At 38.7% G+C, this 72,089-nt stretch overlaps 1 protein-coding gene across 4 annotated transcripts; it reads right to left on the reverse strand.

Annotated features, from left to right (window-relative positions):
* Nucleotides 1-23,946: 23,946 nt before the first annotated feature.
* On the reverse strand, nt 23,947-54,033 carry FAM204A (family with sequence similarity 204 member A). 4 transcript variants are annotated; one of them, XM_036898785.2, is made up of 9 exons: nt 53,898-54,006; nt 50,267-50,448; nt 48,605-48,846; nt 47,683-47,770; nt 47,512-47,542; nt 47,229-47,328; nt 38,055-38,144; nt 24,889-24,995; nt 23,947-24,588 (listed from the first exon to the last, which is right to left on the reverse strand). In XM_036898785.2, exons 3-9 carry the CDS (start codon nt 48,836-48,838, stop codon nt 24,537-24,539), a joined length of 702 nt encoding a protein of 233 aa, XP_036754680.2. In that variant the 5' UTR covers nt 48,839-48,846; nt 50,267-50,448; nt 53,898-54,006; the 3' UTR covers nt 23,947-24,536. The 4 variants fall into 4 exon arrangements, with proteins under 4 accessions (XP_036754680.2, XP_036754681.2, XP_036754683.2 ...); XM_036898786.2 differs by lacking the exon at nt 53,898-54,006 and adding an exon at nt 53,389-53,870; XM_036898788.2 differs by lacking the exon at nt 50,267-50,448 and having other exon boundaries at nt 53,898-54,033.
* Between the last annotated feature and the right edge of the window lie 18,056 nt (nt 54,034-72,089).

Genomic DNA, 72,089 nt, shown 5'->3' on the forward strand with positions numbered 1-72,089 from the left:
GGTCTCACCAAGGCTGGTAGTCAGTCTCATGACCCAGAAAACGGCAGCTGTCCCTCCACTGCCTGTCTACCCCATCTCCCTGCCCAGTCCACCAGTGTCCAGGAGGTTCATCCCAGAGCTTCACGATTGGGGGACAGAGCCATTCTATGTGACCCACATACGAGATAGCAGAGCCAGATCTGAGTAAGTTCTAGAAGCCCTTCAATCCTGAGATACTTCTATTGTTCCTCGACTTGAAACAGCATGTGAAGAGCTTTTGTCTTGGGGGGAACGGGGACCAAAAAGGTACAGAGGGTTCTGAACCATCCCTGACATGCAGAGATTGGAGTATTAGCCTCCAACAGCTGCTGTACAGGAAGCAGGATGACCATATCCACATGGAAACAATCACAGGCTGGTGGTTATTTCTTTCCTCAGGGTTGAATCCAGCTTTGAGAGACAGAGAACTGAAATGAGGGCAGATGAGAAAAACTGGCCTGGCATGAAAGGGAGAGGAAATGCTTTCTTTGCTGGACCATTTCTAGAAAACATGCAGGAAATCTAATATATATATATATATATTTATATATTTATCTAATAAATATATATTTAAAATATCAGTCTATATATAACTATTATATATAGTTATGAGTAACATAAGGGAGTAACTAGGCACAGCCTAGAGGAGAAAGGAAATAAAAGCACAGAAGTACAGCTGTATGGGGTTATTTAGTAAAGGGGTGGAACTCTACAGATAACTGCCCCATGGACATCCCTGTATACAATACAAATCCATAAATGATGATTACAGCAATTATCCAGACCCACTACAATGTCTCACTTATGTTCAGTTCAATCTGGTTAAGAAGGCAGAGGCATTTGTAACTCATTTTAGAAATATTTCCATAAAATGTTTTAGTATTTTCAATGCTAACTACCCTTAAGTGACCTGGTAACTCACATGTTTTGTTTCACTTCCCAATGATGCAAGATAAACCACATTCTGCTGAAGACATCCCACACGGTTATAAATGCACTCACTTGTTTACACAACAGATAGGATGCCACTTCTGTGCAAAGAATCCCAGGTCCATGAGAAGTACAAAAGGGTGATGGAGAATTAAAGGAGACGTAGACAGCTCACTTAACCTCCAGTAATGGCTGCGGAGCATCTGATGTCAAGCACTGAGAGAGGCCCCACAGAAGAATGGGGAGAATGTCCAGGGCCCAGGAATGTGGAGGGTACCTCCACAGGAGAGTGGGGTTTGGTGTAGCCAGAAGAAAGATGTTAAGGGGTAGATTAGGAGTGATGAGGGAAGATGTGTGGATGTTCTCAGCAATAAAGATTTTTGACTTTCATTTATAGACTGTGAGACATCACTGAAAGTGTGATATGGTCAGACCTGTGCCTTTGAAAGAATGTGCCTTTGAAGATGCAATATGTAGGCTGTACTGGCAGAGAGATACTGGAGAGAGCAAGACACAGTAAGAGACTACTGAAATGGTTTGATTAAAAACTAATGAAAGGGTTTGTGCAGAGACTTGTGCATGAATTTTCACAGCAGCTTTAGTCACAAAAGCCCCAAATGAGAAGCAACCAAATGTCCTTCAGACGGGGAAGACAAATGGTGGCAGAGCCACACAATGGAATACTATGTAGCAATGTAAAGACATGAACTACTGGTAAGTGCAACAACACACATGAACCTCAAAATGATTATGCTGAGCAAAAGCAGCCAGACACAAAGAGTACATACTGTCTGGTTCCATTTATGTAAGATTATAGAAAATGCGAACTAATCTACAGTGCTAAAAAGCAAATTAGTGGCTGTCTGGGACACTGGGGGGAGGTTTGGGCTGCAAATGGGCCAAAAGGAATATTTTGGGGGTGATGGAAATGTTTTGTATCTTAATTGTGGCATAGGCTTTATAGGTATATATGTGTGTTAAAACTAATGAAATGCAAATTTCAAATGGAAGCAATTTATTGTACATACATCACACCACAGTAAAGCTGATTTTAGAAACTAAGAGGGACTTCTGGACAAAGATGCTAGATGAAACTTACCTACTTTCATCCCTTCCACTAAATAGTAGTACAATCTTCTTAAAGGTATGTATCTACAAGGATAGTACAATGAAAAAGGGACCATTAGCAACAAAATTAACTGAGACTGGAAAGGATGGAGTAAATGAAGTGACTGAATCCTAAGGGGCCACTGATCAGCTCAACTGCACAAAGGGTGAAAAATTGTAAGGGCCCCGGTTACCTCTGGATGTGAAGGTGAAGGCAAGCTGGCTAAGTAAGGAGGACTGACGGAAGATCTGTTTATAAGCATTCATCTTTTAAACTGATACCCTTCTCCACCCACTCCTGGAGAGATAAGTGAAGTGCCTTTGGACTGAGAGATCCTAGGCATGATTCAGGGAGAGGGAAACATACCAAAACCAGACTGATAAGAGAAGAGACATGCTGGAAGTTGAGATCCCTGCTCATTTAGGTCCCAGAAAGTTGATAGCCAAGCCTTCAATTTCCAAGGAGAAAATGGTAGAGTCTCTGGGTAGGGTGACCAGTCAGCAAGGAAAGACCTAAAATAGTGCCACTGAAATCACAGCCTTCTGTGTGGGAGAAGGCCATGGAGTTGGAGCTCCCCTCAGGCTCTCAGAGCTTTAAGTCAGCATTTCATCCCTCTGCTCTTAAATATAACCAACGACCAAGGATTACAATGCAAAACATGGGACACAAAACAAATGAACATAAAAAAGCAATTTGTTGGAAACATACAATATGCAATTAGAAGTAAAACTGAGAGATAAATTATGGCAACCATAAAAGAAGAACAGATTGCTATAAAAAAGGAAAATTCTGAGAATTATAAAAAGAGATCTAAGAATTTAAAATACAGCAGAAATGAAACCCTCAACTAAAAACTTGGAAAATGAATTTGGAACATTACCATTAAAAAAAGAGTAAAAAGGAAGGGAGGGTCTAGAAAGAGAGGTGGATTTTTTTTCATAAAAAAAAGTGGGGGCAGAGAACCAAGATGGTGGCATGAGTAAAGCAGCAGAAATCTCCTCCCAAAACCATATATATTTTTGAAAATACAACAAATACAAGTATTCCTAAAAGAGAGACCAGAAGACACAGGACAATATCCAGACCACATCCGCACCTGCGAGAACCCAGTGCCTCGCGAAGGGGGTAAGATACAAGCCCCGGCCGGCGGGACCCGAGCGCCCCTCCCCGCAGCTCCCAGCCAGTGGAGACGAGTCTGAGCGGGAGGGAGAGGGAGCCCAGGACTGCTAAATAGCCAGCCCCAGCCATCCGGACCAGAGCGCAGACACTCAGTGTGTGGGGAGCTGGATACTAGGGAAACAGGACAGTAAGACCTGTGAGCGGGTCCCAGCAGCCAGCACACCCGGGACAAAGAAAAGCGAGTGCTTTTTGAAAGTCTTAAAGGGACAGGGACCCCACAGCTGGATGGAAGCATCCCGGGACACTTAGCCCAGCGGATGGGAATCCCAGGGAACTCCGGGCGCCCTAACCCCCTCGGCGGCAGCGCAGCTCGGAGGCCCCTCACAGTGATAAACAGCCTCCCGCCCATTCCCCCTCCAACGTGGCTCTGCCATATTGGAAAAGCAGCCTGAGGCTGGCCACGCCCACAGCAACAGCAGAGCTCCACAGCAGCCGGGCAAGAATTAAAAACCCCACCTGCACGCAGCTGCCCAGCACAGGCCACTAGGGGTCGCTGTTCTCCCAGGAGAGGAAGGCCACAAACCAGCAAGAAGGGACTTTCTCTTAGCCAACACATGTGCCAGCTCCGCACAAATATCTCTATCGCCATGAAAAGGCAGAAGAATTTGATACAGACCAAGATCACAGAGGCAAACCATGAGGAGACAGACCTAACCAATCTCCCTGAAAAAGAATTAAAAATAAAGCTCATAACCATGCTGACAGAGCTGCAGAGAAATATGTAAGAGCTAAGGGATGAGGTCCGGAAGGATATTACAGAAATGAAACAATCTCTGGAAGAATTTATAAGCAGAATGGATAAGATGCAAGAGGCCATTGATGGAATAGAAACCAGAGAACAGAAATGCATAGAAGCTGACGCAGAGAGAGATAAAAGGATCTCTAGGAATGAAACAATATTAAGAGAACTGTGTGACCAATCCAAAAGGAACAATATCCTCATTATAGGGGTACCAGAAGAATAAGAGAGAGAAAAAGGGATAGAAAGTGTATTTGAAGAAATAATTGCTGAAAACTTCCCCAAACTGGGGAAGGAAATAATCAATCAGACCACGGAAATACACAGAACCCCCAACAGAAGGGACCCAAGGAGGACAACACCAAGACACATAATAATTAAAATGGCAAAGATCAAGGACAAGGACAGAGTTTTAAAGGCAGCTAGAGAGAGGAAAAAGGTCACCTACAAAGGAAAACCCATCAGGCTATCATCAGACTTCTCAACAGAAACCTTACAGGCCAGAAGAGAATGGCATGATATATTTAATGCAATAAAACAGAAGGGCCTTGAACCAAGAATACTATATTCAGCACAATTATCATTTAAATATGAAGGAGGGATTAAACAATTCCCAGACAAGCAAAATTTGAGGGAATTTGCCTCCCACAAACCACCTCTACAGGGTATTTTAGAGGGACTGCTCTAGATGGGAGCACTCCTAAGACTAAATAGATGTCACCAGAGAAAATAAAATCACAGCAAAGAAAGCAGACCAACCAAATACTAACTAAAGGCAAAAAATAAAATCAACTACCCACAAAAGCAGTTAAAGGAAACACAAAAGAGCACAGAATAAAATAACCAACATCTAAAGAACAGAGGAGGAGGAATAAAAAGGGAGAAAAATAAAGAATCACCAGACAGTGTTTAAAATAGCTCAATAAACGAATTAAGCTAGACAGTAAGATACTAAAGAAGATAACCTTGAACTTCTGGTAACCACGAATCTAAAGCCTGCAATGGCAATAAGTACATATCTTTTAATAATCACCCTAAATGTAAATGGACTGAATGCACCAATCAAAAGACACAGAGTAATAGAATGGATAAAAAAGCAAGACCCATCTCTAAGCTGCTTACAAGAGACTCACTTCAAACCCAAAGACATGCACAGACTAAAAGCCAAGGGATGGAAAAAGATATTTCATGCAAACAACAGGGAGAAAAAAAAAGCAGGTGTTGCAGTACTAGCATCAGACAAAATAGACCTCAAAACAAAGAAAGTAACAAAAGATAAAGAAGGACATTACATAATGATAAAGGGCTCAGTCAAACAAGAGGATATAACCATTATAAATATATATGCAGCCAATACAGGAGCACCAGCATATGTGAAACAAATACTAACAGAACTAAAGGAGGAAAGAGAATGCAATGCATTCATTTTAGGAGACTTCAACACGCCACTCACTCCAAAGGATAGATCCACTGGGCAGAAAATAAGTAAGGACACAGAGGCACTGAACAACACACTAGAACAGATGGACCTAATAGACATCTATAGAACTCTACATCCAAAAGCCACTATTTACAATAGCCAAGAAATGGAAGCAACCTAAGTGTCCATCAGTAGATGAATGGATAAAGAAGATGTGGTACATATACACAATGGAATATTACTCAGTCATAAGAAGAAAACAAATCCTACCATTTGCAACAACATGGATGGAGCTAGAGGGTATAAATAAGCCAGGTGGAGAAAGGCAAACACCAAAAGATTTCACTCATATGTGGAGTATAGGAACAAAGAAAGACTGAAGGAACAAAACAGCAGTAGAATCACAGAGCCTAAGAATGGACTAACAGTTACCAAAGGGAAAGGGACTGGGGAGAATGGGAGGGAAGGGAGGGATAAGGGTGGGGAAAAAGGGAGTATTATGATTAGCATGTATAATGTGGGGGGGGGGCATGGGGAGGGCTGTGCAACACAGAGAAGACAAGTAGTGATTCTACAGCATCTTACTACGCTGATGGACAGTGACTGTAATGGGGTTTGTGGAGGGGATTTGGTGAAGGGGGGACCCTAGTAAACATAATGTTCTTAAAAAAAAAAGTTGGGGGGGAGAATATTTCAAGAACATTTCCTATAATTGACAAACATTAGTTGATAAATTGAAGAGCCCACTAAGTACCCAAGACAATGAATGCAGAGACACAACAACATGAGTTTTCAGAACAGAGAAGACAGAAGAGATTACAAGCTTCTAGAGAATTTCAAAAAAGGAAAAATTAAAACAGGTCACATACAAAGAATCAGGAATCATGATGTCTTCAGATTTCTTAACGGCAATACTGGAAACTAGAAAGTAATGGAACAAGACCTTCAAAACTCAGAATGAAAATTAATTCCAACCCAGAATTCCAAACTCAGTCTATTAATTGATTATAGGCACTTTCCATCAGCCAAGTCTCAAAAAAATCATCTCCTCTGCACCCTTTCTCAGGAAGATATGGACGATGTGTTCCACCAAAACAAGAGATTTAGAAAGAAAAATATGCAGGGAACAGATTATAAGGGCTTAACAAGGAAGAGGGGAAAGGAAATTTCTAGAATGATGATGTAGGGAAATCCCAGAATGACATCTCCAGTCTGCAATTAATAGTTGTTTTTCCTAATAAGAACTTGTAGCCCAAATGGCATCTCTTGTGCATTAAAAGATTTTTTAAAAACCCTAACCACAAAGGCAGAGTTTTAAAACATATTTTGTGTGAATGAATTACCCAAGGGCAGATTCTGTTGCCTGCATTCCAGGATGTTGTTTGAGAAGGTCTGGATGGGACTCCAGGAAAGTGCAGCTCAGGTGATTCAATGCAGGTGGTTCATGGACCACATCTGCAAAATATTTGTCTAAACAATAGCATGAATAGCTGAGTAAATGGAAGCTCAGCTGTCATATTTATGGACTGCCAGTATTTACTCTTTTAAAATTGAGATATAATTCACATCAATAAAATTCACCATTTTAAAGTGTACAGTTCAGTGATTTTTTGTTAAATTCAGTGTTGTACAACCATTACAACTATCTAATTCCAGAACATTGTAATCACCCCAGAGACAAACACTGTACCCATAGTAATTATTCCCCATCCTCCCCAACCCCAACCCTTAGCAATTACTATCTACTTTCTGTTTCTGTGCCTATTCTGGACATTAAATATGAATGGAATTGTGCAATATGTAGACTTTTGTATAGATAGCTTCTTTCATTTAACATAATGTTTTCAAAGTTCATCCATGTTGTCACATGTATTAGTACTTTGTTCCTTTTTATGATGGAATAATATTCCATTGTATGGACATACAGATTTTGATTTTTATCAACTCATCAGTTATAGACATTTAGGTTGTTTCCATCTTTCACTCCTGTGAACAGTGAAACGCTGCAATGAACATTCATGTACAAGTTACTGTGTGAGCACCTGTTTTCGATTCTCTTGTGTATATATACCTGGGAGTAAAATTGCAGGGGCATATAGTAACTCTGTTAACCTTTTTGCAGAACTGCCAAACTACCTTCCACAGTGGCTGCACCATTTTATGCCCCCACTAGAAATGTATGTGGGTTCTGGTATCTGTCTTCACATCTTTTTCCCCTCTTTTCTTTTTTTAATTATAGTCATCTTCTCCTTTCCCAGGTTGTCTGTTTCATATATACATTGTCAGATCACATAGCTAGTAGAGATTATAAACTCCCTTAATACTCTCTATTCTCAATTCTATGTCATATGTATAGAACGCTCACTATAGTTCTTAGGTTGATGTCTCTGTAGTGTGATGTTCATTCTTTATGAGATTCCTTAGGAAGAGGTCACGGGAACAATATTCCCTGAGTTATGATAATAGTAGATCACTTAAGACCTTTTTCCTTGAAGATCAGTTTTGATGGATTAAAACCCTTGACTCACATTTCTTAATTGGACTATCTTAAATATGTACTCTGTCGTCCCGTTTTCTTATGACCTAAAATATATCCAAGGAGTACAATTGCTAGATCATATGGAAAGGCTATGTTTACTTTGTAAGAAATCACCGAACTGTCTTCCAAAGTGTTACCGTTTTGCATTCCCACCAGCAGTGAATGAGAGTGCCTGTTGTTCCACATCCTCATCAGCATTTAGTGTTGGCAGTGTTTTGGATTTTGGCCATTCTAATAGGTAGGTAGTGGCATTTCACTGTTATTTTAATTTGTATTTCCCTAATTACATACAATGTGGAGTATCTTTTCATGTTTATTGGCCATTCATATATCTTCTTTGCTGAGATGTCTGTTAAGGTTTTTGGCCCATTTTTTAATCAGGTTGTTTGTTTCCTTATTGTTGAGTTTCAAGAGTTCTTTTTAAATTTTGGATAACACTCTTTACCAGATGTGTCTTTTTGCAAATATTTACCATCCATTATATTGTTTAATTCTTATAACAGCCCTGATGAAGTAGTTATTGTTACCCTCACTACAGATGAAGAGCACAGTAAAATTGCCCAAGGTCATACAGTTGGTGAGTAGGAGAACCAGGCTTGGTACCCAGTTAATTGCACATTCCATTCTCCCAGCCGTGCACCCAGTCCCATCACCTTTATCTTGGGGATGTGTTAGAGTAAGAGAACCTAACTTCATGTGTGTGGCTTTGTTTTAGTGCAGATTATGGAATCAACTCATTTTCTTTCCCTGAATCCTGTCCTAGATAGGTCCTCTGAACTGGACAGTGAACCCACTGGAACTGAAAAAGATATGCTTGTGCCTGGTACATGATAGGGTAGCATAACTCAGAATCCTGATTCTATACCCTTTTGCTGGGTACCTCCTCTTCCTCTTGTTATAAAAGTCATAAATGTAGCTCTAAAACATCAATGCAAATGGGTTTCTGAATAATGACTTGTATTGTCTCCTTCCAGGTCCTTTACATTCTTATGTCCCAGAAAGTGTTCCTTACAGAAACAGGTGTTATTTCCATGTGTTCATGCTCAGTTGCTGTGAATATGCTTTTAGCTGTCTGCAGAGCTGATCAGAGCCAGAACTTTTATTCGCCACCTCTGACAGCCATTCTTTGCTGACAGACTTGCTTCAGGACAGATGTAGCCCGGGGCAGGTCACTGCAGCGCACTGACATTATTCAAACTGGATCAATGTAAAAATGTCTGGCCTTAAATTTTACAAGGTTCAGTGATTATCGTTATATGTCTCCAGTGTTATTATTTTGGGTATCCAGAAACATGAGGTCAAATGATGAAATTTGGGGGGGTGGGAAGAGGTTTCAGTCAACTGTCACTATCTCTAACATCCCACCTAAGAGTGATCTAACCTTTGCAAAGCCTTCACCTCAAATGTATTTTTATTGTTAGGTCGCACTGGAAACTCTGTGGCACTACCTTTCCTGTTTAAAAAAAAAATTAGAACAATCTAAGAAGGCAGATAATATTTAATGGAAAAGGGCAGCGATGGGCTAATGGTTGCCTAGCAACCACTAGACATTGTTCTGCTGCTTCACTATAGAGAAGCCAAAATGGTGACTCTAATCCTTCCATAGCCCCCCGGACAGGGTACGTGTGAGTGACAGTTCCCTCTGGGCCCAAATCATTTTCTTCTTTGTCTTGGGCAGCAGATCATTCCTTTTTTAGCTTTCAAATAGGGAAAACTCACTGCCTAATTCTTGAATACGCTAATGCCTACACTTTCATCTTCTCAGAAAATCTACCGGCTGAACTTCTCAGGTTCTTCCTTGGGGCAGTTCTACTTAAGCAGTTTCATGCATTCCCCACTTCTCCCTCTGAGTTCACCTGTCAGTCAGTTTCCAACCCTCATTAAGGATTTTCTGAGGTCAAGCAACACACTTGACATTATTGTGTTCTAGAAAGTCTTTTGTTTTATCCTCCTTTCTGCTTCCAGGTCTTGACATAGTTCCCTAGGGCCAAGAGAAGCTTGGTAATTCGTTGACCACTGGGTTTTCTCACAATTAGAGAATGGAGGATAAGGAGAAATATGGTTACTGAAAATATGCTGAGAAGTTTCAGGATTATAAGCATGATCAATTAGACTGACTGGACCTATTTTTACAAACAACATTTCCATTAGCTTATCTCAAAAGCCACAAGTCTACTGCAAGAAACCCAAAATTCCTGAATGGCTTTACCCCTTTGCTAAATCACAACAGATTGATTGTAAGTAGGTCTTGTGCGGCCCTGACTAGAGAGAAATAGCCATTGTGCTGTAGACTGTCTATGATAGCTTGCTGATATGAGACAGATAGATGGGATGAGATTTCTTAGCCATCGTGGAGAACTGGGTACTCTAGAAGGGGCCTATTTAAGCAGGATCCTCTAGAACCATTAACCACGGGAATCATATCAAAACAGAGTGTGTACGTTCACATATATAGTCTTTCAGAGAGAGGGTCTGTCTGTAGCCTCCAGAAGGTTAAAAGCCAGAGGTAGAGAGGAAGTGAGGAAATGAGGAGCTTTGTCAAAAATCTTTTGGTTTCAGAAAAATAAAGTGAGGACACTTTAGAGCAGAAATGTTTCCAAAGAAGAAATAAAAGGAAATAAGCATTTATTAATCAGTTAATAGGTACTTTAACTCATGAATTCAGTCAATAAATATTTACTGAATACTTTCTAAGTAACTTACTGTGAAAGGTCCTAGGGATACAGTCATAAAAAAGGGATAGTCCCGTACATCATGGCGTTGCAGCCTACGGGACTGAGTAACATTGGTTGAACATATACTACGGCTAAGAGTTTTATGCACATTAATAAAATCTTCACAAGCAACCATATAAACTTCAGATGATTATATTATCATTTAAATCTCAAATTATATATAACTAAGAACTTTCTGACTCTAAAGCTGGTCCTCTATCAGTCCCACCTACAAGAGCTTAGTTTTGGGGAATTCTTAGGGCAGAATTCAGGATATGCTGAGATGGGGTTTGGGTAGTTCCAAGGGAAGCAGTTTCTGCCTGGAATATAATCTAGAGCTGGTGTCTTATTTTTCTAAAGATCCAGGGAGAACATAGGAAATGCTCTACACTACACACAAAATTAATACACTATACCAGCTAATGGTAACTGAGTGCTTACTGCATGCCAGGCCTTGTGCTAAATTCTCTACATGCATTATTTTAATGCTCACAACAACTTCAACAAGTAAACATTATTATTAACACCACTTTACAAACAAGATATTGAAGCTAGATAATTCCCATAGCTAGTGAGAGTCCAGAGCCGAGATTCAAACCTAAGTTTTACTGTCTCTCATATCATCTTTTATGGATATTTAACTTCTCTGGGTCACTGGGAAACTGTCTGAAGGCAGGAGCCACCAATTACATTTCTGTTCTCTCCAGAAAACGTGGCACACAGGCAGGAATAATAACAACAGTAATACTAATACACACTTATATAAACCTTACACAGTATCATCAAGAAGTGTGAAAGGTCTGAAAATTCACTCTACTTACAGTTAAGTGACCCTGCCACTGAACTTCTGTGGATGCTGGCAGAGGACATTAGACTCCTGGGTCAGAGACAAAGGACAATTTATTACTCATGAGCAGTAGCCATTAGCATTTTTTGCACAGATTCCTACAGTGTGATACTAGAAAGGCCAGGTGACAACAGCTCTCTGCATGGCTCTCCCTAAAGCAGAGGAACTCTGAGCTGAGGGAACCGAAACCCTTTGTAATGGGAGTAAGCACGGCTGCCTTAGCTCCAGAGGGACACATTTCTTTATCATATTGGACAGTAAGCATGGCTGCTCTTTGCCTCAGGAGACATGATCTCAATCTTCCAAGGCTGTATACTCACAAACATCCTTGCAAAAATAGTTTGGAACAAAAGGGTGGTGCCTTGCTTGCTAGATTTGCAGAAATGCAAGAGACACCACAAGGCTATTATTTGCTATGTGTCAGGATCTCAGCACTTTCATATTTATTAATGCCTTTAATCCTCACCACCCTATCAGATAGGTACTATTATTATCTCCATTTTTCAGAAGGAGAACCAAGATACAGAGAGATTAAGTAACCCACTTAAGGTTACACAATTCCCAGTGGCAGGGCTGGGATGTGAATCCGCATTGCTCAAGTTCAGTGTCTAACTGCTTCACTATTTTAACATTGGCTGGTATCAGCAATGCCCCTCTTTTTCTTCATAGCTTCTCACCATGCGACAGCACTGTGGTTCTCAAACTTGAGTGTGCATAAGAATCACCTGGAGGGCTTGTGACAGCAGTTTTCCGACTCAGGTCTGGCCTGGAAGTTGAGAACGTCCATTTCTACCTTTCCCGGGTGCTGCTGGACCCAAATGCCACTTTGGGAACCACTGTGATGTTGTATAGTTTATTATCTGTCTTCCCCACTAGAATCTGAGCTCCAGGAAGCTCAATTTTCCGTTTTGTTCAGTGCCATATCCTCAACTATAGTGTCTGGCACAAAACAAGCCCTCAACACATATTTACTAAGACTCAGGAAAGAAAATGGGGGAAAATCATTTTCCAGGTTCTGCTACCTGCCCTTAACTTTGGAGAATGCTCTAGTGCCCCCGTCCCTGAGCAGTCCTTACTGCCACAAGGCTAGAAGCAAAGGAACAGGACACTGAATCCTGAAGAAGGCAGCTTGCTCCTGAAGCTACCCAACTTACAAAGCTTTTGTCAAGAATTGTTGGATCCACTTCTGATAACTAAGGAATTTTATAAAAATGCCTTCCAAGGTGCAGAAAAACATCTGAGGACTTTAATTCAGCCCTCTGCCATGGGGACTAGAACTTCTATGTACATGGACTTTGGATTTTCTCTTTTATTTCTGAGCACTGCTGGCAAGGAAGCAAGTACCAAACAAGGATTTCAACTGAATTCTTTGAGATGGAACCTTTCTTTCTGGTACTTTAAAAAAAAAAAACCAAAGTAGTTTGCTGAGTAGAGCCAGCCTGTTTGGGGATATGACCATTTACATTAATGGAATTAGACTCCATACTTATACTGCATGACACATCTCCCTCCCTATAGTTTGCGATAAGACACGTACAAGTTCATTGGCTTTTCTTTCCTCTCCAGCTTCCCCCTGTAGCAAGACAATGATCCTTTAATGTTAGTATGCACACAGGAGCCTAGGAAATGCAGAATCCAAGGCCCTATCCCAGACAGGAACCCTGGAAATGACATTTTTAACAAATGATTCTTCTGCTTGCCGGTGGTACATGGATCATACTTGGGGAATCACTGGAATAGTGAGAAAGAGCAAAGGGCTGGCCTGGGTTCTAACCTCGGCTCTTTGATGCTAGAGGTACAGCTTCAGAGCTCTCTCTTAAATCTTCCAGCATCTCAGATTCCTCATCCATAAAACAGGTATAATGTGTGTGTGGCTTCCAAGAGCATCGTATAGAAAGAGTAATGAAAACAATGGTTTTTCAACCTACTAGATTTTTATATGATATATGTAGCATTTTAAGGTGTCTTTTTTTTTTTTGCTATCATTAATCTACAATTACATGAAGAACACTGTTTACCAGGCTCCCCCTTCACCAAGTCCCCCCCAACACACCCCACTACAGTCACTGTCCATCAGCATAGCAAGATGTTGTATAATCACCACGTCTTCTCTGTGCCGCACAGCCCTCCCCGTACCACCCCCCCAACACTATACATGCTAATCATAATACCCCCTTTCTTTTTCCCCACCCTTATCCCTCCCTTCCCACCCATCCTCCCCAGTCCCTTTCCCTTTCGTAACTGTTAGTACATTCTTGGGTTCTGTGATTCTGCTGCTGTTTTGTTCCTTCAGTTTTTCTTTGTTCTTATACTCCACAGATGAGTGAAATCATTTGGTACTTGTCTTTCTCCGCCTGGCTTATTTCACTGAGCATAATACCCTCTAGCTCCATCCATGTCGTTGCAAATGGTAGGATTTGTTTTCTTCTTATGGCTGAATAATATTCCATTGTGTATATGTACCACATCTTCTTTATCCATTCATCTACTGATGGACATTTAGGCTGTTTCCATTTCTTGGCTATTGTAAATAGTGCTGCAATAAACACAGGGGTGCATCTGTCTTTTTCAAACTGGAGTGCTGCATTCTTACGGTAAATTCCTAGAAGTGGAATTCCTGGGTCAAATGGTATTTCTATTTTGAGCATTTTGAGGAACCTTCATACTGCTTTCCACAATGGTTGAACTAATTTACATTCCCACCAGCAGTGTAGGAGGGTTCCCCTTTCTCCACAACCTCGCCAACATTTGTTGTTGTTTGTCTTTTGGATGGTGGCCATCCTTACTGGTGTGAGGTGATATCTCATTGTGGCTTTAATTTGCATTTTTCTGATGACAAGCGATGTGGAGCATCTTTTCATGTGTCTGTTGGCCATCTGAATTTCTTCTTTAGACAACTGTCTATACAGCTCCTCTGCCCATTTTGTAATTGGATTATTTGCTTTTTGTTTGTTGAGGTGTGTGAGCTCTTAATATATTTTGGATGTCAACCCTTTATCGGATCTGTCATTTATGAATATATTCTCCCATACTGTAGGATACATTTTTATTCTATTGATGGTGTTCTTTGCTGTACAGAAGATTTTCAGCTCAATATAGTCCCACTTGTTCATTTTTGCTTTTGTTTCCCTTGCCCGGGGAGATATGTTCAAGAAGAGGTCATTCATGTTTATGTCTAAGAGATTTTTGCCTATGTTTTTTTCTAAGAGTTTTATGGTTTCATGACTTACATTCAAGTATTTGATCCATTTCGAATTTACTTTTGTGTATGGGGTTAGACAGTGATCCAGTTTCATTCTCTTACATGTAGCTGTCCAGTTTTGCCAGCACCATCTGTTGAAGAGACTGTCATTTCCCCATTGTATGTCCATGGATCCTTTATCGTATATTAATTGACCATATATGTTTGGGTTAATATTGGGAGTCTCTATTCTTTTCCATTGGTCTGTGGCTCTGTTCTTGTGCCAGTACCAAATTGTCTTGATTACTGTGGCTTTGTAGTAGAGCTTGAAGTTGGGGAGCAAGATCCCCCCCACTTTATTCTTCCTTCTCAGGATTGCTTTGGCTATTCGGGGTCTTTGGTGTTTCCATATGAATTTTTGAACTATTTGTTCCGGTTCACTGAAGAATGCTGTTGGTAATTTGATAGGGATTGCATCGAATCTGTATATTGCTTTGGGCAGGATGGCCATTTTGATGATATTAATTCTTCCTAGCCAGGAGCATGGGATGAGCTTCCATTTGTTAGTGACCTCTTTAATTTCTCTTAAGAGTGTCTTATAGTTTTCAGGGTATAGTTCTTTCACTTCCTTGGTTAGGTTTATTCCTAGGTATTTTATTCGTTTTGATGCTATTGTGAATGGAATTGTTTTCCTGATTTCTCTATTAGTTCATTGTTAGTGTATAGGAAAGCCACAGATTTCTGTGTGTTAATTTTGTATCCTGCAACTTTGCTGAATTCCAGTATTAGTTCTAGTAGTTTTGGAGTGGAGTCTTTAAGGTGTCTCTTTTTGGCAGGAGTGCATACAACACTGAATTCTCAAAGTGTTTAAAATTTTTTTCATAGTTCCAAGGCTTATGTTCTCAATCAATCATGAATATTTAATAAAATCAAGACTTCAAATGGTTTAACTGGAAGGACCAAGTATGTATTTATTCACCCACTCACACACCTACCCATCCATCCCTTCATCATCCACATAACTTTGACCTGCAATCCTGTGCCAGGCTGGCTGCATAAGAATCACCTCAGAGCTTTCAAACAAAACAGCAGCTCCAAACTGCATGCTCAGAGATTCAGTAAGCATGGGCTGGACTCAGAATCTATGTAAGGTGCAGAGGATGTGGTTTCCATGCCTTGGAGGGAGATGTCAAGAAAAACTTGGGAGTATGAGGATTTAAGATGAATCTCAAGTAAAGGACGGATTCAGCTAGACAGCGATGGAAGGGATTCAGCACAAACACAGAATGGGGAAGGCCCAGAAGCCCTTCCCAGACAGGATCCCAGAGCAAGAGAACTCTTAGATTCAGTGAAAGGTTACTGTTCCATAGATACTGTATAGTTAGATTTGTGTTTCCCAGAATGTTGTGGCTACATATGCGGATTGTTAATAAACGGTAGGTGAAAAAAACCATCATATTTTTAAACAAATTTGAGAAGCACTGTGATAAACAAAGATCAACAGGGGTGTATTGACTTCTCAGAGCCCTTGATTTGCTGAGAGGGGCACTGTCAAGGTCACAGTGGCAATAACAATACAATTCCCTGAACATATTTGACCATAGAAATTTGTGTTAATGGGATGAGGTTCTATGGAATTTGGGGGAGGATCCACTTCTCTCTGTATCTGTATTTATGTGTCTACCTGTATCCAGATCTCTTTAACTACATATTTAAGCATATACCCTATAGTAGTACTTGGTTTTGATTTTTTACCTTTTCCACTGTCCAAAACCTTGTATAGGACCCACTCCCACTGTATGGCTGAATTTCTTAAAATTCTTAAACAGCTCACTAGTTTTTATAGTTGAATTTTTTAAAATCTTTAAAACAGCTCACTAGTTTTCCCACTACCCGAGAGGGTTATTAAAGAGTTTAATTTATTCTTGGAATCAATAATCTCGACACTTAGGATTTCAAGTCCAGCAGGCTTCCATCTAGCACTATCTGTCCTATCTACTTCTCATTAATCATGACACCAGGCGAGGTGCGGATTATTTAAACCCTCCTGATTTCAAACCCACCACCCCACACTGCTTGTCAAAATCATTTCCCCTGGATAGACTGAGGCCCAACAGCCATGGTCAGGACGGTCTGTGCATGTGCACCTGCTCACACACACACACTCCCCACATTTCCCCTCTACTGGATCATGTACCCATCTCCCAGTTGCTGTTTTGGCTGCTAACAGTTCACAGCTATGCTCGTCTCCAGAAAACTGCGCACCACTGAGGGAAGCCGCCTCGCCCAGGGAAGTGATGCCCCTCCAGCCCAGGGGCAGCCCACAGACACTGACTGGTGAGACGAGGGAGTAAGAGGCCAGCTCCTTTGCTGCAAGGGGGCTTTGCAGAGACAAGGCTTTTCCAGCTCTTTCCCTTCATTGTAGATTCTACTCCCTCACTGACAGTTTTTCCAGAAATTGACACCTTTGTAAATAACTTTCACAAGACATCGGATATACTGCTTCTAGGAAACTCAAAGGCACCACCCGCTGCAATCACGCCTTGAATCTCACAGCCAAGACCACCAGGGCTAAAGCTCACCTGAACGGTCCTCTCCCCGCCGTTAGCTTGCTTGATGGCTCAGCAACACTTGTCACTATTGACGTGCCATCTTTTAAAACCTTTTCCCTCAACCTGTCTTCTGCAATAATGCTCTTTTCTGACCTCCAGAGCTGTACATACACAGCCCACTTCACATGTCCAGAAGGAAATTCCACAGGTATACCTTGACACAGTGTGTCTAAATATGGCCTACATTGCTAAGTGTGACTTCGATTTCTGTCTGATTTGGCATGACTATGACTAGATCACTAAATATGACCTACATTTCCTGCTCTCCTACTACCTTCCTCAGCCCACACTGCCAACCGTTGGCATCCAGCCCCACCCCACCCTTGTCCAGTCACCAAGTCCTGCCAAACCTTTCACCTGAACACCTCCAGTATTCATGTTCCCCTCTCAATTCTAGGTTTAGATTCTCATCTCTTCCTCAGGCTATTGCAACAATCTAACCAGCCTCTCATTTTGCCTTCCAACCCACCCTTCCTTATAAGTAAGTTTGCTTCCTTGCTAATTAATGTATGTCGGTGTCCCCTCACTCCCTAGAGACTCAAATCCAATCTCCCTAGCCTATCTCACAAGCTGTGTGCAGATGGGTTCCAGCCACCCTCTCAGGTCACCATCCTGCTGCTGAGCCTCCATATTCACATACTATCCCATTGCTAAAATCCCTGCTGTGCTTCCAATGCTCCTCCTGCCCCAGATACTCGTGCTTCAGTTGGCCTCCTGGCTGTGGTCCCAATTACCCCTTATGACTTAATACAAAACATTGCCTCGGCCATAAAGCCTCCAATGACTTTCCATACGTGGCACCTACAGTATCATTTGAGCCTCATGGAGCATGTAATTCTGTTTCAGCACCTACCATACATCACAGTAGATCCCTGGGGCCTCTACCATGCACATTACCTGGAAACAGGAGTGACTATTTTGATCAGTACTGTCAACACTTCCAAATAAAAATGCTTACTTCGAACAAAATAGCAGCCGACTCAGAGACTCCAAGAAACTAGTGGTTACCAAAGGGGAGGGGTGGGGGGGAGGGGTGTAGGAGGGTTGGGGAGGAGGGAGAAGGGGATTGAGGGGTATTATGTTTAGTACACGTGGTGTTAGGGGATCACGGGGAAAACAGTGTAGCACAGAGAAGACAAATAGTGAATCTGTGGCATCTGACTACACTGATGGACAGTGCCTGCATTGAGGTATGGGTGGGGACTTGTTAATATGGGTAAATGTAGTAACCACATTGTTTTTTCATGTGAAACCTTCATAAGAGTATATATCAATCATACCTTAATAAAAAAAATTTTTAATGCTCACTTCATCAAATCAAAAACAGCAATTTGTGCTATTCACCATCATGCCTCAGCAGAACTTGGTCACTACTCCAAGTCCAGGTCTTACATGACCGAGGCAATGTGGCAGACACTGCTAGCTCTTCACTAAAATGTATTTCCTCTTCTTCCTCACCAGTCTGTGGGCTGATTACAGCTCCAGCACTGAGAACGTGTGTTTCTTTTAAGGCGAGCAGTGCAGAGGGAGAATTATAAAGACTAAAGAATTAAGTTCTGCTCATTTTGTCTGCTCACTTTCTCTCCTTCTCCCAGCCTGCACTGCCCTGCCTCTCTTGCAAGTAGGTGCGGCGAAGCAGTCCAGTTCTAGCAGCGCAAAGTGAGAAGCAATGTGTTCTGCTTCCAGGCCAGGCCCATGACTTCCCATGAGTGTTCTTCCATGTTCTTTTCCCTTGCAGCTGAGATGGGGACACCCAGGGTTACTAAGGACAGTCTGGGTCTCTGAAGGGCCACATGAAGCAGAGTCCCCTGTTGACAGGAACTACCTCCTTTGTCCCTTGAACAAGAAATAAACTTAAGTATTGAGTTTGAGTCATATGCTGGGGGACATGTTTTGCAGCAGTTTAAACCACCACAATAGGGCAGGCACTGTGACACAGACATTCCAACATAAAGGGCATGTTGACAGTCTGAGAAAAACTTAAAAGCTTAAAATTACAGAGTGTTGTGCAAAACAGTTGTATTCACCTCAGCAATGTTTACCTCTACAGTGAACTTAAGAAATAGGGTGAAACTCAGGGTGCCAACTGACTTGAGGTGAGCATTTGTGGACCGGTCGCTAAGCTAGTGAGTGACTACAGCTAGCTGCCCAACCAGGAAACTCCTCATTCCGGGGAGAATGTGTAGCTATGTAACTAAAACTTTTCAGTCTAGGTTATAAGTTAATACATATAGCTTATTCCTTTGTATTCGGCAGAGAAAAAGTCACTTTTTCTAATAGCACACTTAAAAATCAAGTTGCCAAAACATGGGTTACATACATTGCCCATAAGACTGTGCTAACTCATCTCTGTGTCCTCGAGTTAGCTTACTCTCTGACATATGGTAGGTGTTCAGTAATAGGTATTATGCTGGGAGGAACTGAAAAGAAACGCAAGCCTTCATTGTTTTACTATTTCTTGTGATATTCGTTATTACTTCTAGTACCACCACATTACAAATGAAAACACTTTTTAAATTCTGGAGAGTCAAAACTGTATACTATCCATCAAACGATAAATCATTCAGAGCTGAGGCACATTCAGCCTGAAGATGAAATGATATATTAACTTCTTGATCAGATGCCAGAACTTACACATGAATATGAAACAGACATCAATAATTACAGCTTGTACTGGGGCTGTTGGTTTCTAAACCTGTAAGTTCAATGAACAAGTAATAACTGGACAGACACACCCTTCAGAAATTAGAGGTGGGAAAAGATTACCTCAGTCCATACCTGTCACACAGCAGGCCCCCTGCAGCAATTCAGCAAGAGGCAGCCCATGGGCCCTGCAGGAGGTATGGGCTGCGGCTTCTGGAGTGACGCAGTGAGCAGGCACAGGAGGAAACCTGGCATGGCACCCAGGAGCCGAGGCTTCTCTAGGGCACTGCCCCTGCTACCCCTTTCATTCTGTACTTCCTTAAGAAACTTGTCTGAGTATAAATGGCATGTACCTCAATTCAATCATTTCACTTGGGAAACTTCTATGTCTTCTCTACCTGAGTCTAAAAAGAGTTACTAAAACTAATAAAAACATAATTATCCCTCAGCCGATCCTTAATTTTACAAGCACCATCTAAAATCACAGCAAAATGGAGAGTTCCACCAAAAGGCTACATAGTTGCATCCCAAGGATAGAGATCCCTAAGGCCAATGTAGCAGGAAGCTACTCTGACAGCACCATTACTCTGAATTGAACACGTATCTCCAGAATATTCACAAGTGAGTAGGAGATACTGAAGAAGCAACACACTTCATTTCAACACCAGAACACAATGGCTTGGCAGCTCTTTCCTAAGCATCCTCATGAAAACCTCGATCTGCTGCACGCTGCCATGGTCCTGACTACAGGCAACTATCAGAAGTCTGCATGCAGATAACAGCTACAGCACTGAGAAGGTGCATGCATTTTTTCTTCAAAGGTGAGCAGTGTAGAAGAAGGATAAAATAATGAAGACTAAAGAATGCAGTTTTGCTATTTTATCAAAATCTACAGAGCATCCCACCCTGAAAAATGGAAAAAGGGTCCCATTGTCTCAATATGCTACAGAGATCAAGAATAGATATATAATAAATAATCTTCTGACGGTTATTTGAAATTTACATACATTGCACTTTCTAGCTGAAAGTCTCTCACTAAATTAAATCTAAAAACCTAGAAAGACGCTCTGGTTACTTCATAATAAAAACTAATTCCTTGACATGCTTTGCTCTGGGTTTTTATACCTTATACTTTTTCAAGTCTTTCAGATCCATGACCATGTTAAAAGGCACTAATGCTACAAATACCAATCTACATTTGGTTTTGGAAAAGGGTTTTCATGCACATACTTTGTCCAAATACTACTATTTGTTTCATGAAAGTCAGGGCTAAAACTGTAGCAGAGTGTAAATTTTAAGCCAATGAATAAACAGTTGGCTTGAAACAATATTAAACTGACACGCAAAGCATTTGTTGCTCTGCCAGATACTAAAAATAAAAGCGACTTTTGCCAACATGGAAAAACTTGAATTGTTTCAGTTGGTTCTGAATTTGATTACTAGGTTTCACTAAGTTAATTCCAAAATGAGGTCTGACATAACATTACCTTGTTTCCCACAAACCTTATCTTTTAAAAAAACACAAAACTGGTATCTTATTTAAATATTAACTTTATACTATAGTTTTTATATCATGGCAGGACATAAATTTCTTAAAAAGTGGTATCTTTACCTAACAAATGAAGATTTGGATATTTTGAAAATTACTCATATTTTAAGAATTAAATTCAAACTTGTCTTATCAAAGTGAAGAATAAGTTAGGTTATTAAAATATTTAAAAGATAACATTTTAGACAAAAGGGATCAGGAAAATCAGCAGATTTTAAATGTGAGGTTCTAAACTGTTATGCAAAGTTTAGATAACATTTTATTTCTGCCCTTGGCCTGCCCCACTCTTAGTTGTCTCTCTAAAATAGTAAGTGTGGTTAAAATATGGAGTTTGAGATTTATGACCAGTTGCAGAAACCCGTGTAACTACTGATTTACAGTTTAGGCCAAGGTATTTAACTCTGTCATCAGAACTAATTATAGCAAACCTGGGATTATATATTCAAACTCTCCTTTTGGTGAAAGAAATAGAATGTTCTGCTGAAAATCAGAAACATCCCGAGGCTCCCAAACAAGAATGTACTACCAACTTCACTTCTCAGAACCATTGCTTTCAAAGCTTAAAATTACTGTTCTTTGGTTAAGTTGTTTTAGCCTGAAGTACTTAAACAGTAAATCATGGTTACATTAATGCCATACCAATGGCCTGAAACATATTAATCTCAGTTAACAATAATTGACATTTACATCACTAATCTAATTCAGGCATTCTAGTGGTAGTAAATGCACATGTTAAAGCTTCAGGGACTGAAGTTATTACTGATCCAAAAAGAATCCTTATTTTGCTGTGACCAGATGGAGAAGACAAATGACTACCTTTTTTTTGGCAACATGGGTACTCTAAGAATAATGTTCCCATTTTATTGCTTTAATGAGTAAAATGTCTAATTCAAATTAAAGCTGAAAAATAAAACTGGTCCCAAACAATGTGCAAGCAGGGCTAACCCGAGACAACTGGTCCCCAACTCTTCTCCAAATCCTTCCCTCCCACCCCCTGTTCTGCTGTTCCATAATGTTTTTCACAACCCAAGCCTCCAAGGAGCTGAGTCTAATGAGATGTCTTATCCAAAGAGTTCACTGCTACCCCTGATTCCACCACAATGCCTTCCATTCAGTGCAAATGCTCCCATCTCCACCAGCAGCTCTGAGTAGGGCGGAGTGGGTAATCACTGGCACCAGGAGAGGCTGAAGAAGGGCTTTAACGACTGGACTTCAGGTCAGAGGCCCCCAAATCGGACCCTAGGGGAGACCACTCGGGCAAGGCCTCAACAGAGTGGTGAAACATGCCTGCAGGGGTACCAAATGCTCTAAGAAAGTGGATACAGGAAAAATGAGGCATAGGCTTGCAGGAAAATGCCAGTCTTGGGGGACCCATGCATGAGAGTATCTATACTACTGCCTGCTCAAAGATAACATTTTTAAACGTTTCAGACAAAACACCAGGATTGTATAGTAGATATCCACAGTGGATTTTTTAGAGGAGAGGTTCCTATAAGTTTGCATTCACCTATTACGGGTCTGAAATGAGATACTATAGGTAAACACTATATGATCATATCTATAAAATGCAACAGGGAATGTTAAATCATGAAATATAAGATTTTCCAATATTTGGTCTGGACACCTTTTCATGATGAATTCCTTAAGTTGATATACAATCTCCTAAAATCTTGCTTTCTCTATACTGGCTTTTCACACCCAAGTGCAAGCAAAATATTTTTCTCTTAGATATTCTCTTAGATGTTCTCTTAGATAGCAACTGGTTATTCATTTACAACAGAAGATAGAAAAAACTTTAAACATGCCACCATAAATTAGTAAAATTTTGTTACTATTGTAAATCTAAAAATAACAAAGTAAAAAAATATATATACATATATAATTATAACCATGACTTACTTTCTGTGTTCCTGAATTTATATTACCAAACCAGAGAGTTTCTATCAGACAGCTAGAAAACCTCTGATGAAGGCTAATGAAGGAAGGGGAGCTGATGAAAACCGGGATAAGCAGTTCTTCACCTCTACTGAGCACCAAGAAGGGAGGTGCCAAAATACCAAAGGCCTGCCAAAAATCACAGCATCCAGCGATGGTCTTGTTGGCCAGCTTGTTATATGATTTCTCAGAGCCCTTCTAGTTAGGACTGTGAAATACACATCGGACCAAACGACTTCCCATGGCACCAGTCCTCTCTGTCCTCATTAATTCACTCAGTTCTCAAGGACTAATGGGGTAGAGGAGTAAAAATAATCAAACCATGTTCTTAGATGGGTCAAAGATATATTGTCTTGAGTCATAACTGTCCAATACAATTATCCCATTTTCTCTTCTAAGAACCATCTCATAATATGAAGAATGACATGGCTGAGAGAGGTATTTAGGAAGCAATTTCTAGGCAGAGCTGAATTTAAATCATCCTCCAAAATACAACATTTTGTCCTTTTTTAAAAACCACAGTATTTTATCCGGAGAGATACAAAAATTAATGGATTGCTTTTATTATTTGATTGTGAAATATCAACTCTACTGCTTCTAATAAGGAACCAATAATTACTTTTCTAACAATAAGATAATTAGTCAGTTGTAAGTACAGTATCAATCAAGACTTTCTTGCGCTCATGACTAATGCATAATAAACAGATGTCTATCTTAAAAACATAATTCCAGAATAAGTACATTTACACTGAGTACAGATAAGAAAATATAAGGAGCTCATTGGCTATGCTACACCAAATAGATGAAAAGTAAAATCAATTTTATACTGGAGTCCTATGTAAATAAATAAATAAAATCCTATCTCTTTTTTTCCGCAAGTATGCTTAGATTTCTTGTACAAGTAATAGAATGCTCCATTTCATTCACTTCAATAGAATAAACTCTTTAGAAAAAGACTGAAAAGGTTTGAAAATCAACTCCTAAATTTTATGCTTATTTTTTCTACTTCTATCAATTTCCTGGCATTGTTAACATAAGCAAGAAAATCATAGTAAATCAAGCAATTGAGCAGTCAAGGAAAAAATGCAAGTAAAGATTTGTATGTCTTGAAGAACTAACAAGTTACATATATCCCATGTTGCTTTTGGTTTCCCATCTCTTCTTTGCTTCAAATCTAAAATGAAGAACATAAAAATACCAATTTATTTCTAAATACTTTACTAAAGTAACATGTTTACCAAGTGCCAAAGCAAAATACTTATAAAATTTTCACATATCCCGTTGATTACAAAATGAGCATCAAAAAAGGATGAAAAATTGCCCCCAGTATTTACAATCTTATAAACATTCAAAGACACAATGAATAAAATGAGTAACAATTACATACAAACTGGATACACAAAATGTATCACACGATTTTACTGTAATTCCTCTGGTTAGTTGGGTTAGTACTAAAAGTCTTGAATAAACTTACCCCCATGCCAGTTTCTTCTTCTTTCGAACAGCCTGTGAATTTTCAGCATCCTTTTTGGCTTTTACAAAGTTGTGGCAGGCAACCGCTTTGGCAATTTTTACACCAAGCTAAGAATTACAAAAGGGAAGAAGAGAAAAAGAGGTGAAAATATTCCAGCTAATACAAGAATTAACAATGTTAATACAAATACTTGAGAACTTGTGGGTAGGAATGCCTTATCTACAAATTTGAAATTCTTATGCTCAGGCCCCACTGAACAACCAAAGTATAACAAATGCAGAGATGTGGCCCATATTTCTCTACTGTATGGAAATCCTTCCCAAACAGAAGCCCCTCAAGGGCCCACAAGGGTTGTGATGAAGATCTTGAAGCTATTTCAGCATTTCAGTAGGCCAAACAGTAATTTATCCCTGATAAGGCTGCACAGACTGACAGAGACATCAAGTTTCTTTGCTCTGGGCTAGAATTACAGCAACTCAGTATGGTCACATCAGTTATCTCATGCTGATCTGAAGCTCTGATTGGCAGTCGTAGACGTGATTAATAAAACATGGGAAAGCTAATTACTGCTTCATAAAAGTATTTTGTATGATGGGCAACAGCATTTAATTCACTGACGGAATAAAGAATATTTTGTGTGCTAAAGGTGAGAAGGCTGGGCACCAGGACCACAGTACCTAGACGTTCCCTCTGCAGGTCCCTGTTCATGCTCCTCAAGCCCAACTACCCCAGTCCTATAAGGTCCAATCGAAACAAAGCCTCCTACTGACCAAACCCTCCGCCTGCCAGCACTACCCACCCCTGCCCCTGCTGCGAAGTCTTCTTGAACTCAACCTAAAGCAGTCTCGTATTTCTCCAGCCCCCCAGCTTCCATGCCATGACCTGCAGTCACCACACTCTGTCCTACAAGGCTCTCTGGTCATGGAATTGCTCCTCAGTGATGGTCTCCAGGAGGTGTATGGTCATCTTCCAGTTTTGGTGGGCTCATCTTAAAAATGCCCCACCTACATGGATGGCTCAAAAGTATATGTGAAGAACCCAGGTTAAACAACAAAAGGAAAAATCTCTTTTTGGTGCTTTTTTCCTTTTCTATCCCTGTGCCTAGTGGGCAGCAGCTTTGTGGAGGAGGAAAAAAAGACCTCATAAAGAAAGTCGACATATTAAATGGAAGCCGCTCTCTAGTCAACATATTAAAGCACAAGTTTTACGCATCTGCTTGCCAACAGCGAGGTGGGGTAGGGAGCTAAGAACACCTTAAAGAGTGTAAAAAGAGAAGCCAATCGAGGAAAGTGAGGTTTGACGTGCTCCATTGTTTCTTCTAGCTCATCTGGGAGAAGAGTTTCCTTTAGGATGAAACAAACAGGTAGTCATCTTTGGTTCACAAGGACAACATTCATTCAACAAATATGAGGAAGGCACAAATGCATTATTCTGCCAGGCACTTGGAGATACAGCACTGAACAAAACAGCTAATGTTCAAAGTAGGAGGCTGGGAAGACGGGATTGCCAGGTACACTGACTGCTTTAATACTGGCATTGTGCTCTTGGTTCTCTTCTCATTTTCAACTCTTTACCCTAGAAAAGTTAATCAAAGTCAACTAAAAAAAGGCTAAGAATCAAAGAGCTATAGCATCATCATCTAAAGAGAAAAGGAAACCTTGGAAGGATGCTGTGCATAATTTATCATTAAGATGCATTTCCCACCCACTAAGGACTACCCATTTATCTATCCAAGAACTACCCAGTAAACATAAAAATCAGGGTAGCACCTGTCAGTTCAGGCTACTCAAAACTGCAGTATCCAACAAATCCCCAAATTTCACTGGCTGAACTTTTATTCCTATTTCAGTTAAAGTCGGCTGTGGACCGGTGGGCTCTCTCTACCTTGTGACACCAGCACCTCAACATGTGGCTTTCAAGTTCGCTGTGGCAGAGGAAGAGACAGCTAGACAGTCTTACACTAGCTCTTATAAATGCATTAGTCCAGAAGTGACACACATCATTACTGCCCACAGCCCTCTGGTCAGAACTAATAAACTGCCTACTGTCATAAAATGCGCTTGCTACCTGTGCTTAAGATGTGTGCTAAGTATCTCCACATTTGTGTAGAATACTTAGTTTCTTCTGCCCCCCACCTTCCAAAAGGTAAAACACAGAACTCTATATTTTTCTATGTAACCATATTCCTATGTATTATATATCAAATGAATTTGATATATAATATAGTTTCACCAAGAGCACCTCCCAAAATGTAGTCCCACCAGCTAATTCATCCTATATTTAAATTAAGTCTATACTTTGAGTACGAAATGAAAATGATCTGAACCACATTTGCCATGTACCATTAATCACGTGACAAATTTTCCACAACTGTTGTAAATTAAAATGTAGCTTACATGTTTTACTTACTGAAATTCCCCAATACGGGTTTTCTGAATTTGAGATAGACAGACCAAAGAATATTTCAGTGTGTCTGGACAGTCATTTGATTTAAATGAGACTTTTCATCTCCAAATGTCATATACTTTAAGAATATAAAAGTTTTTAGTTTTCTAGTAGCATTAAGGCCAAATTCAGCACAATTGGCATCACAGTTAAGATTTAGAAAATGTTCCATAAGACATACTATAAACTTGTTAAAAATAGTTCATTACAATACATGAAATACCTATTTACGTGAAAGGGTTTCATTATCTGTTGGACTAAGTAAATATAATAAGTGATTAGGTACATAGGCCACACTTTCAAACAGACCTGTTAGTGTCAGAGGTGTATTTCCTAACTGCATTTTGCCTTGGATTAGGTTAAATGGAATGTTCTTCAACTGCTAAAGATTAAACAAGCCTGGTCTATGTATTTTACAGAAAGAATCTTCTGGCGTATAATGATGATGATAAATCATTATCAACTTTGTGTCCTTAATATGCTTAAAATGAATGTTTTGCTTACTCCCATGGAGACAAAAAAGGAAGTCTTTGGAAATATGGAAGGCTAATAAGATCTTCTATGGAAGAGACAGCTGAGAAGAAACGCATTTTCCCAGGCACAGTGACCAACCTGAGTTTCATAAGATAAACGGGTATCGTGCTATGTTTCAGTGTTACAAACAAATAACATAGGCCAACAAGAACCCCTTTGCTTCTGCAGAAAGAAAAATGCATCTTCATGCCCAGTGTAAACATCACAAAAGATTGGCCAATGTTTTTATGTTAAAAATCTGTTTCAGGTCATCAGATAAGTACAGCAACACAATATGGGAAGAAATTTTTTAAAATGAATAAAAATACATACAGAATTTCTTGTATGTGTAGCTTAAGTATCAGCATTTTCCATATAGAACATCCAATATTTTGCTGCATTTTAATTAAGGTGTCTAAACATTATCACAAAGAACTGCAAATTGGTCAGAGCAAGCGGTAAGGAAAATTAAGCTCTAAAGGCTTTTTATCACCATATTTCAGGAACCAAGGGTGTAAAATGTTCTAATTTGGGATATATTAAAAGCCATAAAAGGTCTTTCAAAAAGATTAATGGTACTTTGCTTGGATTTAAGATAAGGGCTTTAGCTGGTTGGAAAAGCAGGGCCCTGGCTGGACCCTTGAGGCATTCATCTTTACAGCCACTTGGAAGATTTGTAAAGGCGTCTGCATAACCTCAAGCAAATGCACGTCGACATTTTTTTAATTCCTTTCAATTTTACAGGTTTAGCATGTTGTAAATCATATTGGGTTGTAAAATAGATATAATGGCACATCTTGTAACATAGGAGAGATTTTTTAAAAGACAAACTTTCAAAATAAAGTTCGTTTTCCTTGCTAAACCTTGCCATTCTAAAGTTTGCTGATAATCATTTGAGGCATCTGATTCAAACAGCTTAATCCAGCATAACTGTAAACTTCTTATCCATTTCATAAAATATTTTACTCATCTCAAAATTACTAGCTTGTAACAGATTTGTGAAGTTTCCCCCCTTTTGAACACTTTCAAGGCACTTATTTAAAAATACCAATTATCATACTTTAAACTTTTATGGAATAATAGGTCTCTATGAAAAATATTTATGCCATTCTCTTTTGTTCTTTAATTAAACGAAAACAGATGTTTTCTGAAGTAAAGCGGAACCATTACCAAAGTACTTAAAGTGTTAAGGTCTTTAATTTTTATATCAGTTTGGTCGACAATTCCTGATTGTCTTTACTCAAGCTCAACATTAATGTCAAGCAAGTTACCTAGGAGACGAAAGAGATCAAAGAGACAAAAACCCCTCCAATGTCTGATTAATCAAGCCTGCAAACAGCTTATTTCTTTTAGCCTGCATGCAAGTATGAAAATGAGATTCTGGGAGCCGAACATTGTGCAGATTTGTTCATTCTTATCAGAACAAAGCCAGCGGCAGCTTATTTCATGGATCATTGGCACTGTCATCAGTGCTACACAGAACGGGTGACAGCTCCTCATTTTGAGGCTTGAACAAAATTAGCAAAAAGTCGGCACAAATTAGCCTCTCATCTTTTTGGTAATATGACATTATTCATTTACTTTTTATCCAATTTTTAATTTTTTCCTTGTCAGCTATCCCTTTCTAGTGTCTCTTGGATGGCATCATAAAATGCCTTCTTTAAAACAAGCAAAGAAATAGCTAAAGTTGAAATAACATGGAAAGTTCAAAATGCAAATAAAAAGCACTACCAATGACTGATAATGCTTTACTTTTTTATAACTTTCAAAACTTTGCACTAATATTGATAAACAGCTCAGAAGGCCAGGCAGTTAGAATCAGTAGTATATTTCAATAAAGAATATGGTGCAGCTAATGTGTTTTACTAAACCACAATTTAATACAGCATATGCTATAGTAAATTCAGGATGTCTACATTTGGATTGGTACCTTTCTCTCCATTGCCATACCTGAGATGCCAAAGCTCTGATGACAGCAAATAAGCTAAGCCATATTCAGTCATTTAAACTCTGACTTTAAATCAAGTCATTTTCTCTGTTATAGGAAATTGTCTAATTTCATTTTCATCTTCAAATGTGCATGCACAGGTTTGCATGTTTGTGTACTATGCAGGTCTATGTGTATGCACAATTGTACAAACACCTGTTATTTTTTTTTTAACCTACAACTTCTTATCAGTTAAAATCAAATGGTTCTTTTTCAAAGCATAATCCAAGAAATCCTGTTTTAAAAACACATCATAAAGATATATTTATATACACATATATTGTGTATGCATATGATTCACCTTGCAATTTATTTTAGAAAATATGTATTTGGTCCATGAGGTGTGAGAAGACATACTTTGATTCAAATACTATACTCAACTTTGATTTCATAGTGCAATCGTTTATATAACACCTGTTTTAATGATGACTATTAAGGCTTCAAATTATACATAGATTACAGTATTCCAAAGGATAGAGAAAGGATGTTATACTGTTGAAATTACTCCTGGATATAGACATTTATACTCAGGCAACTTATCCCATTCATAAGGGGAAAAAAAAGCATTAAAAAATTAACCATAAGCCGTTAGATGCTTTATACAGTCCCCATAAGAAAGACAGTTTTTTTTAAAGAACTGTAGTACTGTTTTCAGCAATTTCTTTATCTCTGTTCTTCTAAGAAAGCTTATTAACAAGCTTTGAACTTAAAATCACATTTACAATAATGTGCCATCAACAGTTTTATAAGCTAATTAGAAAAAGATTAATTAATGACTGGCTGCTAATAAAATGGCAATCATGAAGAAAGAAACCAAGGGTGCTAAGCTTCAACTACCACCAATTAAGAGCTAATTACAAACAAATTATATATGTGTTTTGCTGTGGGCTTTAATTTACTAAAATGGTTTTAATTAAAAGAGAAAACATGCTGATTAATTGAACTGCAGAAAAAATCTACAGTATAAACTGTGCTTTGTCTGTCTCTTTAATTAGACTTGTAACATCTGAAATCTTTTTTTAAGGTTTGTTAAAAGCACAGATAAACATAATTAAAAGAGAGCATAAGGAACACCACTCTAGGTGATCACCCAGTTGTACCCCAAAGGTTAAAAAGAAAACATCCTCAATGCAATGAGATCTAAGGGAGCGCACCCAAAAACCTGAAAGAAAAACCCATCACTCAATACCATTTTGTTTCTTTCCTATTAAAAAGCTCCAACTTCAAGGGCTTTACACAATTTTTATGGGAATGAGCATTATCTTTAAACTTCAGGTAAAGGAATTCAACTAGGTGTTCCCTTACCTGGTTTTCAAACATTCTGCTAATTGTTCATCTATATGAAATAACCAAATTACTCCTAAGAAATAAGGAGAACAAGGCTTCAAAGATTCAAAGCCACCACTTAAAAAGCCCCTCAGACTCTGCACAGACTACAAAACGATATAGAGAGGAACATTTAAATTTAAAAACCACTGAGAAATGACCAAAGTTAATGAAAGTGAATCCGTTCTAGATGATCCTTAACAGACAAACAGCCCCTCCTGTGGTGGAGCGCCCAAGTTCCCCAGGTGGCTGATCAAGCTGCGGACTTAGCAAAAGCCCATTCAATGAGGGCTTTTCTCTCCCCAGTGTCTCTATGTTCTTTCCCATTGCTACTCAGTGAAATATACCACAAAAAAAATGGTCCTAAACTCTACTGTCTACCTGGAAAGAGAAAAGAACAAAGAAAAAGGAAAGAGCATAAGTCAAGAGTAGTAAAAAAGGGACAAAACACATCTTGCTATAGAGAGTTTGCAGGCACTGGATGACTATATGAAACAATGTATTCTTCGAACACACCCATGGTACCAGCAACAAAAATAATCCACTTGCGATTAAAAGACAATGTTGGAATGGAGATATTTAATTTTAAATTCTTAATGTATATAAAAGAGTAATATTGGTGGCATTTTTACTTCGTTTACCCTATTTTCAGTGGCTAGAAACCACAATAATTAAGAAAACAAAGAGTACCTGCCATCCTTCTCAGGGACATCAGATCCAACGATAAATTTTATAATAGCTAATTGGAATATACATTCAGTTTCATGTCTGAACAAACTGTTTTACATTTGGAAACATGATTGTTCAGATATTTCTAACCAAAGAAAGTATTCACAAAAATGGGAAGAAAATCATTTTGCTCTCTGGGTTACAGATTAAAGGGTTTAGAACCACAGGATTTGCTTCAGTGTAGGTCTTTCAAAAAAAAATTTTCAATTGTGATGTATACACCTTTCCTAAAATATTTGAGCTTTGAAAACAGCACTGCTGAGAAGTAACTGTAAATTTACCAAATTTTGCAACATCTCTATTACAAAAATTTAAACAAATTCTGAACTCTAGTATGATAATGCTCCAGGAACTTTGATAGATAAATCTGGCAAATCTGTATTATTTGGGGAGGATTTGGAGTGGGGGATAACTCCAGCTTTCATTCCCTCAGTATAACACCTCATATACATCAACATAAAACTAATAACTAAAATGAAAAGGGTGAATTGTAGCCAGAATCCTCTCAGGGAAACTAAAGCCTAACAATAAATGGTGTTGGAAAATTCTGAATGCTAGAGCAAATGCTGCGGCATCTGGGGCTTTCCTGGGAAAGGACTTCTTCTTAATGTTAACATAAAATGCAAAACTCTCCTCAAACGTAATATACCTCTCTTCAATAAGAATGCCTTAAGATTTCCTGGAGATTATTCTAAAAATAGAGTTTAGGCTACAAATTAATAATCTGCCCAAATTTAGAATACATTTAATTTATTTAGCTAAGAAAGAATATAATTTAATCAATTCAAACATGAGTTTTAAAAAAAACATTCATTTCTACCTTTATTATTTAAATTAACAAACTATTTATATTTCAACATTATCAACTTTACCTATGTTTGGGAATCCAAAAATTTAGGTAGTCTATTTAATAAATTTAATAAAATTAAATTTAGTTTAATTCATACTGCCAATGTAGTATCTATTTATAGCTATAAAAAGAATACTGCTAAAATAAGGTAATATTTTTTAATCATTTATATTTGTGATAACTTGGTTTCCCAAACAATAATATGTTCGATAACAGTAAAGGTTGAAGCCATTGCCTTAGGCCTCCATTCATAAGTTCAAGCAAAAGAGCTTTAATATATGAAAGATTTTATATCATTATTCCAAACTGAAGGTTTCTGGCCTTAGCAAAGATGGCCACAGATTTTAACCAAAGTATCTCAAATATTAATATTAATATATTGAAAATTATAAAAAACAAAATGACTACTCTTTCTAGGTTATACAAAATGGTTATAATGTTACAACACTAGAAGTTCTGATGTTTTCAAGGAGTTTAGTTGGTGCTGCCAAAGACCATCCTAGTTGAGTCACTTACAGAAAAAGTAATCTTAAAGGGTATGCACTATACAAAGCTCAAACAAAATTCACAGGCAACCTCTCTTCCCCATTTATTTTGACCCTGACACTGCACAGGGATAACTGATATCAGCCTAAGCAATATTTCTAGTTAATTTAGGTGTGACTCATTTGATGATAGAAACTCACTGTCTCCCACCAAACCAAGTTGTTTTTTTATCTATAACAGACTAGCTGAAGATGCCTAGAGAAAGATTCTCTTTCTAAAATGTGAGATTCAACCTAAGTGCTGCCTACTTAATTAAATGTAGGCTTTAGCACTTCATTTTAAAATACTTGTTTCAATTGATTTCTATAAATTGGTATGATCTGGATTGTAACAAAGATAATGTATGAGAAAAGACAAGTACCAAGGGATGGAATTTTCAAGGATCATTGTCAATGAACAGAATGATGTAAGCCTGAGGTTATTAACAAGTCATAAATATGCTCAAATACTTATGTGTGCCTTTGTATATATAGTTTTTTAAACAACTTTTTTTCCAAATTAGACCAGCTTCATCAGTAGGACACAAACCCAAGTCTATTTTTCCACTTCATCTCTCCTCTAAGATTGTTAACAACAAAAAGTATTTAACCAACAGGAAAGACAGTCCCAAAGCAATCACATTACTGCATGGCAAAAGCAAAGATAACAGCTCGGTTTATCTTCAAACATGTGAACCTGAAACACACAACCAGAAAACACGCATCCTTTGTCTTTGTTAGTTTAAGGAAATGTGACTCTGGAAACACGCACTTGCTGCATCACAATGGCAGTGCACAGACAGCCTTATTTCGGCATACTGTTTGTTTTCTAGATTTTGAGGAAATGTTTTCAAGGCCCATTCTCAGATATGGTTTTACTTCTGGATTCATTTTTCTCAATACTGATGCTGCACTATTGGTTTCACAGGCTTATAAATGTTAAACATCAAAAATTAGTTTCACTTATTATGGTTGGAAAAGCCTTTAAGAACTCTGGGATCTGTGCCTCTGAGCAAAGGCTTTATCAGCAGGTCCCAGTCACTGCTTCTTGAAAAAAGAAAACGGTACTGATTAAAAACCAATATACCTGATTTCCAAAAGGACACCTACCATGCATGTATACATTTAATTCATAAAGGGTTTCGGCACTAAACTTACAATTACTTACTTCTCAAAATCCCATCTATCATATCCATGGTGACTGGCACCAAGGGGATAAATAAGAAAAATTAAATCTCAAACTAAACTATTCAAGAATTCCATCTTGATTGCTTTAGTATTCTTCATGGGTGTTTAACTAACATAGCATCAGTATCTTTCCCATGTCTGTGTCTGAACAGCAAACACTTTCCAGATGTTTTCTACTTATACAAGGAAAAGAGTATAGCCCAAATTATTGTTCTTCCTTTTAATCAGAATTCTTTAACCCCACACTAAATAAATTTAATTTATTTTACTAGAACAAAGCATTATATTTGTAGGCAAGTAAAAAGAACACTTGAGAAAAATGTTTACTATCCTTACAAATGCTGTAAATATCATGTATTTCTAAAGCAATCTTATTTGTCATAAAGGTGACAGGAAATAACCACCCTTAAAACAGAAAATACCTTGCTAGTGCTATGCAATTCTCATTTCTAAAACAGAACTATGGCAAAACAAAACACAAAAGCAGAAACCTAACATCCTCAAAAGAAACACAGGTTATCTGAGACCTCTAGGCACTACTTTTGCACATTCAGACAAGTAGCTTTAGAAAAAGGAAAGTTCATGAGTGACCACCGGTGGGGCAGACAGGGTGGGAGTTAACATGCAAGCACTGGTGAATGCAAAGCCACTGGTAACCCCATCCTCTCCCAGTGCCCCATTAGGAAAACTATCCAATTCTGAATGGCCCAGGCTTACTGAGAGGTTTAACATAGATCATGAAATATTCTATAATCAAATACCTGATTTAAGACAAATTTTAGATTTGGTTTGCCAGGTAAAGATGAAAAGTACAATCAAATAATGCATTAAAGATCCAAAGTCACTGGGCAACCACCATAACAGTCGCAAACAGGGACAGAATCAGTAATGGATGCTAAAACTAGTGGATAGAGGATAATGTGAAACAGAATATTTACACAGTCTCAAATTACCTTCCATCTCTCTATGAGATACTTATTAATTACACAGGGAATATAGCAATGTTAAAAAGGAGAAAAAGAAAGACAAAAAGAATAACAGCCAGCCATTTATGGATCATGTGGAGCCCACATTTTAATGCCACAGACTAGGTCTTGCATTGCTCTTTCTCCCTATAGCAAGGCAAGGAGCTGATGAAACTTATTGACTTGGGGCCTCTGGCTGAGTCAGTAACCTCATTATCTGGTAAAGATCACAAAATACATAACTCTCAGGTCTTCAAAAGAAAGTCCAGACAAGCAATGATAATGGGACACCAGTTTATTGAGTCTTATGATCCCTGAGAGATGACAGATGAAGATACAGAAGTCCACAGTGTTTCTGAAAACAATCAGGCAGCCATACCTTGGGCCCTGCTGGTTTTTATCAAATTTCTATCTTTAGCTTTACTGGAACTATCTATAGCCAATTCAAAGAACAGCCAACTGCTGAGGGTACCAGCATCTGCTGGACAGCAAACAGTAACAAATTCCCCCAATTCCTAAAAGGATTCAAGAGATACATGCTTAAACATGTGACACAACATGTACTTAAGTGGTGTATTTAAGTACCAGTTAGTCCTCTAAGAATTTTTGCTTCTCACCCAAATGCAATGGGTACTAGAGAAGGCTACCAAAAGGCTGCATATCCCTTACTTAGGGTGACCAAGACCACTGATTGATGTTGCTGCCTTAACCTTATTCGTTTCTCAGTCCTTGAAAGCCCATTTAGACCTTGAGCCACTCTTCATTCCTCGCTACCCACACGATGTCCTACTGTACTGACTCCTCCCCATCCTTGTAGCCATATATACCCACTGGAATCTCTTCCATCCCTACAAGCATTGGCCTTCCCCACCATTCTCTGACATTTCATGGTCAACTCCCCAAAATTTGGAGATGAGATATATTGTGTATATTTGGCAGGCTGGCCAAGAAACTGAACCACTATTTCTAATAGCATTTCTAAGGAAAAGTAAGTTCTAAATGCCAAAATAGTTTACTTATTAACAAACAATTTTAAAGATGATCTTTAGCACACAGCAGATTTGTAGGGATAAGGGCCCAGATATATATCAAACTGCAGATAGTGAACTAACAGTGAAATCCTACTGAGTTTGTGGTACAAATCAACACACTATCAAATTCACTCTATTAAATGTAACACTTGAACTTTTCTATTGAAAATAGAGTAATAAAATGCTATTATAGTCAACAAATGCCATTATCAATGAAATAAGAATCTAGTTACTTTAAGATGAAATAGAGTAAATGCCAAACTAAAAGCACAAGAGGTAACATAAGCTGGGAAGTAAAGAATGAATCTTGTAAGAAAAAAAAACATTAAAAAATGTTTTAAATGTCATTTTTTAAAAGGGTATATAACTTCCATTTATGCTGCTTCTTGCTTGTGTCCCAAACTCAAGCTCATAGCTTCGTAATTCCAAGTTGATTAATAAATACACAGTATAAGTGAGTATTATAAACAGATTATAAACGAGTACTTAAATGTGCCAATAATTTTAAAACTTAAGAAAAAAGAAAGATAATTTCTGAATCCCTAAGATTCATTTCTAGACTCGTTTTTTTCCTACATAAAAATATAAACCTCACAAGCATACTTATGGCTAGTAGCCAAGAACAGAAAACAAACTGACAAACAGCCATCAATAGTAGATTTTTTGGCATCTGAGGATGGAAGAGTAGAGGGTTGTTTCCATAGAAGAATTTACTGTAAGAGTAATTTCATGTCACCACACTCAGTTTGGAAAAATGTTCCCCGGCAGTTAAGTAAAAAGGAATAGTGAGCGTGATCATCAGTTTACACAGACGACTGATGAATGATGTTCTCTGTGTAACTGAACACTACGGAGTAGTTATGGTTTCACAACAAGGTGAAGAAGGTAGGAAAGCTATGGTAGAGCTTTTTTCCTAGAAAGGACAGAAAATAATTATAAAACAACAACAACAGCAAAACATATGCCAGCATGAGCTCTTTACTCCGTGTGTGGCCTTGCCTAGGTGTGACACCGCCCACTGATTCCCAGTTGGAGGAATATTCCCCTCAGAAGGTGCAAGTCAGAATCTTGTGGACACCTTGTGTACTTGGAAAAAGAATATTCAGTATATCAGATGGCTTTATTCTATAGACTAAAGGTTAAATAAAAAAGGCTGAAAATTCTTCAGGGCTGAGGGAGGTATTTAGAATATGCAGTAAGAAAGCACTTTGGGGAGCAAGGGTTAGGGAAATGTTGAAAGGCGTGACATTAGAACACGAAGCTGCCCTCAGGGAGAGTTAAACTTAATTAAAGATGCAAATGGAAAAGAAAGCTAGCCTTTTAATCATAACTGGCAAAAAGTTCACTGAACTAGGTGAAATCTATGGGTGAGTGCCAATCATGGATTGTATCCAGCATAAATTTTAGACCAGAATAATTTTAAAATATTAAAGAAAAAAATAAAACCCAGCATTCTGAAATAAATGGCAGAGTAAAAGGGAAAAAAATAGAAAGGAAAGCCTTAGATGAGATATTTGAATACTGAACTTACTCATGATCATAAAAACAATGTACATTCATTTTCAAAAATTCTGGAAATACAAAAAATGTGCCATCAGTTTGACTCACCTCTCGAGTAGCTAGCTGGTTGCTGAGCTCCTCAGCCTTCTCAATGTCCCAGTCGTCCACAGCCTGGTCTATACGCTTTTCAAGGCCTGACTAGAAAGAAAAAAACCCAACAACTTAAAGGAAGGAAAGCAACGCAAACATTTGCTAGCAATGTCTATGTCCTGGAACTACACCAAACGCTTTATATACTTTGACCATTTAATTCTCCTGATGAGTTGGTACCACTCCCATTTACTGGTGAGGAGAAAGCAGCTCAGAGTTATTAAATGGCTTATTCAAGGTCAGGTAAGATTTTTATGACGCCAAGGACTATGCTTTCCCTTAATAACCATACAATGTTAATGATAATAGAAATTATGACATGCTTATTATATGGTAGACCCTGGGCTTAGTAGTACAAGAAGGAAGCTCATTTAATCCTTAAAACAACTCCATGAAATATTGTGATCCTATTTTTACCATGAGGACACAGAGGCTTTTATTCACTACCTTGGCAAAGATCACAGTCTATATTTGGTAAGGCCATCACATGAACCTAGGTTTGCCGAGAACCTATATTCTCAACCCCCATTCTCCTCTGCCTCTTTTCTCTACTGACTATTCCTGTAGCTTGAGACCTACATTCAGGAGCCCTTCCTAGTCTTGGACTATGGCTAATAAGTTGGATATTAAACATGGGAGGAAACGTATATATGAGAATGATTTTATTGTCCTATAGAAATGTTTTTTTTTATTTACTAGCTGAAGATACTTCAGAAAACCATCATTAAAATTGTTGTATTATCAAACAGACTAGGTAGGATTCATCACACATTTATGGAGTGATACTTAAATCGTTGAATTTTAGCTTGTGCAATTTTTTAATGTTCTAACATATAGAAAATTTTATCCTAACAATTGCTTATCTAGGATATTTTCTATACTTTCAGTTAACTGACTTCTCCCTCCTTATCAAATGAAAGAAAGTCCTAGGAATGTCTCTTGCATCACTGTACTGCTTCATTATACCAGTCAACTAAGAAATTTTGCCATTTTTGAAATAAGACCTTGAGCTTGGTGAAGTAAGTATAAGCCTCTGTTTCCTTGTGTTCATTTAAAAATGCTCACACACTATTTGCCTAGAAAAATTACAGAAACAAAGACCAGTGAGATCATCACTGATATCCGTACTGATTCAAGATCATTCCTTCCACAATCCTTCATCTCACCTAAGGATCTGAGAGGACAAAAGGCTTCTTTTCCTTGCTCCTAGCTGAGCTTGAGATTGTCATTCAATTGCCCCTCAGCCTCTGACCCTAGGCCATGTGGCTCTACTACCCTTCTCCTACTCTGGTTCTACAATTATCGATACGTCTCCAGATATTTCTCTCCTGTGTTTCTGCAGAACTCTTCTCTCGATGGGCCAATCATCATCCTGGACTCACTCTTCCAACAGTCTTCATCTTCAGGGACCTCTAATTAACACCCCAGCCCAGAGTCTATACTCTAGGCCAGTGACACTGTAAGTGTGGTCTGCAAATAGTGCTAGTTCATGAAATGAGCTGTGTCATAATGCACATCAACTACATGACTATGCAGTTTTGTCTAGGTGACTTTGTTAGGGGAGGTGGGGTAAGGGAGGAAGACAAGACTTTCTCAGAGAAGGAAGTACTACATTGAGTTACATTCAGGCACAAGCTCTTCACTTCTTAGAAGACCAATACTCTGAACAGGCTTGTTGTAGGTCATGAATAAACAGCTTTACAATGTGGAATTCTCTTTGAACACAAAATTCTGTTCTTCCATTTATCCCAAGTCTCCATAGCCAGTGAACCTGCCTTGTCTTCATTTGAATCCAACACCCTATTTCTTCTCATAGTCCTTCAGTCCCTTTCTGGATTCTCCTATCTTCCCTCCCTAGCCTGCAACCCATCATTAATCTTTTCAACCAGACTCTAAGCCAGTAGTTCTCAAAGTTTCAGCCTGGACCAGCAGCAGCAGCATTACCTAGGAACTTGTTAGAAATGCAAATTCTCTGAATCAGATACTCTGGGGGTCGGGCCCACAAATACACTGATTCTAAGTGGACTAAAGTTGGAGAACCACTGACCTAAGTAAAAATTTCAGTTTCCTCCACCATCTTGTCTTGTTTGGGTTATTCCCAATTATTTGTTCCTACTACTTTAACATCTAGGTGTCCCAGCTATGTCAGAGAAAACCAGACAATTCACAGGCTTCACTAAAAGCTGTTTTTCAAACTCAGCTGGGTGGGCACTCAATTCAGCCCTGTAAGTTCCTACATTCCTCTAAGAAGTTGTTACATATCTTTTCCAACTTTTTAGATATTCTCAACCCTATCTTCCTTTCCAGCAGATCATAACTCTACCCCTATTTCATGCGAGGCTGAGGCAAGGGGAGGGGGTAAGAAAAGAACCAAGAATATGTATGTCCTTTCTGGGACCTTCCTCTCACCTGCCACAAAGGTGTGTCTTCACTTACTGTGTTCCTCTGGCCTTACTGCCTCCAAGGAAGAACACTCTCTCTTCCCAAGACTAGCCCTCCCACCTGTGCTCATTACAATTCCACCTGCTTGCATGTTACCCAGAATTCTGCTCTTTAAGTTTTCTTTTCTCTCTCCCCGACTCTCTCTCTGCAGGTTCTTTCATCTCTACATACCCACTACCCTGCCACACCCTTCCCCAGGCCCAGCACCTACAGCTTTCCCCACTCTGGGCTGCCACTGCACTTCACGTCTCTCTTTAGCACCTGCAAGGCTGACACACCACAGTGAGTTGTGCATCTGTGTCCCCTCTCAGTTCTATGCTCACTAAGGGCAGACATATGTGTTACTAGCTTGGTGTGTCCCAGCATTTAGCCCAGTTCTTCTCACACAGGAGGCACTCAGTCAGCCTAGTTATTGAGTTAATATTCACAGGACAGTAATCCATGTTTGCATTAGTACTGAAAAGACCCACCCAAATGGGGAACATTTACCACATACCCACTGTGCTGAGAAGTTCCCAAGGGAATTCCCCAGCAGTAATGTTATGGTAATAATAACCCTATGGCTAAAATAGAGTCCATTTTATTGCAGATTTATTTATATATAAATCTTTCCCACTACTAGAATATATATTATTTGAGGGCATGGAGAGTATCTTCTCCATCTTGGGTTCCCAGAGCTTAGAATAACTACTCCTGGAACTTTTTATTTACTTTTATAGTAGAAGTAAAGTATTTTAATTAAGAAATGCTAATGCAATGGCCCAATGGTCTCACCTTCCTCAAATGCCACTGAGATATATGAAAATAAAATGCTGAAATCAAACTTCAACATTCCCTGCACCTAAAATTCTGGGGTAGCCAGACACCTCAAGCCAGACTTCATCTGCTCCAATCTTTCATCTCGGCAACCTAGTCACTAATATCCGCTCGTAATCCTGTCCTGTTTCTTCCACATAACAGCTGTTTGTTTCCCTCCAACTATCTAGGTTTCTGGAGATTATATAAGATCTGGGTACTGTACGCCTTTACTTCAGGACTTAGAGTTACCACAGATCAGTCAGTAAAAAGAGATCCACTCTATTTTTACCACCAATGCCCATGAATGAACCAGTAGTCTACTTACCAAGTCATTGTGCTGCAACAACTTGCTAACTTAACTTCCCTTTGGTTACCATTGAGTCACAGCTTATAGTTAATGTCACAGAAGTGGAAAATAAGAACACTCCCCTCTTCTAGAAACTTCTATGAACTGTTGAGCTTATAGATACAATTTTCACTTAAAAATAAATCAACTAAAATTACAAATCTATCTCTGCACCATCAACCAACTTCCATTCCCCCAGCCACTCAAAGCAGCCTCTAAGGGAGATGGCATAATATCATAGAAAGAGCATGGAAACAGAAGTCAAGAAATGTGGACACAGCTCTGGGTAAATGAAGTACTTAACTCACAAGCCTGTTTCCTTAAAGAAAAAAAAGCATTGGCTTAATGACCAAAATTCTCTCCCAGAAATAAAACCTAGAATTCCACTTTCAGGTTCAACTTTCTTTTGAAAGTTTTTTTAATTCAATTGCCACCAATTTTCAGTAGATACATTTTTTCCACCATTTTTTTTTTGGCAATTTAATTTAAGTAAAATATAGTCATTCCTTTTGGCTTTGAAAATTTTCTGGTTCCAAACTTTCTGCTTCCATAAGAACATTTTAACATTCCAAATACATTCAGAATGCTTACATTAGTAAAAAAAACATCCTTAGGTAAATCATGTCCTGCAGGTTCCTTCATCTCTACATGCCCACTTATGTATAGTTCTTAAAAACATAAGTTAATAACAGTTTACAAAGAGCATGGCTGGTGAGGTCAGACATGGGGCTCAAATTCCAGCTCCTTCACATACTAGCCAAAAAACCCTGGGTAAGTTCCTAAACCTCTATAGGTTGTAGTTATCTCATCTGTAATGATAATAATACCACACTCTTTGCAGGGTACGGTAAGGGTCAAAGAAAATATATGTAAAATACCAAGCAAAGTTTTTGGAATATAGTAGTCAATCAAAAAATATGTTGTTCATATTATACCTAAATGTCAGGATACCATTAAAACAAAGAGAAGGCTTAGCTCTACATGGCTACAGACCTCATAGTTTGTCAAGGGCTCAGCCCCAAACCTAAGACCCAAGAATTCAACTTTGAGTCAGTAAGCAGCCTCAAGAAATGAGATATGCATATTAAGGCTTTAAAAATTATGTTGGACCCAAGAATAACCTTTATTATGTCCTGATCTAGGACACCTTTTATACCATAGGAATGACAGGAGGCACAGAAGCACTGCTGAAACTCTACACGGATCTGTGTGCTTCTAGATGCCTTTTGGCAGCAATCAGAATCTAGTTTAAGATATACCTCAATACAGACAAACTAGGGATGGCAATCTGGCCACAGCTGGAAATCATCTAATGCTGGTGTCAGGTTCCCATGAGGCAACAGGTAACCTCCAATTAGCAATTTTGCTACAGATACCAAGAAAACAGTAGTATAAATACCTAAGAAATTTACGGGTCCTAGTTTTAACATTAAGGACCCACTATCCTATTTGTATGTGGAGAATCTCTTCTGATATGTGGTTCAAACTCTTTAAGTCAATTGTACCACAAAATATTTCTACAGAAGTTTTGCTACACAATATTTACTTACTTGGGTAATATATTCAATCAATAAAGCTTCATACAAATGAATTTTCCACTAAAGGCTGCTGGACTGTAATTGGACCTAAATATCTAGGGAAAAAAAATTTGGTCATCTCTCCATAAAGAAGGGGGAGAAAAAGAACTAAGAATTAGTACTGTTACCTGTAAATATAAATCATACCTACCTAAAATATTTAAATCAGGTTAAATAAAAACTAATTCAGGCTATTAGCTCAGAAAAATCTAGATTTAGGATTAAATGACTTGAGTCAAAGTATCATTTGTTTGTTTCCTTAGACAAACCATGCCAGGCTTCAGTTTCTTCATCTATATTATGAGACTGATACTAGCTCTACCCACCCACCCCACAGCGATCACCCAGGGATCAAGAGAGGACACTGTAACTGACGCCAGGGGAATATCATGGTACTACTGCAACTCCCCCCAGCCCCCAGCCCCTCCACAGCCTCCACTCCCCTACCAAGAAAGCCAGACTTCCAGTGATCATTGTATAGCAGTCCCACGTAAGAATCTGTGGGAAAAAGCATTCTGCTAAAAAATTAAGTTTAAAAAAGCTTCACTATACAATAGTAGTTTCCATGTGTAAACAACTAAAAAAAAAACAAAAAACAATCAAAGACAATGTACTATTAACTCTAAAAATTATTAATTAAAAGTATCCCTTTGGCTTTCATGCCAAAAGGTATTCATTAAGTATATATAAAACTACTTCAATGAAGACTGCTGACTAATCAAATCGATTCAACTAATGAATACTTGAGACATTTATAATGAAACTAATGAGTAAAATTTATTCTGAAGAAATTCTCACATAAATTCAAAATAATTATGTTATGATTACTGAATTTTTAGTAAGTCCAGGACTGCTGCCAGAAACACAATTACAGCTGTATTTAATACAAAGAACACTTTAAAACAGCTTTGGATATTAGGAAAGTAACTTTTAAAACTACAATCCTCTCTGCAATGTCAGGGAAGCAGGTGACAGAAGTGCCATAAATACATATCCGTGGTTACGCAAGCTTTAGCTTGGCAATGTTCCAGACAAAAAGGACCGTACAAGGGACACAAGATTAAGAAGTCTGTTCTGTTTTACCATTCTTGAGGGTTGAGTGACCACAGAATAAAAAGGCTCTCTCAGATATGGTAACATACCAGCCTCTGCTTCAAAGAAATAAAATAATGAACTAGAAATCCATGCTAGTTTTGTCCAGACTTCACCACAGATTTTCACAATCCTCTCTCTAGATTTCTTGAGCAGTAGCTATTATCTGCTAGACTTGGTTTATTCTTAGCTTTTTTCTTGGTGCCTCCAATGTGGACATTCTTTAATGTCTATTTGCTCTGTTGCATTCACAGCAGAGACTTTAGCATGACAGCAAAAGGTGTCTGTGTCAAACAGCGATCCCAAACCAAAGGATGAGTGTGAACCTGCCGGCAGGCAATTATGCTGAACCACCAAGAGAATATGAAATTCTTTGGCCTCACAGAATTTTTCCTTGCCTTTTATGCCGGCATTTATTTATAGAATATTAAGTGCTGGTAAAATCCTGGGCAGACAGAAGCCCAGCCACCATCAGTTTCCTCATTTAGAAGATTGCCTTAATGTTCTTTGTCAGTCACCATTCATATGGAGGAATGCCAGTCGTTAAGAGAACCTAAACTTATAAAATAGATCAATGGATGATTACAAAATAATTTGTAAGTCTTCTTTTACACAGAAATCTCATTTTTAGAATGGTACTTGGGCATAACTTTTTTCTAGAATACACCTAATATGTATGAAACAGAACCCTACTTTGTAAAACTGACAAAAATTTGTTTAAAAAATTTTGCACAAGGAATCCCAGTATCTTTTATTAAAGTTATAACTACCCAAATTTCAAAATTTAGACAATGAGTAAGTCTTAACCATATCTGGCCAGTATCAAGAAAGTACAATTTCATATATGAAAGGTAACAATAAAATTCTGCCACAGAGATTTTAAGAAATACTCTAAAAATCTCTAAGTTTAGAATGGTTAACAATTTAATATCTTTATGTTATTAAATGGCTTTAACTTTGCTAAGAAACAATTCAGACATTTCTAAAAACAATATAATTACGAGAAAACCTAACAAATTCTGTATATAACTGAAGATCAAAGATCATCTAACCGACAAGTAAACCTTTAAAAAATATTTCTGATGAGAACCAGTCCTTCCCTCAAAAGAATAATCTAGTCAGTGGTTGGGACTCTAAAGCACATCGGCCAGAGATGGCCTGTAGACCACTGCTGACAGAATGAGCCTGCTCCCTGTTGCTTTAGAACAGGTTTGGTACAACTGAGAGCAACTTTCTCACAAGATCCCTCCTCCCAGACCACTGGAATCACAAGGGTTAAAAGCTTGGTAATTATACTTTAAAATGCTTACCAGTCCCTTCTGCAGTGACGCTAGAGAATTGACAATGGTGTAATAAAGCTTGGGTTTCAGTTTCAGCTCCACCAGTTATCTTTCTTTGTAAGAAACTTAGCATTTTTGCACCTTCCGAACATTTGTAAAAAAAGAGACTGCTCAGTAGCAGTAATTAGGTGCCACAGAAAGTGATCCTGGGTTCAATTCCCCAATGTACTAGGAAGCAGATGACAGGAATTCTTGGCAATGTTGGAACCAAAAAGCTCACATGCAAAGTTCTTATGTCAGTTCCTTAATGCACATGCCCTCAATGATGAAATACTACCCAATAATGGATTTTAAATTAGTAGTTTTTCACAAGAAAGATCAATGAACCAGAAAACGGTAATGGTCTCCATGTACACATAGTAGTCTACAGCAATGATTCACGAAAGGCATCTGTCTTCACATGCAGGATACAATACACCTGGGCTTCAACCGTGCTTTCAGCCCTACCACTCAGTGCTCAATTTTCATGCTCCTAGAGTCTGTCAACATTTCCCTACATGAATATGTAAGTTATTCATTCAAGCCTCTACTAAGTATTCACATAATTTACAGACCGATGTCTCTCGCTGTGTACCTCAGGCTCAGATTCTCCTCTGAGCTCCTGCCTCAGTTTACCAACAGTTTACTCTATTCCTGCTTGCTCATACCACCCAAGCCTCAAAATGAACTTTGGATAGGCCCCTCTCTAAATCTTCTCCCAACCAGCTTTCCCATCTCTGTAACTAGCTTCAGTATTCACACCATTGCTCAAGGTAAGCCCTGAATGTGTCTCTTTCCTTCCCCATGCCCCAGATCCTCCCACTATCTCATAAGCAATGCAGAGGCAAATATTGTCAATTCTACTTCGACAGTATGTCTCAAATCCACTTTTCTCCATCTTCAGCTGCACCACTGGTATTCAACCACCATCTCGTGCCTGGAAGATTATCTTAACAGTTCTCTCTTCATCCACTTTTGCTGCCCTACTGTCCAATCTCTGCATAAGGCCAATATTTTCAAACATAACGTAGATGCCTCACTCCTTAACTTAAAACTGTTGAATGACTCTCAGTTTCACTATAACCAAAACCCAGTTCCTTACTATGCCCCTTAAGGTCCTGCCTGCCTCTCCAATTTTACCTTACTGATTCCATTCCACTCAGGCTGACCTTGTTATAGTTACTCAAATGTCCCATGATGACTTTCTTCTCTAGAATCTTTATCCAGGTTGTTAGCTCTGCATTCTTTATATACATAGCTCCTTCCCATCCTTTGGGCCTCAGTGAAATGGCATCTTCTGAGAAAGGCATTCCCTGACCACCCTAGGGAGAGTGAAGCCTCCATTTCAATCTCTTCACAATACCCTGTCCATTTCCTTCTTAATACTTTTTTTTTCATGACTTATAACTATATATTTACTTGTTTACCTAGTATCTTGTTTGGCACACAGTAGACATTCTAACTTTCTCGCTGAATGAATTAACGAGAACTACTATAGGCAAGGCTAACAGCAAACGTTTCCTACCAGATAATGGAAGACGCAATAAAAAAATCTTACCTTGTCAACTTTTTTCTTTTTAACAGGTGGTTCAAATCTATCATTGACTCCAAAATACTGAGTAAGCTCCTTCCACTGGGTTTCACTTGAGGTCTGTTCACTACAAGCAGACAGACAATAACTTACATTTTACACAAAATGTACTCAAATTTATTTTCACTGTTTTTAATTGGTTACAGTTAAATTCCAACAACTAGGTCTTACGTTTCAAAGGTAAGTAGTTCAGCTATTAGTTTAAGTTCCACAATACAGTCCAGAATAGACAAATGTAGATTTTACCTACCTATGAGATTCCTCTTCATTCTTCAATTTACCTGAAAAGAATTCACAACATGTCAATACCTAAGTATTTGGTTGTTATTTCAAAATTATGTTTATTAAAAATTGTTGAGCTCAATTAGTCACAATTTAACATTAGCACTATTGACAATGGACCTGAATTAAAACAAAACACCTTTTCTGGAGCGTTTTCTTTTTTTCCTTCTGAATCTTGAGTTTGCGGTTTTCTGTTCAGAATGTTTTTTATGCAATTCTTGAAATTTCTATATAAAAGTAAAAACAAAAAATGAAAAGCGAATACATTTGAAGCAGAACATACATTCAAAAAATAACAAATGTGGTAAGCAATAAAAATCATTATATTCTACCATTTACAAAAATATAAATATAATGCAAGCAGTTCATCTCTTTTCGAGATACTCTGTTCTCCAGGATTCTTCCACAACCTGAGTTTTTTTTTTCCTTCGTGGGTTTCAAGACTTTATTGTTAAAGTGTCAGTTCTCCTCAGATGGGTCTATAGATTCAATATAACTTAATCAGAATCCCAGCAGGGTTTTTTTGGGGTTTTTTTGGCAGAAGTCTGTAAGATTATTCTAAAATTTATATGGAAGAGAACTGGACTGGAATAGCCAAACCAACTTTAGAAAAAATAGAAATGAGAGGACCTTATACAATACAGTTTCAAGACTAATTATACAGCTACAGTAACCAGTACAATATGGCATTATCCTAAAGACAAACTTTTTATCTTTAACTTATTTCTAAATAAATCAATCTGATAATGAGAGTAAATTTCAATGATTCATACAGGTAAGAGAGATAAAATTAAGATAGAAACTCCTTTTGTGTTGGGTAGGTGAAGTAGCCAGTCCTATTAAGTTTTTTCTTCCTCTTTTTATGAAAAACAAAACAAAAATGAAAGCAAGTATCTGAGTGGCCAAAAGGCTGACAACAGACCCACAGAGTATTCTGAGTTCATCTGCCCTACCTATTCCTCCCAAGAACACATGCATTCTGACCACTGCAGAAATATACACAGCAGCATGCAGAAACACATATGCAGGGCTTTCATAAGAATACACCAGAGAAAACCTACCTTCCACATATTTAAGGAAATTCCAGAGGGACACTCTTCATAGGCATTTACATTTGTGTCTGCTTCAGTTTTGGGTCCATCCGCAGGACAATCTGAGATCTCTGTTTTTATAATGGCCCCACCTTCTTTACCTTCCCGTAAGTTAAGTCCAGAATTCTCTAATGTGGCTTCATCTTCAGAATTCAACTCAACATCACTTTCATTTAGGCCAGGAGGTAGCAGCCCACTCCACATCTTTTCTTCTAAGGGGACAAAGATGAATTTAGATATATAAAGTAGACATGGAAAGAATTTTAAAACCATTTAAAGATACCTAGGCTTCTCAAAACTGAAGGAACAAAATGGCAGCAGACTCAGAGACTCCAAGAATGAACTAGTGGTTACCAAAGGGGAGGGGTGTGGGAGGGCGAAGGGGATTGAGGGGTATTATGCATGGTGTGGGGGATCACGGGGAGAACAGTGCAGCACAGAGAAGGCACATAGTGGATCTCTGGCAACTTGCTGCACTGATGGACAGTGACTGCATTGGGGTGTGGGTTGATAATATAGGTAAATGTAGTAACCACATTGTTTTTTCATGTGAAACCTTCTTAAGAGTGTGTATCAATCATACCTTAATAAAAAAGAATTTTTTTAAAGATACCTAGGCTTCTAATAACTATATCAATGACTTTTGGAACAGTCATCCAAGCTTTTTTAATAATTTGAAATGGGATGTACTCCATATTAAAATAATTAAAATTTTTGCTTGTATAAATTTTTAAAAAGTAAAGTACTTCAAGCAAATTAGTTATAAGGCCCACTTAAAAATGAGTAACTTAAAGAAACAGAATCTTCATTATCTAAATATGTGGGCAGTGTTGTCTTTAAAAAAAAGGAAAATCAGTACAGCATTCATTGTTGAAGAATGTTACAAGTCCAACAATATACACTAATAGAGTATTTCAAGCTATTATCAATTTGAAAAGAAAAGAAAGTTAGATGTTTCACCTGTATTTGAATGTATAAAACCTTGAGGGCACTTACTAAGAGTAGGAAAACAATTACTAAAGGAAAATTTCTAGCTGCACAAGTAGTTTCAGTAAAAGGTGGTGAAAAGGATGTCCTAGTTTTCGATTTTATACTGTTTGCTAAAATAATACTAAATGGAGTATAATCCTAATAATTTAACAAAAATGTATAGTTTTTTAAAATAATACTGTATTTGGGAAATAAATATTAAGAGTTCAGGATAATAGTTATCATTAGCTATATGGCCCATTGGTAGAATCATTAACTACTGTTAAGTTTAATAAAAATGATTTTTAAAAGTTGGAATTGTAATCATTTGCCAAAATTATAATTGAATACATTTTCATTATTAATCTCCATGGCACAGTCTATTTTTGCATACATATTGAAGCAAAACCAGTTTGTTCAAAAGATGCCTAAAATAGAGAAGTTGAACTGCTCATGATTTACTATCAACCTGAATGAATAAAATGGGATGACAGATTCTTTTTTGCCGAGTTTTCTGCCCCCCATTGTGATTAATCTAGTAAGAAAACCACCACCGTTGTCTCTGAGACAAAGGCATCACACGATTTTGCATTACTCTGAATAATGGATCCTGGATAACTTTTAAGGACCTCCTCCCAGGTCCACAGAGTCAGATCTTACTACCTTCTGCGGTTTTGGTCCAGCCTCATCAGTTGTTAGCTCTCTGACACATCCTCTCCAAAATATTCTCTTGGCTTTTAAAGAGGAAGGGCTCTGGCATCAAACTGCTCCTGCCATCCTGATCCACTGTCTGTTACTGGCATGAGGAAATCATTTTTAACACCTCTGGCCCTCAGTTTTTTCATCTGTAATACAGAGATAATTAAGCTGCATACAGAGGTATCTTGAGGATTAAATGAGATAAGTCATGAAAATACTCAACAAATAGGAGGTTCCAGGGATCCACTGAATACTAAATTCTTTATGCTGTTATTATTTTTGTGGCCATGTATTGCATTTTAATAATTTTTTATGGATAGCAGCATTCATACTATAGTTCTGAAGTATCTCATGTTTGACGTGCATCAACTTAAACAATTGATACAAATCATTTACTTTCCTGACTTCCACAATTTGACCTTAAGTTCCTATAAAAAATGGAGGTGTGTAGTTTTCTGAATGGAACAAATAAAACCAGAAGCAAATTACCAGGAAGATAATGGAGCTTATGCTTCATGTCCTCCTCAGCACAGGTCGTTCCAAAGAACTATATCATAAAACCTAGATCCACCCTTAAACCCAGCCTGAATATTTTAAAGGTTGTAATGGAGGTAATCTTGACATACTTTGTTAACACAAAGGAGATGTGTAAAACATGCCAATATTGAAAAATAGATGTTATGCTAGTAATAAAAATATTTCTACTGTTTGGAGGAGCAGGCGGAGGGGAGCAATGATAAGCTCCAACATGACTTTGCCACAGGTATGTAATATACCTTTAGTCTCATCCATTTCAGGATTTGAGAATCACCACAAATTTCTGATTTGGCTTGCTTAGCATAACTGGAGGTCTATGTTTAAAACCACTGTATCTTTTCCCTATCCATAGCATCTTTTGCATGACCACTGGATGCTAAGCACTCTTCAAGACATAGACAGCAATATACAAAACAAGCAAAAATGCCTAACATGTGTATATATATATATATATATATACACACACATGGTAAGCCTCTGTCAATCAGTAAGTAGCCAAGTACCACTCAGCCCAGACTTTGGTTGTGGCTGCTCATGAAAGGCATGTGCCTCTCAGATGGGCACAGTTCTTCCACTGGACCACTGCTTCAGCACCTCTGCAGGGTGAGTCTATGCTCTGGACACCTGAATGTGCTTCACCCTGGGAGCAGCCTCAGTTGCCCTGAGACAGGATGCCTTTCCTCATCAGCCCTTAAGCATTTTTTATTGCTTTTTGGACTTTCTCAAAATCATCTGTTTTTAGCTCTTGGTGATGTGGCATTAAGAACTGTCTTCAGTATGGCATTAGCTGTATGTTAATTTCTTGTGCGTGCCCACTGGAAAAGGAAAAATTAACTTAAAAAAAGTGGACTCTACATCCAAATCCATATAATAAGGCAAAACTCAAATAAGGTATGTTTCTGAACTCAATTCCTGAACATCTTTAAAGTTATATGCCATTCTCTTGTGACTGTAAACAAACACACACACAAGAACAACTCTGTGGCACAAAGTGGAGCTGCCCACTTGAGCAGCAGCTTGAGCAGCAGCTTGACTATAAATCAGCCATTATGGAGTGGCTGCTTTGTTACTTGCTTTCGGCTATGTAAAAAAACACTGTCTCTCTATTCCCAGCATATACATGTCATTCATGCATTTGCACTATAGTACCAACTGGTCCCACGTTAGGCCTCCTGTTATTCCTGTTCTGGGTGCTCTGGAGGGTAATCCTTTAGGTCTTTGAAGTGTCTCTCACCCCAAGTCTTCAGGGTATATTTGTTTATTTGAAAGCAGATCAAACTCCAAATTACCCTTTACATGTGAAAATTACTCAGACATTCTCAAGAGATGTGCTATACCAGCCAGATGCAATGCTAATAAGACCACAGTACCCCAGTAAGGCACGTTTCCCTCCTCAACCTAGCCACCACAGCCAAGATTTCTAGTTTTCACTAGACTCTAAAACTCTGCACTTCACACAGGACATCTGAAAGATGCTCTGGAGAAAGGGAAGGAAACCCCAGCTACAGCAGAAGCAACAGAACCAGAAAGGAAAAGAAAGCAGGTCACTGCTATACATGACATACAAACAAAATGACAGGCACTCTTTTACAGTTAATCCTCACAATGACCCTTCCAACTAGGAATTACTATTTAAACCCCTTTTGCATTTGGGGTAACTGACTTGCCTAATGCATTGTGATATGCTTATTTTGCAAAGACAGAACTCTATGGCTTCAATTTCTAAACTTGCAGAGGGTTGAGTTTAAGTAGAAATATAGTCATGGAGACAAAGATTGGAGAATGGGTGTGAAGGACGACTCTAGTCTGTAATTCTGTTAAAATTCGATTTCGAATAATTTTTTTCTCACTTTTTAAGTGCAGAAATTAATGTTAAGATGCTATACTAAATTGCATGCATCAAAGTCACATTCAGAAATCTGGGTAGTAATGTCACATTTTCTGGAAGACCAGGCAACTGTTTAAAACCAAAACCCAATCTGAGTAGTTTAATGTAAATATCTCCTGTCTCTACTATTCCAAAATTTCAATTCCATTTTCACCAAATGAAGCTGTCTTATTTCTCATATTTCTGTATTCAATTAGAAATAATCACAGAAATCTGAGCCTTGTCTGATCTGAATTTAATATTACTTCTATAATAATTACAAAGCACCACCCACCATCATGTTAAATACTTTACACAACAATCAGTTTCCGCGGCTTGGAACTAATTAACTAAAATATTTTTTAAGCATGTATCATCAATATGATTGTAAATGTGCTATTCACTTTTATGAAATAAATGTGTTCCCTTTTCTCAAATAGAGAAACTACAACTGAATCACACTCCTGAGTTCAAATTTAAGTTACCGATCTTATTACCCAGATATAATATTTATTCAGCAGGATTCTGCATGTATGCAAATGTTGCAATTAAAAACAGTATTTGTTTACTCAAGGCCGGGAAAACACTTCCCAGACCCAAGACCCTGCATGGAAAGATTTACAGTTAACCAGTAACATTTCGAGGCTCATTTTAGGTCGGATGCCGCTATAAGAATACTTACAACGTTCAAGAGTGCAAGAGGGTGGCTCTAGAAAGGTACACCTTTTCCTGCTGGGCAGCACGATCCGCACCTCCGCAGGCGCTGGCGGCAGCTCCACACGCTGGTCCCCAAACGGGAAGAACCCGCCCCGGGCACGGAACTAAGCGCCGCCGATTCTGGGGTAGGACGTCTAGTCTGATGACACTCTCATTAGTTGCAACTCCTTCCCAGGGTTCAGTAATTGTAAAAAGAAGTGGGTTTCCCCAACTAAAAGTCTCCTCACCCCTCTTACTTTGGCTCGGGTGAGGCGGAGAACCCCTCTCCCACCAACAGGCTCGGGAAGGCGCTGCGGCTCCCCTTCCAGGCAAAGTGGAGGCCAGTCGTGCTAACGCCCCCGTGGGTCCGGCTCGGCCGAGGGGCTGTGAAGCCGCCCACTCCGGCTCCCTCGCACACCGCATCCGGTGCTTCCCGCCCCGTCACGCCGGAGCCCGGGCCCACCAGCCACCAGCCCCGCCGTCAGCTGTACTCACCGGGCTGGAGCCGGCCGGCCGGCAGCCATCTTGGACCCACACCAACACCGCGCCTTCTCATTGGCTCCGGCATCCCAGCCAATGGGTCGCGGCCGTTCTGGCCTCGGGGTCGCCATGGCAACCGGCCGCGTTCAGCTCCGCTTTTTCAGTCTACAAAACGAAAGTGATTCGTTTTTTTCTACTTCTTTTCTTGCACCCTTTCCCGCCTTTCTTCGGGACGATTTTTAGGCTTTATTGTTTTTCCATTCCCTGCCGTACGCCTGTGTCCGGGGATGAGGCACGTGCTGGCGTAGACTTGGAATTAGTTGCTACCCCAAGGAGGGAGGGTCGCTGCAGATTCCCTCGAGACTGTCCTGGAAACGTTTCCATTCATTCATCCTTTCCCTTAGCTCCCTTTTTTCCTCCCTCCCGCCCTTCCTTTTTTTCTTTCTGCACGTATTTATTGAGCAGGCACGCTGCCAGTCTCTGCGTAGCAGAAAACGGTCCTGCTCTCTTGGCGCTTAGCATCTGCTTCTCCGCGCCAGAAGCTTAGTGAGCCCTTTCCGGTGACAGCCACTGGTGTAGGCCCCAAGGAGGGGATCGGCGGAGCATGAGGAATAAGCAAGAAAACAAGAAAAGTGCTTTCAAGAAGACAGAATACGATCGTGTTGGGAGTGGGGCTGTTTTAGAAATGCTTCCATTTTCTGGAATAGTGTTCTATAATAATGATAAAAAGAAGACTTAGGATACTTTTCTATTTTCTGGTGTTGTGAGGATGCTATAGTACATATAAAGCTCTTAATACATTACCTTGGTTAACTCCCAGCCTTAACTATGTGTACTTTTTATTGGTGTTAGTGTTATCAATAATGCCTTTCTTTAAAGCATTCTAGAAATATATAAAAATTTTGCACGACATTCAGTAATATATCACGATTTAGTGTAAACAGAGGTTCAAGCTTATTACTTAACTATACACACCCTCAATCCCCGATGTCTTTCAGAAGATAAGCCAGATCTGTGGAGTCGTTCTCTATAAACCCCAGAATCCTAGTAAAAACTGAATTGACCAGCTTGGGTCACTACCCTTTCTCATACTCCCATTCTCTGATTCTAGAACAGAAGCAGGGCTGAGTGATACGAGGATCTGTGTGAAACTCCTGTGTCCGGACGTGTCCAGCTTCTCCATAGTGTTTTCCCTGAATCAAAATCCTTAAACTGTTAAGCAGTTTTAAAAAAGATGTGGATGAAAGACTGTCAAGCTGTTGCATTGGGCCTCTCGCCGCACTGGCGTGCTCAGGCATACCGAAATACCACAGGCTGGGCGCCTTAAACAGCAGAAGGTTATTTCTCACAGTTCTAGAGGCTGGGAAGTCCAAGATCAAAGTATCGACAAAGTAGGTTTCATCTGAAGCCCTTTTCTCTTGGCATGTGTGCCTGCGTGATGTTTTCTGTGTGTGTGCGGGAGGGGGCAAAAAGCGCAAGGAAGAGAGGCAGCTATCTGGTGACTCTCCTCAGTGAGGACAGTAATTCTGTCTGATCCCGGCCCCATCTCCAACCACAGCCACACCAGGCATCAGAGTTTCAAATTTCAAAAAAAGAAATTTGGGAGGTAAACATTTAGTCCATAACAAAAGCTCACAGTGGAAGTATGACCAGAATGGGGAGAGAGCACAGAAGGGGAAGAACTGAGACATAGGATAGGAAGGAAGTAATGTTGACCTATTTAAGAACTATCTGAATTGTTGCTACCGATATGCCGTCAAGCAATACTTATTATTCAGTGTATATAAATGTGCAAAGAATAGGAGAGGAATATAAGTACGCTAAAGACAAACACCAGATTTAACATCAAAGGTTTTTAGAAAGTCCTACTCAAAAGAATATGTATTTTTAAATTTTCTCAATGTTAATTCAAGAATTCCAAATATCTGATTGTTTACTCTATGACATTATTGGATTTCTATAATAAATGTAAGTAGCTCAGACTTTTTTCTGGTTTTGGTTGTAAGAGTTTTAGTCTCTGAATATTATTGTTTTGCCAGTTTTCTGGGAAAAGTGTCAGTCATTTGATTTATTTTATCAATAAATTTACCTTCCCTCCAGCAAATTCCTGCCCTGGAAATCTGCCAAACTTTGCATTTTATGAATGAAATACTTGTTTCTATGAAACAGAATTATTGAATACTTATTACTAAGTCACAGGGAATGTGATGGAGCTTGTGAATTGTGCTTGAATTGTGATGCATCTGGCACTAATTTCACACATGTATATTACATTTAAATTCTCAAACATATCTTAAAAAATCATAAAGCGGTTTTTCTTTGCCAAGAAATATTATAGCTTATGAAGAGTTTTCCCTTATATTCAGTCATTTTTTTTAGCATAGAGATTACAAGTCACACTCATGTTTTAAAAGATTAACTGTGGAAGTCTTTTTTGGTAGCTGCCAAAACTCTGATTGATGAAAATTTCCCCAAATATAATGAAATCTCTTAAATTAGTAAAAGTGAATATGACTTTGTTGAACATATAATAAACGTGCTTCTTGCTGAAACTGAAAAAGAGTACAGTTAATTTCCATCTGTACAAAATGCCTCATTTTCAGCATTGGAGAAAAAGTAGTCTAGTGCCTTTTGCAAAAAAATAGAAACAAAGAAGTTCCAAATTTTAGAAAATGTGTGACAATTTCTCTACCTGGATTTGCTTTTTAAATTTGCATACTGAAGCAGCTTTAAGCAATGGTAGTCTTCCAAGAATATGCTGGAGAACGAACACCATAACATTGGCAAGAGTTGACATTTGAGGAAACAAAATTTTTGTAATATAGGATGTTGCCAAAGAAAACCACTTTTCTTTATTGGTCATGTACATTTAAAATCTCCAGGTCCAATAGGTTGTACATAGGAAAAAAGGGAAGACGAGAGGAAGGCTTATTGAGCATTTCTGTAGACTAGGTATTTTGCAACTAATATCTTAAAATCCTATGAGGTAGTTGTTATTGTATCCATTTTACACATTAGGAAATTAAGGCTTCAGGGGTTTAAGAAACTTGCCTAATTTCATACAGCTAGTAATATATCAAATCAAGGTTTGGGAAAGTTTCAATGGACTCTGAAGCCCCTGTTATTCCCACTGTCACACCCTGCCCCCATGGAAGGTGAAGTCCCTGATAAATCCTAGCATAGTGCAGACAATAAAGTATAGACATCATTACCACCCAATGGGATGTGTACCCAGAGGCTGAAGGAACAAACTGTATCCCCTCTCTGTCCCCCTCAGTACCTAGTGAGTGATCAGATCCCATCAGAGGTATCCTCTTCAGGCATTCCTGGTTTGCTACATTGAACTCTTTGCTATTCTCCCTTTTCCTAATACCTTCATCTTCCCAAACAGCTCACTGCCTGATTAATCAGTCTCTCTAGATGGAGGAATACATGGAAAGCTTTTCACCCGGAGTCTAGCATGTAGTCAGTAGTCAATAAATTAGTTTCCTTTCCTTCCCTTACACATAAAAACTAAGGAGTGAGTGTGTGTGTGTGTGTGTGTGTGTGTGTGTGTATGTATGTGTGTGTGTGTTGGGGGAAGGGCATTGAACAGGCGGAGCACAGAGGATATTTAGGACAGTGAAACTATCCTGTATGATACTCTAATGACAGATACATGTCACTATACACTTGTCCAAACTCATAGAGTGTACAAAAGCCAGAGTGAACTGTAATGTAAACTGTGGACTTGAATGATTATGATGTGTCAGTGTAGGTTTATTAATTGTAACAAATGTACCACTGGGGGTGGATACTGATCATGGAGGTGGCTATGCATATGTAGGGGCAATGAATATGTGAAAGAATCTCTGTACTTTCGCCTCCATTTTACTGTGAACCTAGAACTACTCTTAAAAAAATGTATTAGGAAGAATCAAAAGAACAATAGTTTGTTACCTGTGAAAATTATACAAAATCCAAATTATAGTGTCCATAAATGAGTTCTATTGGAACTTATGCACAAAAAAACTAAGGAGTACATAAATGCTGACAGATTATCAGATTTATCTGTCAACATCTTTGTGGTCCTTACTATGTGTCCATTGCTCAGCACTTTGCTGAGGTTTAAGGAGAATACAAATGAAGTGTATGAACTGGCCTGTCAAGAAGTTTGTAGCCTGAGACATGTAATATGGCTATAAATGATACATTTTACACCATAATAGAACTGTGAGGTGCATGATGTAAGTAGGAATTATAGGAATCCTGAGAATGGAAGGGTAACTAGATGGAATTTAGCACATACTCTTCCCTTTGCCTGGAATACCATTATTTTTTGTACCTGTTGAACTTATTTTCACCCTTCAAAATCCATGTCTACTATTACCTCCTGAGTTAAACATTTCTTTGCTTATGCAGTTAATGCCTTTCTTCTCTATGCCTTCATAATAGTTAATACACAGCACAACTAGGACTTTACTACACTGAAATACAGTTTATTGTCAATTGAGTCAATCTACCTCAATAAATTGTGAGCTCCTTTGAAGTCACATCTTTGTCATATAGTGCTCAGTAGGTGTTTGTGAAGAGGATGGATGGGTGACAACAGGAGATGTCAACACGTGGGATGAAGAGAGATGGGAAAGGTAGTTTAGAAGCATCACGTGAACAAAGGCAGAGTGGTGGCAGGAAGGCTGTGGTTTAGGTAAGACACAAACCAACTTGGGTCAGTCTAGGAGGGTCCTTCCCTAAGACAAATAGACAAGTTCTGCCTTGATACAATAGAAGGAATGAAAGGATTCTGATCAAGGGAGTAATTCTGATCAGATGAAACTTGTGCTCTGGAGAGCCTAATCTTTTTTTTTTTTTTTTTTTTTTTTTAATAATTATTTTTTATTGAAGGGTAGTTGACACACAGTATTACATTACATGAGTTTCAAGTGTACAACACAGTGGTAGAACATTTATATACATAATTCTAGGTTCCAGCTATCACCCTACCAGGCTGTTACAATATCTTGACTATATTCCTTATGCTATACATTACATCCCGGTTACTAATTTATTTTACCATTGGACGTCTGTCCTTTTTTTTTTTTTTTTTTTTTTTTTGTGAGGGCATCTCTCATATTTATTGATCAAATGGTTGTTAACGACAATAAAATTCTGTATAGGGGAGTCAATGCTCAATGCACAATCATTATTCCACCCCAAGCCTAATTTTTGTCAGTCTCCAATCTTCTGAGGCATAACAAACAAGTTTTTACATGTAGAACAAATTCTTACATAGTGAATAAGTTACATAGTGAACAGTACAAGGGCAGTCATCACAGAAACTTTCACTTTTGCTCATGCATTATGAACTCTAAACAGTCAGTTCAAATATGAATACTCATTTGGTTTTTATACTTGATTTATATGTGGATACCACATTTCTCTCTTTATTATTATTATTTTTAATAAAATGCTGAAGTGGTAGGTAGATACAAGATAAAGGTAGAAAACATAGTTTAGTGTTGTAAGAGAGCAAATGTAGATGATCAGGTGTGTGCCTGTAGACTATGTGTTAATCCAAGCTAGACCAGGGCAATAAAACATCCACGTATGCAGAAGATTTCTCTCAGAACGGGGGGGTGAGGTTCTAAGCCTCACCTCTGTTGATCCCCAATTTCTCACCTGATGGCCCCCCTGCGACTGTGCCTGTCTTAGGTTGTTCCTCCCTTGAGGAATCTTACCCGTCTCTGGCTAACCAGTCATCTTCCGGGGCCATACAGGGAAATGTGAAGTTGGTAAGTGAGAGAGAAGCCTTATTGTTTGAAAAAGTTAGCTTTTTACTTCTTTGCATATTTATGCCCTGTGGCTTCTATGCCCAGCATTTGTCTTGAGGTATCTTTACCACTTGGAAGAATTATGATACTCGGTAAATTTGATATGAGGCACGAATTCTATTTAAGGGTTGTAATTAGGAAGGAAGAAGAAAAGCTATAGAAGTAGCAGGCGGAAGAAAACATGGGAAGATTGATTATTTCTTTGATATATCTTCTTGTAGAGTAACTTCAGCATGTATAGGTTTTAAGCTACTACTTAAATTGCACACACACATTAACATAATAGGAGTATAGTTACATAACCAAAGCATATCTGTAATTACCAGCCATCTGCAGTGAAACCAAGAAAACCAGTTAGGCACCTTAGGCATTTGTGAAAACTTATCTATGATATGGTGGATATTGTCCAAATGAACTTGAACAGTCTGAGAGAAATCAGACAAATTAAAACAACCCATTCCTGGGGACTGTTCACATGCCATATGTTCTTTTAACAGTAAATAGTCTGTAGTTGTAAGACTTTGGAGCGCTACAATTTGCACTTCTCCAAATTCTTGGTTGAGTTCCAACAGTATAGATCCAGTCCAATTTTGTTGTTTTACTGTATGCACAGGCCAGCTTAGATATCTCCTTCCTCATTCCCATGGCAGGTCCAGGAACTGGTGGGATGAGTGCATCTACAGCTGTAGCAGTGCATGGATCTTTGTTGGGGTTTTTTGATGATCATCTTCTGGCATGAGTCTTCCAGAGGGTGCAGATGTTGGAAGTTCTTTTTCATATCGTATCTTAGTTCATTTTCGGGGTAGCCCAATTAGGCTTTGATCCTCTGTATAAACACAAACAGACCCTTTGCCTACACTTTTATATGCCCTTTATACCCTTGTGTAGAACTCGTTGGAGGTTACCACACAGGAACTGCCCTTTTTTTTTTTTTTTTTCTATCACTAATCTACACTTAAATGACGAATATTATGTTTACTAGGCTCTCCCCTATACCAGGTCTCCCCTATAAACCCCTTTACAGTCACTGTCCATCAGCATAGCAAAATGTTGTAGAATCACTACTTGCCTTCTCTGTGTTGTACAGCCCTCCCTTTTCTCCTACCCCCCCATGCATGTTAATCTTAATACCCCCCTACTTCTCCCCCCCTTATCCCTCCCTACCCACCCATCCTCCCCAGTCCCTTTCCCTTTGGTACCTGTTAGTCCATTCTTGAGTTCTGTGATTCTGCTGCTGTTTTGTTCCTTCAGCTTTTCCTTTGTTCTTATATTCCACAGATAAGTGAAATCATTTGGTATTTCTCTTTCTCCGCTTGGCTTGTTTCACTGAGCATAATACCCTCCAGCTCCATCCATGTTGCTGCAAATGATTGGATTTGCCCTTTTCTTATAGCTGAGTAGTATTCCATTGTGTATATGTACCACATCTTCTTTATCCATTCATCTATTGATGGACATTTAGGTTGCTTCCAATTCTTGGCTATTGTAAATAGTGCTGCAATAAACATAGGGGTGCATCTGTCTTTCTCAAACTTGATTGCTGCATTCTTAGGGTAAATTCCTAGGAGTGGAATTCCTGGGTCAAATGGTAAGTCTGTTTTGAGCATTTTGATGTACCTCCATACTGCTTTCCACAATGGTTGAACTAACTTACATTCCCACCAGCAGTGTAGGAGGGTTCCCCTTTCTCCACAGCCTCGCCAACATTTGTTGTTGTTTGTCTTTTGGATGGCAGCCATCCTTACTGGTGTGAGGTGATACCTCATTGTAGTTTTAATTTGCATTTCTCTGATAATTAGCGATGTGGAGCATCTTTTCATGTGTCTGTTGGCCATCTGTATCTCTTTTTTGGAGAACTGTCTGTTCAGTTCCTCTGCCCATTTTTTAATTGGGTTATTTGTTTTTTGTTTGTTGAGGCGTGAGAGCTCCTTATATATTCTGGACGTCAAGCCTTTATCGGATGTGTCATTTTCAAATATATTCTCCCATACTGTAGGGATCCTTCTTGTTCTATTGATGGTGTCTTTTGCTGTACAGAAGCTTTTCAGCTTAATATAGTCCCACTTACTCATTTTTGCTGTTGTTTTCCTTGCCCGGGGAGATATGTTCAAGAAGAGGTCACTCATGTTTATGTCTAAGAGGTTTTCGCCTATGTTTTCTTCCAGGAGTTTAATGGTTTCATGGCTTACATTCAGGTCTTTGATCCATTTTGAGTTTACTTTTGTATATGGGGTTAGACAATGGTCCAGTTTCATTCTCCTACATGTAGCTGTCCAGTTTTGCCAGCACCACCTGTTGAAGAGACTGTCATTTCGCCATTGTATGTCCATGGCTCCTTTATCAAATATTAATTGACCATATATGTCTGGGTTAATGTCTGGATTCTCTAGTCTGTTCCATTGGTCTGTGGCTCTGCTCTTGTGCCAGTACCAAATTGTCTTGATTACTATGGCTTTATAGTAGAGCTTGAAGTTGGGGAGTGAGATCCCCCCTACTTTATTCTTCTTTCTCAGGATTGCTTTGGCTATTCGGGGTCTTTGGTGTTTCCATATGAATTTTTGAATTATTTGTTCCAGTTCATTGAAGAATGTTGCTGGTAGTTTCATAGGGATTGCATCAAATCTGTATATTGCTTTGGGCAGGATGGCCATTTTAACGATATTAATTCTTCCTAGCCACGAGCATGGGATGAGTTTCCATCTGTTAGTGTCCCCTTTAATTTCTCTTAAGAGTGACTTGTAGTTTTCAGAGTATACGTCTTTCACTTCTTTGGTTAGGTTTATTCCTAGGTATTTTATTTTTTTTGATGCAATTGTGAATGGAGTTGTTTTCCTGATTTCTCTTTCTGTTGGTTCATTGTTGGTATATAGGAAAGCCACAGATTTCTGTGTGTTGATTTTGTATCCTGCAACTTTGCTGTATTCCGATATCAGTTCTAGTAGTTTTGGGGTGGAGTCTTTAGGGTTTTTTATGTACAGTATCATGTCATCTGCAAATAGTGACAGTTTAACTTCTTCTTTACCAATCTGGATTCCTTGTATTTCTTTATTTTGTCTGATTGCCGTGGCTAGGACCTCCAGTACTATGTTAAATAACAGTGGAGAGAGTGGGCATCCCTGTCTAGTTCCCGATCTCAGAGGAAATGCTTTCAGCTTCTCGCCGTTCAATATAATGTTGGCTGTGGGTTTATCATAGATGGCCTTTATTATGTTGAGGTACTTGCCCTCTATTCCCATTTTGCTGAGAGTTTTTAACATGAATGGATGTTGAACTTTGTCAAATGCTTTTTCAGCATCTATGGAGATGATCATGTGGTTTTTGTCTTTCTTTTTGTTGATGTGGTGGATGATGTTGATGGACTTTCGAATGTTGTACCATCCTTGCATCCCTGGAATGAATCCCACTTGGTCATGGTGTATGATCCTTTTGATGTATTTTTGAATTCGGTTTGCTAATATTTTGTTGAGTATTTTTGCATCTACGTTCATCAGGGATATTGGTCTGTAGTTTTCTTTTTTGGTGGGGTCTTTGCCTGGTTTTGGTATTAGGGTGATGTTAGCTTCATAGAATGAGTTTGGGAGTATCCCCTCCTCCTCTATTTTTTGGAAGACTTTAAGGAGAATGGGTATTATGTCTTCCCTGTATGTCTTATAAAATTCCGAGGTAAATCCATCTGGCCCGGGGGTTTTGTTCTTTGGTAGTTTTTTGATTACCTCTTCAATTTCATTGCTGGTAATTGGTCTGTTTAGATTTTCTGTTTCTTCCTGGGTCAATCTTGGAAGGTTATATTTTTCTAGGAAGTTGTCCATTTCTCCTAGGTTTCCCAGCTTGTTAGCATATAGGTTTTCATAGTATTCTCCAATAATTCTTTGCATTTCCGTGGGGTCCGTCGTGATTTTTCCTTTCTCGTTTCTGATACTGTTGATTTGTGTTGACTCTCTTTTCTTCTTAATAAGTCTGGCTAGAGGCTTATCTATTTTGTTTATTTTCTCGAAGAACCAGCTCTTGGTTTCATTGATTTTTGCAATTGTTTTATTCTTCTCAATTTTATTTATTTCTTCTCTGATCTTTATTATGTCCCTCCTTCTGCTGACCTTAGGCCTCATCTGTTCTTCTTTTTCCAATTTCGATAATTGTGACATTAGACCATTCATTTGGGATTGCTCTTCCTTTTTTAAATATGCTTGGATTGCTATATACTTTCCTCTTAAGACTGCTTTTGCTGCGTCCCACAGAAGTTGGGGCTTAGTGTTGTTGTTGTCATTTGTTTCCATATATTGCTGGATCTCCATTTTGATTTGGTCATTGATCCATTGATTATTTAGGAGCGTGTTGTTAAGCCTCCATGTGTTCGTGAGCCTCTTTGCTTTCTTTGTACAGTTTATTTCTAGTTTTATGCCTTTGTGGTCTGAAAAGTTGGTTGGTAGGATTTCAATCTTTTGGAATTTTCTGAGGCTCTTTTTGTGGCCTAGTATGTGGTCTATTCTGGAGAATGTTCCATGTGCACTTGAGAAGAATGTATATCCCGCTGCTTTTGGATGTAGAGTTCTATAGATGTCTATTAGGTCCATCTGCTCTACTGTGTTGTTCAGTGCTTCCGTGTCCTTACTTATTTTCTGCCCAGTGGATCTATCCTTTGGGGTGAGTGGTGTGTTGAAGTCTCCTAGAATGAATGCATTGCAGTCTATATCCCCCTTTAGTTCTGTTAGTATTTGTTTCACATATGCTGGTGCTCCTGTGTTGGGTGCATATATATTTAGAATGGTTATATCCTCTTGTTTGACTGAGCCCTTTATCATTATGTAGTGTCCTTCTTTATCTCTTGTTACTTTCTTTGTTTTGAAGTCTATTTTGTCTGATATTAGTACTGCAACCCCTGCTTTCTTCTCACTGTTGTTTGCTTGAAATATGTTTTTCCATCCCTTGACTTTTAGTCTGTACATGTCTTTGGGTTTGAGGTGAGTTTCTTGTAAGCAGCATATAGATGGGTCTTGCTTTTTTATCCATTCTGTTACTCTGTGTCTTTTGATTGGTGCATTCAACCCATTAACATTTAGGGTGACTATTGAAAGATATGTACTTATTGCCATTGCAGGCTTTAAATTCGTGGTTACCAAAGGTTCAAGGTTAGCCTCTTTAGTATCTTACTGCCTAACTTAGCTCGCTTATTGAGCTGTTATATACACTGTCTGGAGCTTCTTTTCTTCTCTCCCTTCTTGTTCCTCCTCCTCGATTCTTCATATGTTGGGTGTTTTGTGCTGTGCTCTTTCTAGGAGTGCTCCCATCTAGAGCAGTCCTTGTAAGATGTTCTGTAGAGGTGGTTTGTGGAAAGCAAATTCCCTCAGCTTTTGTTTGTCTGGGAATTGTTTAATCCCACCGTCATATTTGAATGATAGTCGTGCTGGATACAGTATCCTTGGTTCAAGGCCCTTCTGTTTCATTGTATTAAATATATCATGCCATTCTCTTCTGGCCTGTAGGGTTTCTGTTGAGAAATCTGACGTTAGCCTGATGGGTTTCCCTTTATAGGTGACCTTTTTCTCTCTAGCTGCCTTTAACACTCTTTCCTTGTCCTTGATCTTTGCCATTTTAATTATTATGTGTCTTGGTGTTGCCCTTCTTGGATCCTTTCTGTTGGGGGTTCTGTGTATTTCCGTGGTCTGTTTGATTACTTCCTCCCCCAGTGTGGGGAAGTTTTCAGCAATTATTTCTTCTAAGATACTTTCCATCTCTTTGCCTCTCTCTTCTTCTTCTGGGACCCCTATAATACGGATATTGCTCCTTTTAGATTGGTCACACAGTTCTCTTAATATTGTTTCATTCCTGGAGATCCTTTTGTCTCTCTCTATGTCAGCTTCTATGCGTTCCTGTTCTCTGATTTCAATTCCATCAATGGCCTCTTGCATTTTATCCATTCTGCTTATAAACCCTTCCAGAGTTTGTTTCATTTCTGCGATCTCCTTTCTGGCATCTGTGATCTCCTTCCGGACTTCATCCCATTTCTCTTGCGTATTTCTCTGCATCTCTGTCAGCATATTTATGATTCTTATTTTGAATTCTTTTTCAGGGAGACTGGTTAGGTCTGTCTCCTTCTCTGGTGTTGTCTCTGTGATCTTTGTCTGCCTGTAGCTTTGCCTTTTCATGGTGATAGGAATTGTCTGCAGAACTGGGACGAGTGACGGCTGGAAGGACTTCCTTTCTTGTTGGTTTGTGGCCCTCCTCTCCTGGGAGAACAGCGGCCTCTAGTGGCTTGTGCTGCGCAGCTGCGCGCAGACAGGGCTTCTGCTTCCTGCCCGGCTGCTATGGAGTTAATCTCCGCTGTTGCTGTGGGCGTGGCCTGGCTCGGGCAGCTACTCCAAAATGGTGGAGTCGCGTTGGAGCAGGAGCTGCTGGGAGGCTATTTATCTCCGTAAGGGGCCTCCCTGCTCCCTGCAGCCCAGGGGTTAGGGTGCCCAGAGGTCCCGGATTCCCTACCTCTGGATTAAGTGGCCCGCCCTGCCCCTTTAAGACTTCCAAAAAGCACCCGCCAAAACAAAACAACGACCACAAAAAAAAACAAGAAAAAAAAATTTTTTTTATTTAAAAAAAAAAAAAAATTTTTATTTAAAAAAAAAAAAAAAAGGTGGTCGTTCGTTTTTCTTTATTCTCCGGTGCCAGCCTCAGGCCTCTGCTCACCGGTCTTTCTGCCCTGTTTCCCTAGTATTGGGGTCCCTGTCCCTTTAAGACTTCCAAACAGCGCTCGCCAAAACAAAGCAGCAAAAAAGCAAAAAAAAAAAATGGTCGCGCGCTTTTCTTATGTCCTCTGTCGCCCAGCCTCCAGTGCCTGCTCACTGTTCTTGCTGCCCTGTTTTCCCAGTATCGAGGGCCCTACACTCTGGCCTGGATGGCTGGGGCTGGGTGTTCGGCAGCCCTGTGCCCCGTCTCCCTCCCGCTCTGCCTGCTCTTCTCCCGCGGGGAGCTGGGGGGAGGGGCGCTCGGCTCCCGCGGGGCCGGGGCTTGTATCTTACCCCCTTCGCGAGGCGCTGGGTTCTCTCAGGTGTGGATGTGGTCTGGATATTGTCCTGTGTCCTCTGGTCTTTATTCTAGGAAGGGTTGTCTTTGTTATATTTTCATAGATATATGTTGTTTTGGGAGGAGATTTCCGCTGCTCTACTCACGCCGCCATCTTCCCGCCAATTGGAGAGCCTAATCTTACAGTCTCGTGAATATGAAAACATGGATTTGGAGGTAGTTGAGCTAACATGAAAGACACCTTAGCTGAAAGACACCTTAGCTAAAAGACCATTACGGCATAAATCATTAGCATCTGTACAAAGGCAATGGTAATGGAGCGAAAGAGGAGAAGCTGAGCATCCTCTACTGTTTTCCTCATCCTTCATTCCTTCCTTCCCTTTCATTCTTGTTTTTCTGCCTTTTCTCTCATGATTGCTCCCTGCATTTTACCCACTCAGATTCTGCATTCAGTTTTATGAATTTAACCCAGCTTTTAGGGATACCTCCTTTACAATGAACCCTATAGAACATTTTTAATTAAATCTGACTTTTAAGTAACCCCCACAAACAATCTATTGCATGCCACCTCTTACCTCCTTTCCACCTTCAATATCACATCAATTTATTCTATACAATAACAACGCCATTCCAGGTGAGTGATGGTTGTGTAGGTGGCCTTCTAGTGGCCCACTTGGTGACTGACACAACACATTTCCTCTTGCAGTAGAGAGAATGTAAAAAGTTCAGGCTGCCTCTCCTTTGGTTCTTACACAGTTGAGAATATGGAAATCCCATGTCAGCTAATCTCTTGCTCACAGATACATGTGCACCAACTGGAAGCCTCCTTTCCGGTTTAGGCCAGTCACTTTGATGTCTCATCCTCCATTATCTCTTCTGTGACCTATAGAACACCACTTTTCACCACACTTATTCCTGACTGCCAAACACAAGATGATGACGTGCTTGCAAAGAAAAAGAAAGCTGTAAGTGTAAAGTGAAATAACTAATTAAAGAACTGGCATCTCACCTTGAATGTGTCCAAAAGAACTCATTAGAATATTTTCCAAAGTTTCCACCATTGAAAGTAAGGGAGTGTCATTTCTTATTCCATACTATTATTTATCTTGTTTGACTTTATTGCAATGTGCTATTATCGTCTATGGCCTGGGAATCTAATCAGCATTTAAGATACTATCTCTAATGAAATAACTATTCTGAATTTCCTATAACTCTTTGGAAATAAAAGCTTGAAACCACATATTTGCTAAATTGAGGATATCCTGAATGATTTGCCCCATACAATCTTACCCTTGCTAGGTTCTGTCTTAAAATTTTTTTCAAATTGCTTTCTACCTTTAAACTTTGGGTAAGTTTACTTATTTAATGCCAGTTAAGAAAAGTTCACTCCACTGTATGGTCTCGAATTACAGACATGTTCTCAGCCAGTTCAGCAAAATCAGACACTCAGCCACACAGAACTTGCTATCCTGCCCTCCCAGCTCTGAGCTTTGCCCACCCTAAAGAAAATGTCTTCCTTCTCCCCAAGCTCACTTCTTAGGTTCTTTTGAGAATTGCATTTTAATTTATATCTTGGATTATCATTTTGACTGTTTCAGCAGTTTGTTCCTTTTATTGTTGAGTAGTATTCCACTGTGTAGCTATAACAGTTTATTCACCAGGTGAAGAAAATTTGGATTGTTTTCCATATTTAGCAATAATGAATTATGAACAAAGATGTCAAAACACTCACACAAAGGTTTGTGTGAAGAAAAGTTTTCATTTCTCTTGAGTCAATTTGATTGAGTCAATCCCCTAGGAATGGGATTGCTGGGTTATATAGCATAAGTTTGCATTTAGCTATATAAGAAACTGCCAACCATTTTCCAAAGTGGTGTTACAATTGTTCATTCCTGTCAGCAGTGTATGAAAATTCCTGTTGCTCCACATTCTTGGCAGGGACGTTGAAAAAAAAAGCCATTCAAAAAGGTGTATAGTGGTACTGTATTGTGGTATTAATTTTAACTTCCTTTATGACTAATGATGTCTTTGACTTGTCTTTTGATTTTCTTAGCAGTGTCTTTCAAAGGGCAGAAGTTTTCAATTTTAATAAAGTTCAATTTATTGATATTTTCTTTTGGTTTGTACCTTTTGTTTTATGTCTAAGAGATCTTTATCTTATTCATGGTCATAAGGATTTTTCCTCTGTTTTATTCTGGAGATTTTTACAATTTTACATTTTAGATCTATGATCCATTTTGAGTTAAATGTGTATATGGTCCAAATTATAAGTAAAGGTTTATTTTTTGGCAATTTGTTGAAACTCCTTCATCCTTTGAATTGCCTTTGCACCTTTTTTGAAAATTAGGTTCACCACATATTTATGTGGATCTGTTTTCTGGACCTGCAGTTCTGTTTTACTGGTATGTGTGTGTATCTTTTCTCTAATAACATACTGTCTTAATTGCAGAGATTTTATAGTGAATTTTAAAACTGGGTAGTAAGTGTCTTCAACCACATTTATTTTTTTTCCCCAGAATTGTTTTGAGTCTTCTAGTCTGCTTGCTTGTCCATACAAATTTTATGTTAGTTTGTCAGTTTCTACAAAAAAGAATACTGCTGAGATTTTGATTGGGAATGCATTGAATCTGTAGATCAATTTGGAAAAAACAGACATCTTAATATTACTGAGTCTTCTAATTCATGAACAATTTATCTCCCACTTCGTTTAGGTTTTCTTTAATTTATTTCATGAACATGTTGTAGCTTTTAGCATATAGGTCATATACATATTTTAGATTTTGCCTAAGTATTTCATAGTTCTTGTGCTATATTGTACATGGTACTATTTTAAATTTAATTTCCAATTATTCATTGCTATTAAATAGAAATGCAATTAAATATTTTTTATCATGCACTTGAAAATAATGTGGGTTTTACTGTTGTGTGGATTGTTCTATAAACATCAATTAGATCAAGTTGGTGGATAGCATTTAGGTTTTCTATCTCCTTTCTGATTTTCTGTCTCCTCATTCAACCAATTATTGAAGAGGAATGTTGAAATCTCCAGCTTGTTATTGTGGATATGTTTATTTCTCCTTTCATTTCTAATACCAGTTAGCTTCTGGTATTTGGAGCTAGTTTTAGGTGCATATATATTTGAGTTTTTATAACTTCTTTGTGAATTGATCTTTTCATTATATAATAGCCATCTTTATCTTTGGTAATATTCTTTGTTATGAAGTCCACTTTGTTTGATATTAATATAGCCACTCTAGTTGTTTTATTAGTGTTTGCACTGCATCTTTTTCCATTATTTTATTCTTAAAATACTGACCCATTTCTGTTTATAGTGTGTTTTTTTATATAAAAAATACATACTTGGGGTCTTGCCTGTTTACCCTGTCAACCCCTGTCTGTTAATTGTTGTATGTGGAATATTTATATTTAGTATGATTATTAACACAGTCAGATTTAAATCTATCTTTCTAGTTATTTTCTATTTGTTCCATGTCTTCTTTGTTCCTTTTTTTCTGTGCTTTTCTTGGGTGATCCAGTGCTCCCATCTCATCTCTCCCTAATGGGTCTATCATTCCTTGGCTTTTCAGCTCCCTGTTTGCCCTATAAACTGTTCTGTTGGGTTCAAGGAATTACGATTTTGTCTTTTTTTTTTTTTTATTGAAGGGTAGTTGACACACAGTATTACATTAGTTTCAGGTGTACAACACAGTGATTCAACATTTATGTACATGATAATTCTAGCTACCAGCTATCACCATACAAAGTTGTTACAATATTTTGACTATATTCCTTATGCTATACATTACATCCCGGTTACTTATTTATTTTACAATTGGAAGTCTGTACTTTGTTTTTTTTTTTGAGAGGGCATCTCTCATATTTATTGATCAAATGGTTGTTAACAACAATAAAAATAAAATTCTGTATAGGGGGGTCAATGCTCAATGCACAATTATTAATCCACCCCAAGCCTAATTTTCATCAGTCTCCAATCTTCTGAAGCACAACGAACAAGTTCTTACACGGAGAACAAATTCTTACATAGTGAATAAGTTCTTACATGGTGAACAGTACAAGGGCAGTCATCACAGAAACTTTCGGTTTTGCTCATGCATTATGAACTATAAACAATCAGTTCAAATATGAATATTCGTTTGATTTTTATACTTGATTTATATGTGGATACCACATTTCTCTCTTTATTATTATTATTTTTAATAAAATGCTGAAGTGGTAGGTAGATACAAGATAAAGGTAGAAAACATAGTTTAGTGTTGTAAGAGAGCAAATGTAGATGATAAGGTGTGTGCCTGTAGACTATGTGTTAATCCAAGCTAGACAAGGGCAATAAAACATCCACGTATGCAGAAGATTTCTCTCAGGACAGGGGGGGTGAGGTTCTAAGCCTCACCTCTGTTGATCCCCAATTTCTCACTTGATGGCCCCCCTGCGACTGTGCCTGTCTTAGGTTGTTCCTCCCTTGAGGAATCTTACCCGTCTCTGGCTAACCAGTCATCTTCCAGGGCCATACAGGGAAATGTTAAGTTGGTAAGTGAGAGAGAAGCCTTATTGTTTGAAAAGGTTAGCTTTTTACTTCTTTGCATATTTATGCCCTGTAGCTTCTATGCCCAGCATTTGTCTTGAGGTATCTTTACCACTTGGAAGAATTATGATACTCGGTAAATTCGATATGAGGCACGAATTCTATTTAAGGGTTGTAATTAGAAAGGAAGAAGAAGAGCTATAGAAGTAGCAGGCGGAAGAAAACATGGGAAGATTGATTATTTCTTTAACATATCTTCTTGTAGAGTGACTTCAGCTTGTATAGGTTTTAAACTACTAATTAAATTGCACACACACAGTAACATAATAGGAGTACAGTTACATAACCAAAGCAGACCTATAATTACCAGCCATCTCCAGTGAAACCAAGAAAACTAGTTAGGCACCTTAGGCATATGTGAAAACTTATCTATGATATGGTGGATATTGTCCAACTGAACTTGAACAGTCTGAGAGAAATCAGACAAATTAAAACAACCCATTCCTGGGGACTGTTCACATCCCATATGTTCTTTTAACAGTAGATAGTCTGTAGTTGTAAGATTTTGGAGTGCTACAATTTGCACTTCTCCTAATTCTTGGTTGAGTTCCAACAGTATAGATCCAGTCAAATTTGTTGATTTACTGTATGCACAGGCCAGCTTAGATATCTCCTTCTTCATTCCCATGGCAAGTCCAGGAACCGGTGGGATGAGTGCATCTACAGCTGTAGCAGTGCATGGATCTTTGTTGGGGTTTTTTGATGATCATCTTCTGGCATGAGTCTTCCAGAGAGTGCTGGTGTTGGAAGTTCTCTTTCATATAGTATCTTAGTTCATTTTCT

Source organism: Manis pentadactyla, chromosome 8 (assembly GCF_030020395.1).
Source record: "Manis pentadactyla isolate mManPen7 chromosome 8, mManPen7.hap1, whole genome shotgun sequence".
NCBI classification, from domain to species: domain Eukaryota; kingdom Metazoa; phylum Chordata; class Mammalia; order Pholidota; family Manidae; genus Manis; species Manis pentadactyla.

Excerpts from the sequence above, each read along its gene's own strand:
- FAM204A (XM_036898788.2), bottom strand. The coding sequence starts at position 53,970 with ATGCCGGAGCCAATGAGAAGGCGCGGTGTTGGTGTGGGTCCAAGATGG. Across the intron at positions 47,329-47,511 it reads AATGAAGAGGAATCTCATAG|TGAACAGACCTCAAGTGAAA; the intron begins GTAGGTAAAATC and ends GTCTGCTTGTAG. Across the intron at positions 24,589-24,888 it reads AAGAAGAAACTGGCATGGGG|ATTTGAAGCAAAGAAGAGAT; the intron begins GTAAGTTTATTC and ends TCTTCATTTTAG.